Raw genomic sequence first — 60,948 nt, 5'->3', positions numbered from 1 at the left:
TAAAATTGAGGGTACGGAGAATGACTTTAAACTGTTCTGTTGCGCAGTGGTTTAATGGTCGCCAGCCTCGAGGCTCGGCAAATTATTCGACACGTCAAATATGTATATAATCCGTCAAGTCATGCAACGTCAAATAATTTCTGTAGCCTAGGACCATTTTGTCTATCGCTTGTAATCCTATGAATTTTCGCCTCCAAGTTGAGAAACATCTCGCTGATCATTTCGTGTGAGACTTATTGTTCATTCGGAAAGGAATCGTCGAGAGCACGATGAATCGCAGAGAATTTCTACGTCTCAACTTTATATACCTAATACCGTCATCGATCCGTTGGATAATTATTTTTCGACTGAACTGTCACGAGCAATGTTATTCGCGATACCTACGGAAAGGGGATGTTAAGGGTGGTCGGCCATCCGTAAACAAAAGAGCCAAACGAATTCTATTTTCAGCACGGAAATAGCCAACGTTGCTTCCAGAGCCTGACGTACGTGTCCAGATGAGATCGATACCGGCTGCTGCTGCTGCTGCTGCTGCTGGTTCATGAAGAAACGCAGTGCAGGAAATTGAAATTGAATCTCGATGTGGAAAAAAAATTATTTCAATACTGGCAACGCGTATTTTCGCAGCGCAATAATATGACGAGAATTGTACTTAGTATGTGTTTATCGAAAGTTGACTAACTTTTCGACAAATGGCACACGTTCTAAACTTTCGCGTATGTGTAGGTATAGTACGCTGTACGCTGCACCTTTTCGGACAAGGTATTCAAACGGCAACTGTACAATGCATTCAAGAACCGCGAGACTCTCGAATAGAGACAAGCGAATGAATTTTACTTAAATCTGAAAGTCAAATTGCCTTTCAAATCGTTGTTTCACCTTTTGCAACGTCGCGTCTGCGGTAGTAGGAAAGCTTCCTACACACCCGATCCATGCACATCTCCTCTAACAACACCTCCATTTGCGCAAATTTCATAAGCCTGGTGTATAATGGTGTTGTGAAAAATGATTATCGTTTATTCCCACCGTAAAAGAATTACGTTAACATTATTATTATTCCAATCGATGGTACGGTATTTGGTGACGATATACCTGTGCCGCAAAATGGCGTGTAATAGCCTAATAAAAACCAAAACGACTTACAATGGAGAACGCGTACGTAATGCAAAGCTCCGAATGATTATTATGCTGGAAAAGTTGAGCCTTCTCTTGTTCTGCGATTACTATATCCTAATAAAACTTCGTTTCAAGATGCCTGCTAAAAAGTCGCAATTAATATTGACTTCATTTACATTACACCTTTCTTTTTTCACTTTCGTACGAGAAAATATAGTTCCTTAAATCATACGCATAATTATATTTCCAAATACTGCCAAATTTCTTTTGATTCGCTGAAATAGAGTCATTAATAATTAGCGGGTGATCAAACGGATGTCAGTGATTGCTCAAATCTCTCAGGACACAAGTGATTCAAATAATTGTGATAAACTTGCATAAATATAAGATGTGGGAAATGAACGCGATCGGTGGATGGTGTATTATTAGATTATCAGCGATACTAAATCAGGAAGTTTAGTTTATTCGACAACATTCACGTTCTTAGTTTGGTTTTTTTTTTTTTTTGTGTTTTTTTTCATCTAATTTTATTAATTTTTTTATCTCTAGTAGTCTAGCTTCAACTGTGCGAAGAAAAAAAAACTCCGTTTTCAATCAGTGTCAAAGTCATACACACTGCACTTTTACACTATTTAGATTTCTCGTTTCAACATCAAGGCAAATGTAGACCGTCGAAGATGCTTTCATAGCGTTTCGACTTTCCCTTCGCGACTGGACAGTAAAACCTTTACTACGCCATACCTCATATCGACGAATGAAAAGTTTCTACACCAGAACTAAGCCCTCATGTCAAATCGATTAAGTCTGAAACTGATCCGCTAGAAACATAAATGTTTTCTCACCTATTATTTTTTATTTCTAATTTTTTTCTTCTGACTCTTCGTAAGCTACTAACGGATCGTTACATCAACCTGAATCAACTCAACCCAACGTCATCTAACCTCGTCACGTAATATTCGTAAAGTTCACCATTCACTGGAGCTTCACTGGCGATCAGTAGTTTCATATATACATGTGTGTGTATGTGTATACGAGTGTGTATATATATATATATATATATATATATATATATATATAACATAAATAAAGTTGAAATAGTGATCTGGAAGAGTAACATTATTATTCCGCAATGTGCTGTAATGATCGCCAAGTAATTTGTAATATTACGGTGTTAATGCCCGGCAAGTAATAGTCGCCTCTGGAATAAATGGTGGAAGAGAACTGAGGCGACCCGCAATAAGAAACCCGTCGCATCTATTTTCATCACGGCACCAGAACTCATTAATAATTACATTGATAATGGGTAAACGTCGAGATGCGCCTGCACGAGTACCTGCCAAGCCTCGAGAGGAAAACTCAATGTGAAACAAAAATTACGTAACTTTCAGTCCGAGAAGGGTTTTCTCCTAAATTGGCTTTGCACTGTTACGTTAGAAGCATAATGCAAGGTTCTATTTTTATTTTCAATCGGCACCTTTTTTGGGATTTTTCAGCAGCAGCAGCGGCGGCGGCGGCGGCGGGTCACTCACAATCAGCCGACTAGCCGCCATCGCTTTAAGATGAAGTCAATTTATTGATAGTGGAAGCTATAAGACTTAGTCCTGACGTCGACTTTATTTCATGTAACAATCTACTCGTGTCCCACGTCGTCTTATCACATAGGAAGTGGAATTAATGTTCCATTGTTTTCCTCTGATAATCTCGAGGGTTCAAAATAGCTGGGGAGCTACTTCTAGCATGTATAAAATAAATGTTCTAAAAGTTATTTTTTTATAGACTGAAGTGAATTACTCAAAATCGTCAGTCCATTATACACAATAATTAATTATATTACTGTGTACCTAAGCGCTCAACGAACAAGTCCCAAGATTCTGCCGAAGGCTGTATGTTTAGGAATTAGCCGAACGTCGTCTATAATCTTAAAAAATAGACCCATATCGCGATTGACAAGTTTTCACTTTTCTCCGATAGAAAGTGTGGTCAAGTGTGATAGAGAAAATAAGATTCCAGCAGCAATAGTTGACGGGACGTTCTTTCTCGTCAGCGGCATCGCAGGCAGGTGATAATAGCAAATATAGATTACGCCACGAAATTAATTTAGCGCGTCACGTGATCATCAAATCCGGTTCCTCATAGCCGTGAGGAGCTTCTGAGCTCGAATGAAAGTTCTCAGACCATGAAATTAACTACTGATTAATAATAATACATCTCATGTATTACAAAATATCAGCCGATATAATTTACAGAGACGGGAATTCCTCAACGGTGCAACTACAACGCGGCTTGAGCACAGTTATTATGCCTATAGAGTACGCCTCCAGCTTCCGTTATAACGCGTCTTTGTCATACCGGTCGACTGGAGATAAATTTACGAGTTGTGTGTCGGAGTGACTTTGAGTTTCAAGTCAGAGCTTTCTTTCGTTTCATTTACAGAGAAGAAGTTGCATGCAAGAAACAGGAAGTTTACAATCTAGTGCAGAAGGTGTATAAATGTGAGAAATGGGTAGATGCAGACTTGAAGAAAGCTCCGTTATACATCTTGTCTTTATGCCTTCTAACAGATTCATGACCTCTCGGATTTACATAATTCGAAGAGAAAAAGTAACGGTTAGAAAAAAGAAATGTCTCAGCAGGTCCACTAAAATTTTTTAACGTTTTACCGAGTGAAAGAAAATATACAAAGTACAAATTAAATTTTGATATGACAATTTAAATATTAAAATTACAATAATTCGTGTCATATTCACTGACAATAGTGTAACAAATAACTCAAACATAAAGTGGACCTGCTGGGACATTATGTTTAGATAAATTTATCAAACAGTGTACGACATGAAACTTTCAAGTTCCAGTTTCGTCTCAAAGTGTAAAACTTATACCTAGCTGTACTTCGTATGTCCACTGCAGTAATGTTTCTTTTTACGATTTTATAATAAAGGCAAAACGATTATGTCGGCAAGTGGAGCGTGTAAATTGGCATTCATGTAACCTACGTGATGTTGGTACACGCAATAGTACGAACTATGGAAATCAGCTACAGACTAAATGATAAAAATATGTTTGCAAATTGGCGTTTGTTCGCGTTACAAGGTCCGTGCAAAACGCACTCGTTCCAAATACAACTGCTCCATGCAACTACACTTTCGTACAAGTTCTTGCATGGTATTGTAATATGCATACAAGCGCCAACCCTATACATGCCTATTTGCTATCCCAAAATTCGCACTTTTTATAGTTCAACTTTGCATAAGCGGATATGCGTCATTCCAACCCTCAGGGTTATGGCGTCGCTCGTGTTCAAATGCGTGTCCGTTCCAATCGTTAGTCGGTGAACGAAGAGTGGCGGCAAATTACTAGCTGCATGCGATTTTTATTTATGAAGGTAGGAAGGGACGATACACGCGAAGGGTGATAATACAGTCTGCTCTTGTAATGAGGCCGCTTCCCCTCGTTATCGCCCGAATTTAACGCCACCCCCACTACAGGCTCATCTCGGATTCCATATTCGTCTCTTTCAACGAGGCCACATTCTGGCTCAATGAAGTATAGCGTATTCTCTGCTTTGAATTCAGTTTATCGTCAGTATTTTTATTTTCGTTTTTTTTCTAATCAAGTTACGTTATCACAAAATTCATAATACCGCATAGAAATAAGTATTTGCACAATAATTTTACATAAAATTTGAGAAAAAATCAAGGTGCTTCTGTTTTTCGTAGAATATTTCATACAAAGGCATGTCAATCAATTAAAAATGCATACTTAACGAATTTGAGTATACACGAGTATCACATGTTACCCGGCGGCCCTATTACAATTTCGGCGGAAAAATACTCCTTTACTCTCACATCACCGGATTTATTACAACAGCGGACTGTAGTATGAAAAGAGAGAGATAGCGAGAGACATATAGATAGATAATAGAGAACTAACAGTGTGGTGCAACTCTTACAGGCGATACAAAAGGTCAGTTAAAACGTCATCGCTGCTCGCTGACCCATCATTTTTCTGCCCATAATGAATGAAAAATTAACGATTATAGACTGAAATATTAGGCCGAAGTTTTCACGTGCTAAAAACCCATCAATTTTAAACAACCCACCGTAATCGCAAGTGATAAGTGCTTTGCACCCACGCAAGGGGCCGCGGACTGAAGAGAAAAAGACACGAGCATGACACGCTATACTAATTTGTCAGTGATGAATTTTCTGTGGATAATTCTTTCGCGTGTTGTCCATATCTTATATCCACGACTGACCGATATCGAACGAACGCACGTATCCCATAATGCAACGCGAAGGAAGTAGGGCTGAAGTCATCACGCATTGGTATGTCCTCTCTTTGTATAAGCAGTTACGCGCTAATCAGTAACCCTGTAATTACTTGCCGTCTAGTTTATCGTTAGTCGTGATTCATAATCGTTAACCTCGTCGTCGTCTCTCGTGTTTAAAAGGAAAAAATGGGGTGGGTCACACCCGTCTGGATCACGTGGTTGTATAGCTCCCTGGCTAATTATAATATAAAAAACTGTCGCGACCCCTTCAACATTTCTAATTTTATCTTGCCATGCATATTGTATCGGCTGAGCATGCCAAATGTGCGTGAGTCAATGACCACTGGCTCAGTATTACAGGGGTCAAGCATGAGGTGGTCCTTGGCAGACGTAGGGAAGTAAATCTTGCTTCATCACTTCCACCAATCAAGTGAACACGAAACTGATCTCGTATTTTAGGCGCTCTACACAATCGCTCTTTACAGTCAAGTGTCTGTCTTAATACTCGAGCACAAAGCTGACGCGAGGCTAATGAACTGCAATGACATAGTAAAGTATGAGTAAGGAACAACACAATTATTATATCACGTCTCTGCGTATAAGAAGAGTTGAACTTGACAAGGCACTTACGGATGGGTTTGTTAGATGCACATACATATATGAGAGTCGATTCCATCCCACGACCACTCAAGTCTACAGTCTTTACACTTTCGCTTGCTATTCTTGTACCGCACGTGACTTATCGACGCGATATTGCAAATGCCGTGCAATGTATTCGGTACAAGTAAATCTGTGTACGGGCAACTGTTTAGAAAATACAAATACGGCTCTTAAAACTTTATGCTCTGAGCTCGTAGATACAGCATCGCAGCCGGCTAATCGTGAAGGAATGACTTGACCTCGAATCACGTAAAAAATGCATTATATACATAGTTGATATATAACTGTGTTTTTAACTATACTATACGTAGTGTTCGTTAATAGGTTCTCAGGGACTCACTTTTTCTATGGAAATTCCATGTGTCTATGATCAACGTATCGTTTGTTTCTCCTGTCACTTGCGTCGCTGGTCATTGGCGCATAAAATTTACTTAGAAAAGTAAATCATCCGAGTTTCGATGCCAAAAAGTATTCAGCCACTGGGAACCCGTTAATGAACATTACTTTACATTACTGTAGATACGCGTTATGGGTGAAGTTGACTAAAGCGTAGGCGTCGACCACCACGAACTGACTAACCGAGTAAGGGACTAACCCAGTTCTTCATATCATTACGAACAGATTGCGCTGTACTAATCAGCTGGCTCGCGAGATGTCATTTAATTAAATCACAAACCCATCGGGAGGAGCAAATGCTAAGCGAATACCAAAGATAACGAAAATGGCGTGATGATACAGCAACTTGCTCCGTCTAACCGTACATGGAAAAACGTTTTCTTAAATAAACAATTTTATTAATTGCTTATTTTTTTTCATTCTCAATCAGTTCCAAAATGTCACCAATACACTGATTATGCGTAGATATGAAAGATGAATATACCAGGAGATTTTCAAAGCACTTTATACCGACACCTCGAACATTCTGTAAAGTAAACTAAAAACACGTTTGTAGAATTTTTCAAGTAATGCAATGTAAGCAATATAGCCCATCAGCATCGCTATTCGTCATTCCATGTTCTTCAGGTGTACGTATGATTGCATATAATGTCTCGGTTACGTCTTAACAACAGCGACATACAAGTTAGACACGTAATACCTGACATTAATTTTAGATACTTGTACGAGAAGTTTGAACCCCGCAGAGAAAAGTGCAGAGAACGTATAAATAATATGCGCGGATTAAAGCTTCATGCTTTATAAAAATTTAATCCAATTCTTTCTCCTCGACTTTTCCTCACATTAACGTAAAGGTATCGTTTATCATATTCCCTGCTGACGAACCGCCCCCTGAACATCTGTACAATTTACTCCATCGATTGACTACTGACAACGGAAATTATACGGTGAGAATCTCGTAGTTTCTTTTTTTCACTTCATTTTCAATTCAACGTTATCGCACTTATAGTTGGATATGATTATTCCGGTGGATGATATTGGCTTTTCAAATCGAGACTGTTCGCGCTATAATTTATACGTACGTATAAATAATTGACGGTATGCGTGTGGAATATACATTTGTCTGCACAAAAGCTCGTTCGTTAAAACCACTGAACTCTATTGTATATAGCGCAAATTAATTCATAGCCATTCTATGCTACATAAACTTCAAATTTAATCACCTTTTTTTAGCACTTGAAAGTTTTTCACACCCATCCTTACATTTAATACATACATAACTACGTGGCGTAGATTTTTGTTCGCAGTGAGCGGAGACAGCAGGGATTAGAGGGCCTCCTCTTGCCTTAGGGCAATTCCAGTGACTAATGGATACACCGTTAACGATTTTATGACATTAAGCATACCCGTCGACTAATATCAACTTTTGGCACGCCACGAGTGGCGCGGCGGCACCATTTTCGCAACTAATCGCATGTCGTGTACTTGTATGTACAACGTACACAGTGCCGTTAAAAGTTGAAAAATCTTTGTACGTTAAATTCGACTTGTAAATTCCGTTGGAACACGTGACAGAGAATTAATTTGACCTAGCGATTTACAGGTGATGAAAAATAATATCAAGATGATAATTCGGGCATGAATTATACCCGTCACGTGTGAACATAGGTAGACATACGCATGGTACACCTCATAAATATATATGGGGTATTCCATGCCAACTTGACCAGTGTTCAACCCCGACCTTCTCAAAATCATTTCATGTTTTTTCTAACGTTCTACTCGATAAAAAAAACGCGATCTGATTTTTTTTATCAAACCGTTTATTTTTTATAAATATTTGAACACGTAGAAAACTTGACTCGTCATTAAATGCGTGCATTTTAGCCCAGACAAGGTAAGAACGTGCACTTGGGAATGTCCTTTCACGTAGTACGATCTATTGATCAAACGTCAAGTATATTTTTCCACAGTTACGAGTTATGCCATCGACCTTTGGTTTATATTGTTTAAAAATATATTTTCTCGCTTCCCTCCTTGAATGTTGCGTATGTTGAATTACCTATTACTAGCGTCATTAAAAAGAGTCTATCCATTTAAGCGCATATTTGAATACGAACACGATTTTATGGTGAAAACTTTTAAGCGTACATGCAGCAAATACATGTCGCTTGGAAAAAGAAGTAACGTGTACCTTATCAAGTAGATCCACCTAGGGACAAGGTAACTTTTGGTCAAAAGCACTTGGATCTGTCTTGGTGAGTGTGTACCAATCGTCACGTTACGCTTATTAAAACTGCATTAGACCAAATTGCTTGTACCTACTGCAGGTATGTAAATGTGTATATTGAATGTTTCTCGTGCTTGGCGAAAGTGCCATTGCTCAAAGCCAACTGACCTCGATTAGGATTTTGGTATACCTAGGTGTCATGTATAATGATGTGCACACATACACGCGGCTCAGCGCTGTAAATCAAATTAGTCTCTTGGCAATAATTTGCCTTTTAGCACGGGCTCTCCTGCATGGGAAGCCGAGATGAACGGAGGCCACTGTTGTCAAATGTACATTCATACATACTTCGAAACCATCACCGCGACGAATGATAATCACCGCTTGGTGGTCCCCTACAGTCCCCTAGCCGTTACATCTGTAACGGCCTTGTGGATAATTGAAAGGATGTGCGACTTTCCAACGCTGCCGAATTTGCGCAACGTTTCGTTTTCGTTTTCAATTCTTATTAACAAATTTTTTTTTCTTCCTTTAAACACATTGTACGGTTCCAGTATCAACGGTGATTACAAATACATGATCCATGTGTACACTTCGGTTCTGACACGCATGGCGACACCGCAAGATTTGATTGATCACCGATTATCTCATCACGATAAGATAACACCGTGTCAATACATCTTCTGAGTATATTCTAGCATACACCTGTATACAATGTATAGGTATGCATGATTCTTTTGGCGCAAAGCAAACCACAAAGAAGAAAAAACGCCGATGATATACAGAGCTGCATTTTTTACAAGGCTAATCTGAATACAGAACAAGGGATGACGCCTACATCCGCTAATTAAAGTATCTACCTGATTCAAAGATCTATCTAACTCACTTTCAGATGACGACGAGTTTTTAAAACCATTCAAATAATTAATTAACGAATTACTCGCCGTGTGGATCATCACTTTTTTTAAATAGCAATCAATTTTTCACTAGCCCAGGGGGCGTGTCATCCGATAAAAATACCGATTTCTCAGTACTATACGAATTTATGAAGCCTGGGAACACAACAAAGGTTACATACTGAGACAACGAACATTCGAAGTGGATAACAATGAGTAAATGAAAAATGGATAAATAAAAATGAAAGTTGTTGATAAGATAATTCGAGTAGGAATGACGAAAAGAAGGATTTGAGAGGATTTTTATAACGAAAATCTGCTGTCCAATCATCGTATTTCTCGCGTCTACGCTCGTCGACCTTGAATCTTACCTAACTATACACTTGTACAAATACAGATTCATCTTATTTACGTCGCACTTTCACACACTTCATTTAACACGTTTGAGAAGATTATCACGTCCGTGTATGTAATCCGTGTTTATACATCGTTTTTTAAAATAGCCACGCTTCAACGAGTAGCTTCAAGGTGGAATGATTCTGCAAATTAAATAAGATAAGGCACCCACGAATGGGCATGGTGGCGATCTTTAAACACAGAGAATACGTCCATCGAGCAACGTAGGCAGGAAATTGTCTCCGCTGTCGGCAACGAATTCTTCCTATATTGCCACAGGACAGAAATTATTTTTAATCGTACGCCAGAATACGTACAATTCTCGAAGTCCCAGACCACCTGCGTCACTCGAGTTTTTTAATTTTTAATAAAAATGCAGCACCGAGCTATTTCATTATTTTCATTCACCAACAAGCCAAAAAAACATATCCTTCGTTGGATGTGCATTGCATTACAGTTTCGTTCTGATATTCCACTTATTTTTTTCACTTGCATCTGGCAAAACCAACTTCTAAGCTTCTGACGCTAAACTCATAATCTGATCAACTAGTAGATTATACGATCAACCCATCCATTATTATTAATCCTTGTAAAAAAATTTTACTGTCTAAAATATCAACGCGTCTGTTTTTCGCCATGGAATGGTTATTGCGATTTTATAAAGCCTCTGCACTCTACCTGTGTGAGGTTATTGAAAGTAGATAGCACTTATCAAGTGTAATAAAATCGTATCATAATCAGCGAGAAGCAAGAACGAAACTTGATTGCGATAACGAACAGAAAATAAGATCGTAAAAAATGCAGTTTAAAAACAAATCAATACCATTTCGAATTTTGAAAAAAAAATCACCGTTTTTCGCTATTGGCGAAGATTCGTTGACTCGCATCGTTTCATTAAGCCAACATTAATTATCGTCACGAATCATTTCCACGGAATATTACGAAATTATTGTGATGCGAAATTTATAAGATTCAGCTACGTTGTACGATTTATCGTATACGAAAATGCGAAGCACTAAATTAAAACTAATCTTGATCGTTTCGTTGCAAGAAAAAATTTCGTTGCAAAAAAAAATTTTTGTAAATATAAACTCGCCGGTACGTCACTGGCAAGAATTTATTCGGGAAAACGACGTCGCCGTAAATTATCCGGATGAAACTTTCTCAATATTTTCAGATGTTTTTGAAACGACTTTCACCGTCGAGCGTCTGTCAGGTTTTCACATAATCCATGGCGTTCTAATATAACGCGAGGTGTCATCACGGTATGCATTTATTCCAGTATATATCTCAGCGATTGATGCCGCAGACATGATAAGGCGGACCGTGAAAATTACGCAATCTTTGCTAATAATAGCAAAGATCAATTCTACAGCAAGCGGGTGCGTTATAGATAATACCCAGCATTCTATTTCTTGAACAGCATAAGTATAAAAAAAAAAATTCATAAACTATGTACGCTGCGTTCCTTTTTATTCTTTTACACGTATATGTTTATTTATTATCTTTTTTCGTTTGCCCCGCCATGTTCCTCTTTTAATTATTTTTGCTTTTGATTGCTTGACAAGCTGCAGTCCTACCTATACAATGTGACTCAAAAGAAAAAAAAAAGTGTATACGTGCCACGTGGTAGTTGTACGCGTGAAGATAGCTGATGAAATTCGTGTTAGGGAGAAGAACACTGGAGTCTTTACACTGCGCCTCGTAAAATCAAGCTAGATCGCGTGACTTCCAAATTATTGTTATAAATCCTGTGAGTCAATTACTTGATCTCCAAACGCCACCCATTGCAAGGTTTGGCAGTCTCTTGAATTACTTTTATTCGGTTGCACGTCACGCAACGTTGAATCTATACAAACTCGTGAAATTCTAAGGAATACGTTGCAAGGTTTTCAGGATCAAGGAAATATTCGTGCTATTTACTACGTGAAATCTATGTTTCACTAAATCTTGTCTGATCGGAGCATAATAAGTAGACCGAATTCACTCACGTTTCGTGAAATAAGCGAGAATTTGTATAAATAAAACAACATTTCTTGCCCACTCACCTTTACTATTCGAAAAACTTCGTATGGCTTGTAATCCCTCGTATTTCTGGAACATAGAAAGTAATTGCGGATTGTATAATACACATGTAAAGTTATACGACAATATGCGGAATTAAATTCGTGCAATAGAAAACTCTTTTCACCTTCGCAGCATCGACAAGGCTATAAAGGTAGCAGCCAGAATGATCAGCCAAACGTTCTAATGTTCATTCGAATAAGGGTGTGAAGTCCGAAAATGACAATTTTGTGAACTACCTTGAACCCTTAATACTTTTATAGAATTATGAAGATGAAACTGAACCGCATTTTTCTATTTCAAAATAGTTTAACACCTTTGGCTACCAACTCTGGTTTCTAGCTTCACCTTCATGCAGCATCAACCGTCGAACAATTTGGCATAAGTTGATTTCTCGCGAACGTTAACAAAGTGTGTAGTATAATATTATTAGACGATGAAAATTGAACATTTCATTTCACTCGTTCATTCATAGACAAAATCAATTAGATCGTTTATAAGATATTTTTCACATTCTGGTGAGAATCATTCGACAGTTTTTTTTAAATCTCGCATCTTGCTTTACGTTTGCAAATAATACGAGAAAAATCTTTTTTTTTAACTCACACAATCACAATATATATATATATATATATATAAATAACGTACATGTATACAATTAGGTCGTTGAATGAAAAATTACAGTAGCTCCGTCGGATGAATGCCGAAAAATAATTGGAACGTATTTTTTCTTTTTTCAATTCAATGTTTATCAACAAAGATATACCCAGTTAAATTTGCGTGACGTTATCATGTTCACATTGTATTTTAACTATATCTATGCACACTGTGACGTCACGCGTAAATTTCAAAAGAAATTAAGATTGTAGCACTAACGAGACTATTCTGAAGAGTATAGAATTAATAATGAAAGAATTAATTTGTCAAGATATTGACGTCTTATTTTTAATATGTTCAATGCAAATCAGAGATTTGCCAAAATCCGCGCTGATTTTATGCAGCGCCAATTGTGCGACGCCAGTAAGTGAACGTATATCTCGGAAACACCTATAGTGTCCTATTTTTCGTTCGTTGGTTGGTTATTTTGGCTTCTGGGCGCGAAATCAGGTTGTCGAGAAACGTATTATGTGCGAAATTATGTTAGTGTCTGCCTCGAGTTTTAAGGATTACTGTACAGCTGCAGTCGTCTTTAAAATGCAATGCAAAAATTAAGATTAGATAGATTGATTTTCGAAGATTAAAATTAATATTCCCGATCTGAATTTGAGACTGAAAAGAAGAGAAGAAACATTAGTGCACCAAAATTTCGAGAAATGATTACTCCTGTGAGATCGATCGTAACTATAATTATAAAAATGGGATATCATATTTTGTTTAACAGAGATTTCGGAGGTCATGGAATGTAGACCAGCTGAGGCAACGAAGGTATTAAAATGCTCCAAAATAGTAACGAGAAACTTTCTAAGGTGTGACGACATTAGGTCAAGTGAACGAAGTCCAGACTAAAAAATATCCTACACAGCATCAACGGGATTTTGCAGGTATCATAAGGTTTGGAGAAAAATTGAATAAAAAGCAATAAGTGAGAAAAAATTATGAGAAAAAAATTAAATTATAAGTGCGATAACACTGAGACGCGGGCAAGAAAACGCACTTCCTTTGCCGCAAACTTATCGCGCTGATTATACATTTTCAGCGGTGACGTAAATTCATTTCGAATAACACTGTTTTGTTATAATTCGTTACGAAATTAATTTCCAACACTGCTGCATTGCATTGTACATGACTTAAGAGTGCAATCAATGCTTTAAGCGTTGAAATGATGGTAAAGCACTATGCGATCCCTCTGAGTAATATGATTAATAAATAATATAGGTACCGTAATTGAGTTTTTTTTTTTTTTTTATCTGAGAATCTTAAATATTTGCAATTAAACTGAACTCAACTATCTTGACGGTGACTTAAGGATGCGTTGTTTATCTCCGTATAGTTTGTAGAAAAAATATTATTATAAGTGTTAAACAGGATTGAAAATAAACTAATAATCGCAAAGAGAGAGAAGAAAAATGAAGCGAAGGCTTACACGAACGGCAAGCGATAAACGACGTATCCTTGAAACTCAATCACCTATATATATATACATACATATTCCATCTGGAAATGTGAATTTTTTTTATTAACATTTGATATATATTTTTAAAGTAGTAGTAGATAAGTATAACACTGGTATTAGTATACGAAAATACTCTTGTACAATTCGTCGATTTTTGACGGTACCTTCGAGATTAAAGCCTGAAGTGCAAAGCCAACCGACGCTTATACACTCGCCATGCAGCAGCATTATACACAAGGAAACCAATTACAAATACTGTAACCTGAGTCACAACTTTGTCCTGCAGCAGCTTGTGCAATTAAAGGCGAGGCCGATATTAAAACGCATGTGGACGATTTGGTCCCACTGTGACGACAATTTATCCTGCAATGGTTGATACGTCATGCTTATACCATACATATATTCTATTGTGCAGGTTAGCGAGTGCAGTCCTGGACCTTTCCAATCCGTCAACGTGTCTCAGGAACCGCGAGGTTCTCCCCGGCAACCTGCAACCGGTTTCACGGTTCGCACGATCTCGTAGAAGACGGCAGACGCAATTTATGCAGTAGGTATACGTATAGCGTAGAATACGCGTGCTTAATAATGGATACGCACATAGGTATAGACTCAGGTGGCACGTATAAGAGACACGCTGCGCGGTTCAGGGACGCTCAAATCGCGAAACTGGAACACGATCGATTCTCTTATTAATTATCATATCCGTCCAGTTGCATGGTAAGAAAATTTAATGTCATTTGTCCGAGTATATTCAAATTTTCGCTCATTTCATCTTTTTATTTTCCGTTTTGAAACCAAAATTCTTTTTGGAAGATTAATTTTCTGATATTGGATCACTTCACAGCGTTACTGGACGTTATACATTTTTTTTTAAATCGAATATTACCACGAGCATTGTTTGGAAACAGCCTAAATATTTTTCAGAAGAACGAAGCTTTGCATTAAAATTATTTAACAACCTTGAAATTTTTTCGGCCATAAAAAGTTGTTAGACATACTTTCAACTTTCTAATATACATATGTACTTATGCTCGAATCGTAAAATAGACAAACAATTCCAATACCTTAAATTATATAAGAGTAATGAAATTCGTACGATTTTGCACTGATTGTGAGCTAATTATTCTAATGCTCCATTCTCGTCGAAGTTGTAATTCTGATTTTAATCAGTACGTCGTCTCTGTACAAGAGGCATTACGAGCGACATGGGATTAATTACGGTGCTTGTAATCTACCTCAAAACACAGAGGAGAATCGCGATTATGTTTATGAGATCATCGCGCGCCTTTTTTGCAACGAAATAGACAGAGGATGAGATATAATATGAAATTATAAGGATCAAGAAGGTGATTGCGTGACAGCCAATCGTCAGAGGCGATACCGCAGACACCAAACCCCCACCATTCTCATTGCACTCCTTTTATCATAGCTCAATTCATGGATTATTTATGAGTTTCCGAGCTATTTATCGTGCCACCGTCGCGATCACGTTATATTACGTATCGATTTAAGCAATTATAATGCTGGTATCTATAATAATTGTTTATTTTTTTTTTTAATGTAATGTGTGATAGAGTCGGTACTATAGCTGGAGATATGATTAATTTTACATACGCCGCTTTATTGACTCATTATCAAGGACAATTTTCATAAAGTAGACGCAGGACAGGCATAGACAATAGACGAGTTATTGCAAAAGATCGCATGCCCTGGTCGAGAATCAGGAGTTTTCTTGGTTTTGCGATTTTTCGTTAAACAGAGAAAAATATCTTTCATGCGATTGATTCTTCGAATTTTTTTCACGAACGTGTGATTATTTTTATTTCGAACAGTCTGAACCGACCATGAGGAATATGATGCAAAAATTCAGAAGCTGAATTCTGTTGGTTTAAACTTATTTAGTTGGTGAGGTCATGCAATTAATCTTTTCTTGCCGCCAGGCTGTATTCCATGAAGTCCTGATGACTAAGTAGCAGGTACTGGAAACGATATTACAGCCGAAATACGATGGCAAGTGAGACAAACGGCGGCCATGTTGATATTGCGGCAGGACTGTTCTCGATAAAATTCGAGTATATTAAATATTGTAAAAAAATAATCAATGGAGCTCTTGTTTCAACCGAGGTTTCAACAGCTGTCGAATGGCGTTTATCAGCGCATGTAGTATCAGCTGGAAGCAAACTTGATATATACCGATGCGTAAGTTGCGAGCGAGCGATGACGACACTGAGAGAGTTCTAACCACACAAAGATTACCATTTAGTTTTCGAAAAAACCTGGCATTTCAATATATTTACGTAATCCAAACACCAGATAAAAATTTTGTATCGATTAACGGGACTGTTTATAAAATATAAGCAAATACGTCTTCGCTCATTTTACAAAATCTAATACGAATGGAAAAAAAAAATATTTCAGACTCATTTACTACTTCTATACTGTTCGAAAAATCATTTAAAAAAGTTGTATCCAGCTGTGCAGACCACAATAAGTTGCGACGTGGCAACAGCGCACACCATGTATAAAACATGCAATCGCTGGATCAGAGTTACAATTTTTCGGTTATAAATTACAAAAAAAAAAATGGCTTCTATGCATGACAGATCTTGGAATCATATAGAGTGAATATACAGAGTTTTGCCAAAAAAAAACTAACACGACATTTCCAAACTCTGAAAAACCTAATACGCTAGTAAGACTCGCAAGGTAACCGAATTTCGATTAACTACGTAACGCCGTTAAAACTACATCACGCATTTCTTCCTCGCCTCAAGGTTAGATCGGCTTTACGCTTGGAGTGATTAACCTGGACCGATGGACAAGGCCGGGCAGCGTCGTCCGTGTGCTCCTTCCTCTATTCCACGGGAGAAGAAAGGATTGATTCTATTCGCCAACCGCGACGCGGCGATGCAGTCGGAAGCAAGCCAACAAAGACGAGAGTGGCAAGAACCAAGAACCACTCACAGTCAGCCCTACAGAACGCGCTAGGGCCGTGACTCGTGACTCTTGACCTTCGCTCAGTTACCGGAGCCTTGCGTCACGTCCCGAGGCTCCTTTTTCGCAAGGTTTCAAGTGCAGGCCTACGTCACGTGACGACCATTCCTTTTCATATAGCGGGACAAAAACACGACGGCAGATCATCAGTGTAAGAGGTGAACAACGACGATTATTTCGTCCCTAGGGCGAAGGCACGTTGTACCGAACGAGTCGTGTTCACGAATTTTTGTAGTGAAAGCTGCACTGTCCGTAGACTAGCTGCACTAGAATTTACTATGTAGATGCTCGTGGTGGTTCGTCGTCTCTGCGTGAACCCATTTCAGCGAATTTGAGCTCAATTCGATCGATACTCCATTGAGCAACTGTAAGAACGAATTGGATTCTAAATGAAAAATTATATGTTTCATGGGGATTTTGTAATACCTTTTCAGATTTTTTTTTGTACCCACACCGTGTCTATATTCCCTAGCTCACAATAAAACTGGCGAACCGAAGCGTCGAACTTCCGCTCCGTAAATATGCGAAGCGAGTTGCTTGGCATCAGTCATGTAAACTTAATTCATCATGTTGAGTTAGTAACGTTATCGTAACGATTATGATGAGGAAAATCGTTAATTCGCGATTTTCGAAATGTTTGAAATTCAGTAAAACGTTATAAAACGAGGCATACTCATATTCTGGAATCTTAGTCCCTTCGGTCATTTTAAAACTACGAAAATAGTGAATTTTTTCCGATGTTTCGTTACGATAACGTTGCAACCTTCAATCACGTGATACTTCCGCGTTCAAGCAGCAGCCGCAGTCCCATAATTCCACACGTGTAATTATGTTTGCATAGAGGTAGACAGACTACGGATATTGAAAACAATGTAAATATTCAACGTGTCACAAGAATACCGCGTGTCAGACCAGCTAAGTACACAAAATTATTCCGCACATAATTAATTAATGCTGTGCGAATTTCAAGCCAAGAATCGAACCGTTTGAACTTTCAGGGTTCTCGGTACAAACGTAATGCCTCTTCTCCGGCCTTTTGATATGACGATAACTAGATTCTTGATCTCAAATATTAAGGTGAAGAGTTTTCTTGGATAGGCGTAGGTCAAATCGAAACAAGTAATTTTCCAACTACTTTTCCAAGTTACTCGTTTGCTTTTGACATGACGCCGGATGTACCACGTCCAGCTGGAGGCTGACAACGAAAATTCATACTGATTGGCGTAGATTAGAGAGCACTGTAACTCCCGTTTCGTCGGGTTGTCGAGATGAATAGTTGTGCGTTATATATGCGTTGACTACTGATTACAACTGTCTGCTTCCGCTAATTTACGCTTTCCAAATATGTAATTTAAGCGATATATTCGAACAAGTAGTAATATTATTCAAACGTCGATGTATCACGAGCTTATAAAAGCATAAAAACTGGAAAACGGCCGTTTGCATGAAATTGTTTGCCCGTATAAAAGGTGATTACCATCTGGTTGAACGCTGACTGAAATTTTTTCAATAATATATAAATAAGTTTGACAAATTTTTCGAAAAACAGCACGGCTACTCCCTATAATAGCATCCGCATGATAATTCGTTTTTTGGAGAAACGTCGCAGCTGCAATAATCGCGTTCTAAAAATTATTAAGCACAATATCGTCCTTGCTTTTCCGAAGCCTGGACAAACATGAATACATATGTAATCTTATACAGTAAATAGAAATCTATAGTAGGAGGCACGTGCGCACTTCAATATTTTATTTAAATGCGTGTGTGTTCAGTGTTAATATTCCGCGGTTTAATCAGGTGATAAAATTTGGTGCTTCAATTTCCGTGTAGATTTAACAAACAACCAAATCCTTCCACGTTTTTTGACAAAAGCGACAATATCACCTGATCACGTTACAACAAATATATACCATCATATTCTTTCCGGCTTAGTGGATACCATTCGACATATCGTGTTTGTTTTTACTGAAATGAATACTGGAATATGTATAATTTATAGTAGGTTTTGGTAAACCGAGAGGCAGCGTTTTTGCATTCACAAGGCGTCGAGTTATGTTAAAGATAGAAAAATGAACTCGGAATATATCAAAATTTTTGTCATTTTAATTAATAGTCCGCACATATATGATTATACAATATAGTTAAGATCACGTTGTATGAGATGAAAAAAAATTTTCTAGTCATTTCCAACAATTCGGCGAACGGGAAAAACTACGCATTATCTGTAATTTTTTTCTTGTTTTTTTCGGGATCGAACCTTGACAGTGAAAAATTGAACATGCAGCCGGTATATCGGTTGAAAATTGACGAACTATTGCGAGAGCGGGATTTTTTATTTTTACGTGAACGCAACACGGAAACGCGGTAGTTCCATGCATCAGGGAAAATCAATAAGCTCTCATTTTGGATACGGGTTATCCCTTAGCAAAAATCGATCTCTCGGGGTGAAAATTCTGCTGATCGTGCTATTGAAAACTGCAGGTTTGGTTGAATTCTGACCACTTTGCCGTCTATAAAATCTTATCTTTCGTTTACTCATTAACCGCATCACGGTGTAACCCACAATTATGCGATAACGCTGCTCAAGTATTGTTACAAGGAAAATTTAGCACTCATTAGTACGAAACAAATACCAGAATTAAAAAAGTTAAACAGTTTCATTAAATCCAAACGTTCGTCTCCATTATTCGGATGTAAAATATTTGGTACTTGAATCTGGAAGAAATCTTTCGCCATGACACAGTTTTCGTTATCAAACTCCTAGTTCATACAAATTAAGTGGGCTGATACCCCATGATGTTCGAAATGATATCGATATATACGTTTTATATACATGTAACGTAGGAGATTGTTTAAATACCTTTTCTTCGATAGCGTCCGGATTCGCCTTAAAAACAGGTACCTACAGTTAATGCGTGTTATCGATCAACGCAAAAACTGGCCGTCATTCGATGATGTAGAGAGTTTAGGGGAAGGGGAGTTTTCGCGTTTGATTTTTTCGCACTGCAGAAGAGAGACGATGTCGCCGTACGAATGACGGTACCATGAATGAATTTTTTTGTCAGTAAACGCTTCGATTGGTCCGATAAAATCACAGGGTAAAAAATTGGAGAAACTTCATTATTACGCTCACATGCCACTCACTGATTGATAAGGATTAATTTCGCAGCACGATTCAAATATATGCATGTAGATGCGTGCATACATCGTACTGTAATTTGTGTACAGTATAATGCAAAAATTCTGAACTGAGTTACCAGTTTTGTGATTTTGGTCGCCTCGCGGAGCACAGCAAGGGTGCCAACTAGACAGCTGTTTCTGCCTTCTTTACTAATCCGAGATCCGGAGCTGACATTTCGGCTAATTTCAGAGTCAGATCACCGCGCATAACGATGCTGTACAAAAGACAGCGACTGACTGATCCTACTCTATGCATGTGTTCGTCTATATCGAATTCGGGGGGATTGAGCCAATCCGTGTTCCAGCTGCTACGGCATACTGCGCAGGTCGCTCTTGCGCAGCCTGGCCGTAGCTGAACCGAGTCTTCGTACGAAGAAACAAGTCTGTAATTGAAGAGGAGAATTAAAAATCACTGCAATGCTGCCATCGTATTTTCCTTGGATCTAAGCAAAAATGCTACTCGCAGCTTTTTTTAATTGCCCTCTTCAATCCAGCCCAGGCATTTGGATTCTTAAAATATAAACTCTGTGCACGCCGCGATCGACTTTTGAATTCAACAATGAGCATTACCAGCTGTCGGTATGAAAAACGGGCAGTGCATAAATTTATTAATTACGGGAAAGCTCTACTTCGAGCCTCGCCAAAAAGCCGTAATGGCCTGTGTGTTTTTGTGCTCTGGACAAAAATTTATTATAGTTCAACCGAGCCTTCTAGTTTGTTATTTTTTCATTATCGTTGGCAGGGAACAATCGCGGATTCGTCGATAGGTTGCCAGTTGATGATTTGACGTTTGTCGGATTAAATCTGTCATCGCCAAGTATTTCTCGGCAAAAATTCATCCCACTGGAATTATTTGTCATGTAAAACTTTACCTATTGTATTTTGTTTATGAAATTTTGATAAACGAAGTGTAGAGTGGAAAATTATTAGCTGGTTGTTTTACATGCATCCAAAAATCAGCGTATTGTAAAACTGCTATTAATTGATTTTGAATACCAGCAATTGTGGAAGTATTCAAATCACTGAATTTAAATCTTTATCCATTATTTTGTTCGCAAGTTCTGTTCCAACGCTGCTTCGTTTGTTCGGTATTTCAGTTTAATGAATTCCCGCTCACCGTAAGATATGTGCATAAATAAACGTCGTGCGCGAGTATACGATTCATTCGCGCTCTGTCGGCGACGTGAAAAATATTATGTGAACGCAATCGGTACAAACGATTCCTGCTGAACGATCAGGGACAGCTAAGCTGTTTAGAACGCTGGGTAAATCATATTACTAGACGAAATATATCGCAAACCAGCGCCCTCTGAGTAAATGTAGTGCTGTAACGCTGCATAGCCTAGCTGCAGTCAGCTGCAGTGAAAAAACCGGCAATCATTTGCTAATTGCTAATGAAAAAGCTTGAAATTGACATAGAATACCACATCGAAATGGTAAGGAAAATATGCAGCCACGTTCTTGAGAGGCTGAAACATTATTTCGCGAATTCATGATTCAGGATTTGATTACACATAATGCGATAGAGAGGTATCGTACCAGTCGGTATAACAGAGCATTCAATTCGGCTGTGTGAAAAACCTCAATTCGGGAGTTGCAAGGGAATATCATTTGGTATGCCACGTTCGTGCTAACTCTTCCAGAAGCAAGTACGTCGTGATGTTTTCGTTCGTATTCGGTAAATAGAGAAATTATAAAAAAAACGCAAAATAGTCTGTCTCTAAACTACGGTATTTACATTATACATTATATTCTAATCTTTTCGAATTTTCACGGGTCGAAAGTAGCTTTGATTGGTACTTTCATTTGTACGTTGACAAAAATTTTAATTAAAATGTATGCCTGTACTGAATGTAACTTCATCTTCCGCCTAATATTATCATTAAATTATATCCTTAATCCTACCGATCAATCCCAGTGATCAATCCCCTACGAAATCATTGTAACTCCGGAGTAACATGCGGGCCGGGTGGCACAGTTAACGCATATAGGGTATGGGACTGAAATACGGCAACGCTGTCATCAAACGTGACAACGCTTCTTTCAGTCTTCGTACGATCTCCTCTGGTTCCTTGTCCGGCCCAGAGGAATCTGTTTTTCATCCCTCTCGTGTAACACAGAAACGTTTCTCTTAGGTTTCATTTGGTTTCTCTCGCCACGCGTAGGACAGACAGAAAAAAAATGCGAGAAACGAATCGCATTGCTTGTATGTTCTCGGCCTTATAAATGCATTGCCGTTCGACGAATGATGCGAATAACGAGTGGAATTTAAAGTATGTGCACTCTTCTTCCACAGTAGCAAGTCCGGCTTGGTAATTCAATTGCCGAAATCACGGACATCCTCAAGCCCCCTGCGGCACTAGTCGGCACAGATTTAGGCCAACAATATGTTCCAAAATTAGCTGCAGTGTGCTGTCAGCGGTCTCGCTGGGTTGTTTACGACTTCTGTATACACCTGTACTCTATAGGCCACCGCTCGTACGCTGAATCTCCTGAGGATGAGGGGAATTGAAAGATATTGTTTATCAGCTTAGGTACTACCGTGTACACGCGGCATTGAAAGTATCATAACAACGACATCACTTAAGACGGTATTGACGCTACGGATCAGGCTAGACGCATTGAACATTTTCGTTCGGCGCGAACGTACTATAGGAAAAAATTGGGGCCAAAGCGATTTTCATGAATGGCGATGAGCAACCATCGTCGAGGTCAGCTGCTTTACGAGGGCGAGATACCTATTGTAGTAGTATCGAGTATGGGAAATACGCAATGCGTGTTGTCGAAGTTGGTATTCAGATTGGCTGGAAATGCTGGGTCGCCCGACAAACAGTGCAGCCCGAGCGGCAATCAATATGAGATAAACACGCTTGATATGCGGTAGATTGTTCTACACAAGATTGTCTGCACTTCGCATGCTCAAAATGCAGTTTGATTCTACCGCCGCATGGTTCAGACGAAACCCTGGGACTAGGAATTGCATTCGAAGAGATTCGGAGTTTCCCGAGCAGTCGCAGATAATCCGAATGCAGCTCTGCGCCCGGGAAGCCAGATAAAACAAAAAGAATCCGACACTGCGGCAAATGATTATGTGCAGCGGAAATTCAAAATGGACGGATTCTACCAAAAGCAGAATTCGGACAACTACGTAAACCAACACACAAGGTAATGTAAATCGATATTTCGGCCTGTATTTTACCTGTGTGGATAACAGACGTGTTTAAAAAAAAGTATAAATATTTCTAGTTTATCAGATAATTCTCAATTTTGTCTACATTACTGCATTATTTCGCGTAGATAACAAGAAATGTAAATATTGGGTTGGTTTTTATTTGTATATCACCTCGATATCATTTGTGGTTTTTTAAATTATAATTTTTTTTTTTTTAAATTTCATTTATTTTCATTTTTATTTTTTATTTTACACATTTATTTATTTCGTGACCAAATAACGCATTCGTTAAAAATAACAATTGAAAATACACGCAAGCAGTTTCCTGTTATCCCCAATTCCCGTTATCGTGTACAATAAAATAAGTCTATTGTGAAAAAGAAAAAGCGTCGCACGTATTTACCGGCTGCAGTTTAATAACCAGGGTAGTGCAGGATATAAGTATAGGAAAAAAAAATTCAACCAACGCGAGGTGACCTGAGATGTTCACAGGTTCGACTTGGAACACAAGGTACGCGATATCTCATATCCCCATAGGTACATACATACAGTACACGTAAATTACACCCGGGTAACATGTCTCCGGTACTGCTAACGCTGAGCCGCTGATCGAAATTGATTATTTATTGCCATTGGCGGGCGTTTCGTCTCACCGCGTTGCGGCGTTGCGCGGTTCAAGGCATTGCTGCAACGAGGCTGCCTGCCTTCTCGTGGCTTCCCGTTGTGCGCGCCAACGACAAGCGGCGGCTGGCTTGCTTGGCACGTCGAACCGACCCAACCGACCGACCGTACGTCCGTACGATAGGCACGGCGCAGAGAGGAAGCGGCATCGTGAGGGGAAGGGGATCGGCGGGGGAGGGGGGGGGGGGGGGGGGGGGGGGGGTCGGCGGCGGCGGCGGCAGCAGGAGGGGGGGAGACGCGGACGATTCCGTGGCGTGCAACGAGTCAACGAGTCCCCGGCTTGCCGCTCTACTCCGGTGTCGACATGGCGATAAGTTGTTAGGATTTCTGTTCGCTTCGTCAGCTCGTATCTTGCGTACCCGGAACGATCGTTGGCGGTTGTAATTTTGAATTGATTTTCCAAATTTCGTCGTAAGAGGGTGTGCGGCTGATAGGGGAGAAGATCGACCAGCTGAGTTTTGGTCGCCGAATTATTCGCAGTTCTGTGTCGGTTCTCGGTGAGAAAGGTTCGCTCGACGCTTCGCCCCTGGCTCTCCGCGATTCTTGGTGTTAACAGTTCAGTGCAACGGCTAGCCTTAATTACGATCGCCAGTGTTATATAATTCTGGTTGTTAATTACGCTAATGTAACGTGATAAAAAGCATTTGTACCTGCTTTTTAACACCCGGACTTTTCACCCAAGCGTCGTAAGGTATGTCACTTCTTTGTTCTGACAGATTTACTTGGTCGCTAAAATGACATCGCAATTTTGGTTGATATATATATACATACACACCTCTATGTAGTTGTATTAGCGGTAGTTCTACGTGTATATTTTATTTTTAATTTTGTTTCCGCGTTGCTCTAGGTCGGGTAAATTTTACTCACTTCGACGTTGTTGTTTAGTTGAATTTTTCTGATCGTTCTAGATTCCCTCGTTCAGTTATCATTATTTTCGTTTGTTTTCCCACACAGGTTCGGGCAACATGTTGTTAGATATTTATTTTATATTTGTTTTAACATTTAAAACTATTATGGCTATGCGAGGAACAGAGGTAGTAACACATTTGTTTATATTTTTTGTATTTGCTGATGGTATCGATTGGCGATATCAGTTGGACCTCGCAGCCATCAGTTGACGCTCAGCCTTCGCATCATCAACCGCTAACCTGTCAATCGGCATTGCAAAACCCTACTGAATATTCGACTGCAGCTGGGCGTGATTTTGCTCGCTATCGCAAAATGACCGACTTTGATCAGCCCAAGTCCGATGAACCCCGAACAAATCTCATTATCAATTATCTACCCCAAAGTATGACTGAAAAAGAACTCTACAGTATGTTCGTTACCATCGGACCAGTCGAGTCTTGTAGGGTCATGAAGGACTACAAGGTAATTCATCTCCATGTATATTACTCATCATTTTGTTTCATCCAACATTTCTAGATAAATATTTCAATTCTACAAATGGGCTGAAAACTACCAAATTTGCCTGTGTATTTTCATAATTAATTGATCGCATGTCTTATATCCACAAAGCTATAAAAGACAACTTATTTAAAGTATTTGATTGGTACGTTGCTATTAATTTATTCTGAATGATATTGAAGAGCTGTTTGTAAAAGAACTTGGTCCATAAAATTTCCGATCTATATGAACGAATGTCTTTTCATAAACCTTGTTTACATTTTGTCTTGACAAATATTTTCTACTTTTGTTGTTTCCAAAATAAGTAGTTTTTATGAGTATTTTTTTTTTAATCCTAGACGGGGTACAGTTATGGCTTTGGATTTGTCAACTATGCAAAGGCGGATGATGCTGCAACGGCAATCGCGACGCTCAACGGACTGCAAGTTCAAAATAAACGCCTCAAAGTTTCCTTGGCCCGACCCTCCGGCGAAGAGATCAAGGAGACCAATCTCTATGTGACCAATCTTCCCAGGTATTTATAATCAAATTCACATTGAAAATAATATTCTTCAAGTGCATGTATCATTTGATTTCATTAATTTATATGTAATTTTGTTTTACTACAATTCTTGAGATGAAACAATGTTATCTTTGTGATCTCAATATATCAATAATCGTTTTTTCTCTGTGTTTTTTTTACAGAAACATAACTGAGAGCCAGATTGACAACATATTTAGTAAATATGGGCAAATTGTTCAGAAAAATATCTTGAAAGACAAGCTGACAGGTTTACCACGTGGAGTTGCATTTGTCAGGTGAATACATCACTTAATTATTTTACACAATACTGGATACGAATTGATATGAACCAATGAAAAGTAAACTGTTTGCAAAAAACTTGATTATCGGTAACTGTGCGAGGTGCCTAGCAAAAGTTTACACATTGTGTTAGCATTTCGACAACAGTTTTCTATTTTTTATTTATTTCAAATGTGAGGCACTGATCTTGACTCAACTTCAACGAAAATGAGCACTGCACCTAAATTTAGTTCTTGGCTCTTGCAAGACTTGAGATGCAGTCATAGCCCTGTTATTGTAGAATATACTAATGGTCTTGGCAAATGTTGGTGGCAAAACTGACTAACAGAAGTAGATTTTATTCTCGGAAATACATGTTTTTTTCGTTAAGTTTTTTGAAAAAGTTGATGGTTGGTGGTAGCTAAAGGAAATTTTCTTTCTTGCAAGTGTATTACAAAGTTTGTGGAATTTACTTTCAGAGTTTTGAGCTCTTGGAGCAACAAAGCTATAAGAAAATAGATTTCTTCATATCTGGAAGTTCATTATATAATCCTTTGCAACAGAAAGCAGCTCATATTAAAAAAAAAAAAAAATGTTTATCTTCAACTTGTGCAATGCCATTGCTTGTTGAATCGATTTGAATGCTATGTTAACATAAAATTGAATTTTCTCAGGTTTGACAAACGTGAAGAGGCTCAGGAAGCAATCAATGGTCTACATGGGACGATACCTGAAGGAGGCTCCGAACCACTCTGTGTCAAAATTGCTGAAGAACACGGGAAACAAAAGGCCGCGTATTATGCTGGCTGGCAGGCAGGCTACAACCAGAGTCGGGGTAAGTGCAATATTTCAACAGCATTTGGTATTCATTTGTCTGATTTTCGTCACCCGAGAGCAAAGAAAAATTATGTACATTACGGGTAGTATTATATTTATATCTAAATGTGGAGCGAAGAATTAAAATTTTCCCTTCCGTTTTATTACATATATACGTACGCACGGTCAATGCAAATTAACAAGGACCACCAGAACTCCAAAATTTTCAATTTTAATTGGTCACAATAGCAGTAAACAATTAACTTTGCTATCAGGTACGGAATACAAACGTGTTACACCTATTGTCGTGATAAAAAATTTTTACAATTATTTTATCCTTGGTTCACTTTTATTTCATGTTGCATTCTGAAAAATTGAGCTTGTATTTAAATTTCTTAATTCTCAAATTTTGTTACGCATTCAATATCGTTAGCCAATAAACTTGTCGGGTATTTCATTTCGTTTAAATGATTGCGCTCAGTTTCTCTGTGAAGTTAATTTAAGAATTATTTGTGTTAGTTTAATTTTCAATAACTTTATGGTTCCCCTATATCTTAATCATATGTTATGACCTGCATAGTTATGGATTTGTAGAAGGTTGACTCACCACCTTGTTACAATGTGTGTGTGTTTTGAATGATCAGTTTTCTAACAATTAACTGTTTCACCAGATAACATGACCGCCTCAAGGTCCGACTCTAATGGCTTCTCGCACTCGCTTTTAGAATAAACCCCCTTCACTTATTTTTTGGGGTTGTTCATTTTCATGCAGCTGCTAGTCGTAGCTCTCCAGTGCTTGCCTTTGTTTTTTATTTTGAGTTTTATTTTGTTGTTTTTTTTTTACTTCTACCGAATTGTGGATACAGTTGATAAACAGAAGATATAAGACAGAAAGTTTAAAGAAGAAATAAGTCGAAAACATTAGCAACTACATTTCGTCAAAACATTATATACTATGCGTATTCCAAAAACTCTTGTTGATGATTAAGCACTAAATTTTGAAGAAGGAACTCCATATATTATTAGTAAAAGTGTTGTGTTGTGTGCATCATGAACCATGATAAACCCATAAAATTTTGTTCGACTAACATTCAGACGGTATGCCGAATTATTAATTTTTTTTTCGTGTTTGTATTTAGTATTTCTTTCTTATAATACAAGTATTGTAACAGCTTTCGTTTATTATTATTATGATGCAATCTCGATACATATATTATATTAGGTATTATATATTTGGTATTGTAATTACTTCCATATCTGAAATACACTTTACGTGATTACTACATAGGCTTCTACTTTCCACCTCTTCCTTCAGGATAAATAATGTTCTCTCGTACTCAATGGCAAAAGCAATCTGACAAGATTATTCAAATTAAAATATAGCTCTTCTCCATTCGGTTTACATACATATTTGTTGGATCATTATTTTGATCATCATTTAAGTTGTGCTTATCTTTTATGCGCATGGCTGCCTGCTGCACTGCAGTTCATTACTCGACTCGAAACTAAATTAGCATTTCTGTTTAATGCCTACCAAAGGAGAATGTTTGTATGCCGCCAAGAAAAAGGCATATCAGTATTGACTGTGGTAGCTTATGAATATGTCTAAAAATTAATTTTATCAAGATGGATTAACATTTTTATTTGTCGTGGATTACGGTATTTTGCATTACGTCTATTTACCAAATTATTGTTACACGCTTCGGTCAAGTGCAAACACTGGAGTTCTCTTTTTCTGCTTAACATAAGTTATACCATTCTGGGAATAATATTTATTATTAAATACGAGTTTTGAAATCATGTCAGTGTGACTGCTCTTGGGATTAATTCAAGTAGCTTGCGGATAAGCTAATTTGGATAGCCAGGACCTCTAAATTTTTATTTGGTTTTCAAACTATGTATAGTTATCAATCATGCAATGTAATTATTGCCTTCTGCACTAACCTAATGTGCGTTTCATAATACACACATGCACTGAACTGCACATGTTCCAGCAATTCACATGCTACAAAAATTTGAATTCAGTTTGAAAAAATTTCTGTTTCTTTCAAACTTCATTTTAAATGTACTTTTGGTTTTCGAAAACATCCTAATATTTTGATTGAGAATAGTAGTTTCCAAAGAGACAGGCAAGGGGAATGGTCACGACGTTAATAAACTGTATAATTAACGGTTCAAGTCCCAGTTGTTGATTAACGAGGCACATTTTTTGCTTCACCAATATCCAGTAAAGTATAAATCCATGATTACAAATATGTGTTGATGTAGCTTGTCATTTCTTTACTGCATTGAACTGTTAAATTATTTGTAATAAGTCGAAATTATTCTTGGATTAGATTATTGTTCAACTTAGAATATGTTGTGATTATTATTGATCAGTGAATTCGTTTTGATACACATCCAGCACTATTTAGACGTAAACAGTACTTAACATGCAGCAAACAATATTTTTAATTAGGAAATATGTCTCCTTGGAGTATACATTCATCCGATTGTTAATTCTTGAAATTTTATGAGACACGTTCGTGAACAATTGTTCGTATTGTTTATTGTCATGGTGTTCCCTTGCTTATTCCGTTTTGCATATACTGATAGAACTGCGGTGATTATATTTTATCCAATACTATTGGACAAAAAAATTGAAATCCACACAGTGCATCGAGTGCATCTCAATCGAAATTTTTAATTCATGTAAATACTTGACCATCGTGTGACGCGTTCATGGTTACAAATATGATTTATTTCAAGTCAAAACCTTTGGCTCTTGTCATCTTGCTCTCAGTCCCTTCCACTATCTAATTCTAAGGCTTTTTGCTAACCACATTTGAGTGAATAATTTTTTCACACACTTTCTTTTTTTGAAACCAAGAAGGAAATATAAATCTTGGATACAACGAGTGGATTTGCTATAATTTTCAATTGTTCTCTTTGCTTAGACTTCAATCTATTAGTTCTGTACGTGTAAAGTAATTTTTGTATTTCCTTCGCGAATTTGGAAAATTTTAATGTGTTACTCATTAATTGATAGTACTGCGCGAGCAGGGTGTGTCCAAAAATAAATAGAGTAGTTAAACCATGAGATACTCTATGGTATCGCCAGTATGAGAAGAGATGTTACACTGCAACAATTACAGATAACCGAATAAAGGCAAACGAAGTGCGGGTGTACCTAATTTGCTACCAGTATGGTACAAATTGTGGATTAAGATAGATATTTATGATATTTCAAAATATATATTATAACATAATTTTATCCTATTCACTCATGATTGTTTATTCTTTCTCTACTTACAAAAACTTGATAAGATGTTCCGAGTTAATATTAATTGAGCTCAAAGATAATCGGACTATTTATCAATAATGAGAGTAATTTGTCATTATATCTCATCGAATTTTAAATAGTTGATATAAAAATTTATCGACAACCTTTACAGCGCACAAGATGAGGCTATTGCCTTGCTTGCTTAGATCACTGGCAGTATTTTTGAATGTTATAATATTTTACTGTTTTATCTTAAATATTATCTTAACACTAAGATTCCTTAACATTCAAGGTGGATGAGTTTGTTACAGCGATGTTATTTAATTCGAACTCTGTCTAAAAGAATAAATTTTAACTTTTTCAACTCTGACATTGAGTCACTTACAAGCAACTTTGACGCGATCAATTTCAATCCGTGATGCATGGAAATAGAGCTCAAAAAATAACTACAATTATGGTGGGCCAGTTTATTCTTTAAATTAAATTAAAAAATTAGATCAATGGAGTCCACCTTGTCTACCTACAGTATTTTAGATTTGCAGAATTTACTTAAGACTATATAAAAATATCTAGGAATCTAATATTGCGAATGTTTACTGGTATTTTACCTATTTTTAAACATAATCAGTATAATAATAAAATTGGTGCTCAAAATTAAATACATCGCGATTAGGCTAGTTTGATCTAAGAATCTAGTGTTATTGGGGAAGAACTGATTTAATTAGTAAGTTTGTCAATCGTTTTGACTCGACATGCTTATCTCATAATCCGGTGGGAAGTTGTGTTTGGAATATTCTATGTGGTGGCAGTGTTGCTTTCAACGTGTATTAACTAACGAGGAGGCTTCTGTTATCCCGACGAGTTTAATTCTTTCTTCTAACAAAAAAATGCGCATCCAAAGTTTAAAACATTATTAACCATGAGAATCAACGATTAATGAGAATAGGATAAAACTTTCCCCCTGCGGGGTGTGCATTCTCTGTTTCTTTGTTAGTTAAAACACATTCTCCATAAGATTGCCAATGAAGGAGTTCTTGTAAATATGGTATCAAATGTGAAAATAAAATAACGTAAGTAGTGATGTAAGAATGAACTAATTGAGGTTTTGAAGACTGGATATGGTGAATGGAAGCAACGCTGAAGTCTGTAATGTTAACAATGGCTGTGATAAGGATAGTTGTTCATCTTTCCATTAGGGAGAAAAAAATATACTGGCTCGAAGGTTAAGTTTCACAGTTTGTTGCACAATCATTTGTTTGTCAGGTAATACCATTCACTGAACTTCATTGCTATTATCTAGACGTTTGGTTAGTACGATGTCCACAACTTGTGAAATATTCAAATTTAGAATCATTTGTAAATTTAGTCACAGATTTTCATTTCAACTCAAAAGTCGAGTTTTTCATTTTAAACAGTTGCATTCCTGTACTGTCACCATGTTAAGAACATAGACCCTGTGCGGTAAGACTCATTTTACTTATTTCAGTTATCCAATACTTTTGAATATCTGAATAGTCAAAAAATACTTCATAATGCAACCATTTAGGTCTAATGCAAATGAGGTGAAACACATATTATTGGGTTAGAGTGGATGCCCGTTTAATCATTGAATTAGGTCACTGTTGTGAGTTTTTTCTCTACGATAATAGTGTTTCAGTCGAGGATACTGATTGGTACTTATCAAGATTATTTCTAATTACAGCATTTTAGTCGTAGCTCAAAGTATCGATATCTATCAGATATTGTTGAAAAAATAACGGTGTGGATTGCTTATTTATCTAGACCCATTAATATTTTTCCTCAGGATATCAGCAGTTTAAATTCAGTATTATTTTTACTACTAAAAGTCACTTTGAAACTGTGAACCGTACTTTATACACCATATATACCTACATATACATGATTAACGAAATTCTTTTTACTACGAGTTCATCTTAAGTTTTACTCTCATGTCGAGAATGGTTTCTTTGAGTTCTTAGTCATTGAAAATATTGATATACCAAAGTTATGTATAATATTTCTGAGTTATGTTCTCGATACCTTTGATGTTCCAATCATGTTTGAGTCTATGATGTCGAGTGTTGATTAAATTGGAAAAAAAAGTTGTTTGAACTGAGAGAATCTTGTAATGCTGAGAAAAGTGGCGAAGGAAAAGTAACGAAAATCTAGAGAAATACCTGACATTCCCAATAATATACTCAAATTCTCTTTCTCTTTTATAAACTTAGACTCAACTGAACTAAAATATTAAAGTAAACAATAAATTCCTTATGAATACAGTAATATATCAGCAAAGTGTTAACTGGTTATTCATAACTAATTATGCAATTGTTTATATACTTACATGTTGTTGAGTGTTGAAAAAAATTTGTTAATTGTACTTATTTGTGCTGGCAATTTTCGATTGCTTCAGTTGTTAAAGCAGGTCTTAAAGATATCTGATGACATATTCAATTTTTGTCAATATTACTTGTTCATAATTAATTTTTGGAAAAATTGCCAGGACAGAAAATATTTGCCTAGATCAATAAGAAACACGTTTCTTAAATTTATAACGTTTCCCAATGTTAACAGAAGACGTGTATCGTGTTACTTATTTCTCTTTAATTAAACTATTACAAATAGAATATTGCTTTCTCTATAAACCTGATGTCCCGACGCTTTTGGATTGCAACGTTGTGTCATTTTTTTTAAGCATAAATTGATTATTTTTGTTCGTAATCATTCCGTTTACGCGACATCCTACAGCTTTGTGATTTTTTTTCTCTTAGAACTGTTTTGTTATAATATTTTTGATTCATTCAAAGCATAAGTATTGATTTATAAAGATTTCTGATTCAATGTCACGCTACGATCACTGATATAATACATTGTAAACACCACTGAAAAATCACTTGTAGTTGATTGAGTACGCGATACATGTGTTAAAATTGTATGCTAAAATTTAGCATCAAATACTAAATTTGACACAATGTTCACGTGTTTATTCACACGTTCACATTGCATCCAAATCTCGGAATTATTGTTTCAGTTTTTGAGTAATAAAGGCAAGAACAATTACCTATTGAAATTGATAAATCAAATATCAACGATTTTGAAACAGCAGCTTAATCACGAGCCTATCTAATTCATTGTAACATTTGAAAGGAAATAAAACTTGTTGTAAGTTTAACTAATGATGTGAAGCACGTAATTGTCACCAATATTAAATTGACTAATGAATTCATCGCCAATTTAAACAATAAGCACAATTTATTTCCTAAAAATTATTTGAAGTTGGGTAGCTCATAATAAAACATTGATCTATGTATTAGGATGCGTTACTTTAGAATCTCGAAGGATTAACATTGCGAAATTTTATAGAGCACTAATTTTTAAGGAACATTTATACTGTAAAAGCCATTGTCTTTACCAATGCTAGAAAATTTGTGCACAATATGTACATCATAATTTGAAATTCCACATCTGTTAGATACTCTGGTATTTGTGTGGACTTGACAAATATTGGGACCAATGTGTGGTTGCAATAGCGTACCTAACATAATCATCGAGCATCTCATATGATTAATTATCTTACCGAGGAATATTTTGAGGCATTTTAGATAAAATGCATAAAATGATAAACAACTGTATTATCTGATGGTCTGAAATAACTATCAAGTGATCAATGCACATGTTCAGCACTAATTTATACGTTTTTACAGAGAGGTTTCAAAATTACCTACAGCTTTTTTCCCCCATCTACAGCAATAGGCGTGAAAAAATATTCCAATCACTTTTTTCATTACATCAAATTGTTTTGAACAAGTTGAATCAATACGGGGCTTATCATGCGCTGATTTCTTTTTTCTGTCGTGCAAGAGTGAAGAACATTATTTGATGTAGTCTAAACTGTTTGGAATTAGTTTCAAGCCTATCTATTGAAGACTTGGATTCGTCTTGGTGAAAGATTGAAGTTATGGGTAACATAACAATTGGAATTTGATTTTTTTTTTTTTTTGTAAGAGTAGGGTGTGTTCCTTGGCTTTCAGGTGGAGGTCGAGGTGGACGAGGCGGTGGTAGCAGCGGGTCAGGTGCGACGATGACTGGATCTAATGGACCAGGAGTGCTGGGGAGAGGAGGGAGCTTTGCGCCGAGAGGTGGACACCATACGGGAGGATTCATTGGTGGGGGTCCTGGTGCAATGCGGATGGAAAAGATCCACCCGCATCGGTTCAATCCTATAGGAATGGGCGGCGGCTACGTGCAACCTCATTTCTGGTGATCTGCTATAACAGAATATTTACCGTAATCAGTTTAGGTTTGCTATGGCATTCTATTTACAACAATAATCAATTACCCTAAGATCATTGTCCTGGTTAAGATGATTCAACAGTTGTTTCAAGTTTTAGTGTTTACTGATTAAGAAGATGTTTGTTGTACATTTCATTTTAAATTTCACCGACTTTGAGCATTGGATTTTTATCGATTTAGTTTAAGATGGTGTTACCATGATAGGTAGGCCAAGGGTATATGCATAAATTGAATAGCCATGTGCAGTTTCCATAATTTACATAGTTAGATGTAAAGTTCGATTACCATGCGGCTTTCGCTGCTTCATAATCCATGGTTTAATATACCTAATAATATTTTTTTTTTTTTCAATTTCACACAGAAATCTAACAGCTCAGCGTAACGAGGAAGGAAAATAAACACAATAATCTTAGTTTACTTTTAATAGAAAATTTCACATGAATCTTAAAATTTTAGTTTTGTTTTCCTACATGTGATGTCCAATAAAAATGTGTCGAGCATTTGATCTAAGAATATGTGCATGTAAGTGCTATTTTTGAATCAATTGTTGCTATATTTTAATAAAAAAATTTTAATCCGAACTGCAAAAAGATGAAACTTACCCTCACAGCATCGTAACTACATATTTATTGCAATTCACACAACTTTTTGAGTGATCGTTTGATTGACCAACCAATAATCAGTTTACCTAACAGACACAAACATGAATAATATTCCGTTCTAGATGGCTTTTAAACTGCATAATGAACGAAAATTGGCGAGGATGAAATGGTTGTAGTTTTGTTATTATTTATTAATTAGCAAAGATTTTAAATGGGAATGGCAGACTGTTCTTCAGCTTTGCTAAATCTATGTTATCCTCAGATAGAAGATAGGAGTTGTACGACGCAATTAATTTGACATGATTTTTTCACATCACCTTATGTAATGTGTAAGGAAAATGAAACAATGTACCGTTTCTACACAGAGAGTTATGTATTTGTGCATTGACTCTTGGTCTGCTTTGTTTATTATAATTTACTTTGGCTGTAACAACGAAATGTACAAGTGAAAACTACGATACCGCGTACAAGTGTAAAACTATGGTACAGTGTAAAAGCCTGACTGTGTGTTTCAAAGAAAATTATTTGTTTGATTGACAATGAGAAGTTGAGAAAAAGTATGATTCCGCATGTGTTCAAATGTCTCTTGGCACATGTCGTAAATTTGCGAATAAATCGAAATTACAATTACTGGTGGATTCTTATCCCCTTATATTACTGTACGATGCGTAAATTTGCTATATAATAATTGTAAATAAAGGTTCCTCAAGTACAGTTGCAAAATAAGCGCAGTTCATCTAACGAAACACTTCAAGATGAAATTGGTACTTTGTCAACTAAGCTACGCCAATGCTGAGATGTGACATTGGCATAAAAAATAAAATGAAAGACGTCAAAATAACTATTGATAGATCGAATTGCAATTTTGTACTACTGACGAAGTGAACTCGTATTGAGAGAGTGTAAAATTCATCTTAAATTTGTTGTCCCATCGATAGTGCCAGAAATCAGGTTATCTACTTTAATAATTTCTTAAGAAATAAAATTATTAAACCTCTCTGAGATCTCTTTTTTTAATATTGATATCTATATATTACAGATTACTGTTCAAAGTCTATACCAGACTCCATTGACTTATATAGTCATTCTATTTATCAAAGACAGGCATTTACGCACGATTCAAATTATATTTCAGAAATCACCCAAAAGGTAGTTTCTAATAGAGAGAACAGAATAAAATAGAGGATAAAAATATCACTCGCTACTACTATTCTACTTTGTTCCCATCATTGTTCAGTACAATAGGACGTGTACCATTGTCATTAATACCTTCCATGAAATGTAATGAACCGTTAATTTTTTTTTGATAACAATGAATTCTTACTCGCCGGTTTAGGTATTGGCTGATTTCTTTTATTTCAGAGTATCATATTAATGAAAATTATTGTCACAAAATATATATTTAAATAATTAATTGGCAATATTCAAGTCAGAGGCTTAGAAAAACATTGCACTCGATTTGAATTGTTAGATGAACTTGAATTAGCTTTCACAAATTTAGTTGGAAATACAGTGGATTTCAATGAAGTGCTGATATAATTTCCTCGTTGCTTACTTCCTAACTGATCGTGTCTGTCAGTTGATGAGGTCATAGGAAAGCGCGAAGGTTAATATCTCAGTAGGGACATTTCTAATCAAATGTATTTGTGGTATATCTAAACAATCTATTTCTATTCACTTGGGTCTAGTTTACCTGGGAAATAATATTATGATTTATTGAAAGATAGTCAAGCGACTGCCGGCATACAAAATATACATATTATACCTGTATTTGTGTTCTCATGTATTTGTTTAGTAATTTTGTGGATTTATGTTCATCCATTGTTTGCCCAAAAACCTTTAGTATGTTGATCTGAAGTACCCATTTTGGTTTGCTTGCTTTGCTCATCATTTTTGCATCACCATTATATTACTTTTTCAGTACCCCTATATGGTTCAATTGACTTGAACCTGCTTCTTCTTAAAGTAAGAGTATTCTTGTAGTAAATTACAATAGGTAGGACGATCAAAAGAATTTGCAAAAAATTAATGAATAAAAGAAGTCCCACTTTAAGACCTTAGAAAAAGGAGACTGAATTTATTTGATAAAATGAAAAGTTGATGAATAAATTTTAAGTATAGTATAAGTTTTCCGTAGCTCTTACTTTTTACGTAGGAAATGAAAGTAATGTTTCTTTTTTATGAACTATTATATTATGTACAACTAGTTGTAATGTTATTTAAATCACTTGTGTGCAATTTGAAATGTTTGATATACAGGAAATCTTAATACATGAAAAAAAAGAGAAAAATACAGCCAATAATTGTATTGACTCTATGATACCAACTAGAATTTTGAAAAACGTGTATAATGTCAAACATGGTTGAATAAATCAATCTTCAAACTAATTAATTATATTCACAAATCATTCTCAAATTATATCTGTTAGCTGTAGTTCCTTTCTGAATGTTTTGCGTCTATAATGGTGGAAAGAGGAAAAAGGAAGTTGAATACAAATTAGAAATCAGGTTAATATTTTTCACATGCTTAAATGACTAAGGAGTTTTACTTTATTCGCAGTGAGGTAGCAGAGTGACAAACGATATCAAAGGACACGTCGAGTTGTTCGCGTATTTGATAATCATTTTGCAGTTATCATTCTCTTGAAATGAAATTATAAGTATGTAAATGCTGGATTATCTATCAACTTTTACATGCAAAGTAAATTAACGCGTGGGATTTTTCCAAGCGAAACGAAACGGGTTTCGATCGATGGTCAGCGAATTTGTCATCCAGCCAGAATGTCATTCCTTACTATTTTGCGTAGAGCCTTCAATAGTTTTGGGTGGCAAATAATTCTTGACTCTTCGCAAATCGCGACTGAAGAATTTTCCTCAGAATCTATTTGATTCACTTAAAAATTTGACGGAACACAGTTCAAGTTGAGAAAAAAGTGTGGTGTAATTTTCAGTTCGAGGTTTTTTTTTTTTGTTTGCTGGCAATAAATTATTGAAAAAAGTTGATTGAAATATTATCAGTTTTTTTTTCTATACTTTATTGGCGTTGAACGAGAAAAAACGTCCAGCTGAAAATTATACCACATTTTTTTCACACTTGAATTATGTTCAGTAAAATTATCAAGTGGATCGAGTAGACCCTAAGGAAAATTCTTCAAATTTGCGGCTCAAAACTATGGAATACTCTTCACAAAATAGTAAAGACTGAGATTCCGGCCAGACGTCAAATTCGCTGACCATTGGCTGAAGCCCGTCCAGTTTCATATAGAATACCCCTTAATTAGTTGAATGGGAACAATAATAAACAATATGACAAAACATACAGATTTTGTGACTATTTAGAATTGACACAACTGCCAAGCAACTACCGTCTTCATGGCTGCTGACTTTTTGTATTCAAGTTTTGTAACTTTACAGATAAACTGGAGTTTGAAGTTGTTTTATTCAGTTTTGGATATGAACATTGTTTCCAGTTATACGAAGGAATGTCAATAATTTCCAACTGAAATGCATCTTCACTCAAATGACTGACTTAAGGTTTTTTGAGAATGCAACAAATATTAGTCTGTCTTAGATTTATCAATCTCTTTGGCTTCCTGAGTCAAGTCGACCTTGTTGGTTTTATTTTCCTTGATTTTTGAGATAAAATACCTCCATATGTTTCTCAGAGATAGTAGTACGGGTATCATAACAGGTAGAAATAGTGGAATGTACACTGCATACCTGAAATGTCATAAACATATAAATCAATAAATTATGTGTATGCATATTATGACTTATTAACTTTCACGTGGTTTCAAACCAATTGAACTTATAATTGGAAACAAGAGAGAAGATTGATGAAAACGAACAACGTTTCATGTACTTACTTCTGATCGTCAGGAAAATATAGTAGAGCCAAGAGAGATGGGTCGGTAAATGCAGCTTCGGCGGTAACAAAAGCTTCTTTACTTGAAGCGTAACCTTCCAGCAGTTTACCGTGTCTCAGTTTGTCGGCGGAATCTTCAACCCACTTCAAAGCTCCATTTATTCTATCGCCAACTGTATCTGTGATGACAATGTTGCTAATTTCTTCCAACAGTTGAGCCAAAGATTGTAAAGTAAGTTTGGCTGAGGTCAGTTGCTCCACGGCTCGGATTCTAAGCAGAGCATCTAATTCCCAGTCACGTGGCTTTGAATTGTCCAGTCGGACCAATGCTGCTCCAGGAATAGGTTCCTTCCGGAAATTTTCACATGTTACCACCACGGTCTTACACACAAATCTTGCAACTCAGCCAGAATTTCAATAGAAGGCAGTGACTCCACTATTGAAGAAAAATCGAGGTGTCGCTGGGATCGAGGGAGGAAACCCATAGTTGCAAGACCTGTGTGTAAGACCGTGGTTACCACGAATAAATTCAATGGGGATGGTGACTGGAAACCGGAGCATAGAGAGCAGCATTGTAGCTTTGGTTACGATGGACTGAAAAGACAGGCTGCGTATTGATGAAACTAAGTGTAAGAAATAATTTTCTCTGAGATTTTTCCACGGAATGAGACATCCTGTATCGGCATTTTTTAATAAACTTCCCATGCTTTTACGTTACAGTTATCACCAGTCCGATAACCGAAAAAACAGGAGCGTCGAAACGTCGCTGTCGCCTTTCCCATTGTGTAATTTAAGGTCTGATTATAGTTTTACCTTATCTGGTATTCCTAGTAGTAGTCTAAGATGGGCAATAAAAACGCCCATAATACTGGATGCTTCTGGAGTGAATGTAATCATTTGATTATCTTCCACGTCAATACAAGACTCGGTTGGAGGATTAGCTATCACAACGCCACCCCACCTAAAAGTATGAATACGTTGCTCGAAATTTATAACAAGATCGTTGATTACCGGTTTGTCCAAAATTAAAAAAGTCAATCCTTGACCTCGGAGAGAGAAAAGCTTCAACGTTGCTTGCTGTTTTCGATCGGTGTCCACTACGTGTGTAAATATGAAGCGGTGCTTTGTCGCACGGAGGTGTATACATCACCAAATTGATACACGGATTCAGGCTGACTTGTGATGCTAGAATTGGAATGAGTAAATTAATAAAACAATACTTGACTAAAGTAATTAAGAAATTTGTAAAGTAATTTTCATCATCAGTGTATTCTTAAATAACAACGACTTGCCTAATTTTTTTTCCAGTGGTGTTATAATTTGTGGCAACACATCTTCTGGTAACGCATAGTGTCTGCCAAGCACACTACTGTCAGGTATCTGTTTCGGCGTTACATCCAATGGTACAAGGTACAGCCATTGCGATTTGACTGTGAAGTTGGCCACCATTGAAATGTCATCTAGGAATGGCTCGATGTATTCTGGACAGCATAATAAATGATTCTGTTTTATTACAGTTCCTGCGATGTATTTAATTAGGATATCAGAGTTCATAATCTTGAAGATAAACTTCAGGTTTCATAAATTCAAAATTGGAGTTTATTTCTCGGGTTTTGTGGTAATTGTTTACTTATTCTCTACAGGAAAGAGATGTTGACAAACATTTGATACCAATCGGTCGGACATTCCTATATCATTATCTATTCATTTACCTTTTATGACAGTGGGCAAATGCCAATCAACTGTCAGTTTGTCCGGATATGGATTGACGAGAGTAAGCAAAACATCATAGGCTGAACTAGCGGGGAAACGTCTTCTGTTTTGTTTATCCAAGCTAAATTGAGTAGGTTCAGCCAAAGCGTTCCTTGTCAAAGTTACTGATTTGTTCAGTAAGATCCAGTTAGATAGTACTTGGGATAGTTTCACACCACCTGTTAGTTATCAGAATATCTTCAATTATACTTGTATGACAGTATGTCACCTTAATTTTTTTATAACCCGATAATCATTCATCTAAACCACTGCCTCTGACTATGGTGACGTAATCAAATGATGTCGCAGCTTGTATCCTGATTGAAGTAAGAATGAGGAAACAACATAAATGTGGAGATGAAAGATGTACAATTTTTTTTATCATCATGAAAATAGCAATGTAACGTCTATAAGAGGATAATTGAAAGTATATTTTAAAGTTCAGAAGTACACGTACGATCAGCGATTATCGATATTTGAAATTTAAACTTTTCTTAAACATCATACTTACTCGCTTCAGGTGAGAAAAATATTGTTCTGTGAGAACCAGCGAGAACACCATCACTCAGATTCGGTACTTCGAGTAAAAGCAATTCGCCGACTTGAACGTCAAAATTATTTGCAATTTTTTCAAGATCGTGTATAGTAATTGCCGAGGATACTAAATTACTTGAAATTACCATATGTGAGATCTGAAGATTGTAGAGTTCTGAAAATATAAAACAATCATTGATATTAGGATGTTATGGTTTAAAATGAAATTAAAAACAAGAAATAGTGCAAGTTTTGATGTGTAAAAAATAATTTCGTTGTCAGTATCGATCTGTAAACTTTCGCACGATAGAATCTGATGACCAGATAACATAATGTTTTTCCAGATTTCAAACTTGTTATCAAATAATAATAATCCGCAATTGACTTATAGATTACTTTGATTGGCTCGCACATATTTATGAGAATACAAAACAAAAATACTTGGTTTTCGTAAGCAAGGAAAAATCGTATTTTACATACGTGATAGAATACCGTTCGCGTAAAGTCAACCGTGACAACAGTGGGTCCAGCAAAGAATGCAATTAAAACTATATCACGGTCGTAACATAAAAACGTGATTTACTCACGTTACTGCGTTCAAATTGAAGAGAAGGAACACTCTGAATATTAAACTCCAATATATTCTCATATCATACAGCTCTATGATTACTCATCACTATTGTCATTCGCGTGAGTATATACAGGGTGTCCCATTTTAAATAATACAGCTGAATATCTTGAGAAGCAATGGTCACAGAGATACATGTTTTGTATAAAAGTTGTTGAAACCTCAAAGGTGATGTGAACGTCAACTTCGGTTTTATCAATGGAACCATATGTTTTTTATTTCTTCATCCGATTGAGCGTTCAATTTTACGTTAAAAAAAAAAACATTGGAACAAGAATGTGCTAATATGAACGGTTCTGAAAATATTCTATTATTTTCAGAAATCTTTTGACCTTCATGTTTGAGCGCGTGTATGTGTTGATGCACAATCAACCATCATGAATTGATCAGATGCTCGAACACATTACCTTTCTGGTTGATACACAATTGCAGCCTATTTTTCAACTGACGTCTTCGGATTTCTTCCTTTGAGGATTCATCAAGAACAAAGTTTTTGCCAAGGCACCAACCACCTCAACAGACATAAACACCGTATACGAAATGCCTGTAGGAGTAAACCAAGAACTGTCCTCCAGACGATTGAAAGTTTAAAAAATAGTCTGCTATTTTGTATCAACGAGGAAGGTAATGTGTTCGAGCATCTGATCAATTCATGATGGTTGATTGTGCATCAACGACACACACGCGCTCAAACATGAACGTCAAAAGATTTCTGAAAATAATGGAATACCTTCGGAACCATTCATCTTAGCACATTCTTGTTCCAGTGTTTTTTACGCAAATTTGAACGCTTAATCGGATAACGAAATAAAAAACATATGATTCCATTGATAAAACGGAAGTTGACTTTCATATCACCTTTGCGCTTTCATTCAAAGGATAACCAATATTACCAGTATCTGTCCCCCTCGGTACCCAACAACTTTCATACGAAACAGTTTTCTCTATGACGATTGCTTCTCAAGATATTCAGCTGTATTATTTAAAATGGGACACCCTGTAAATGAACCGACTATGAAATAGTTTCTTCGTTTTGGACTCACTGCAGGCGTTCTCGAATTGAGTTATTGCCGCAAGTTTTTATTCATTCTCCTTGAATCATGAAAATTCTATACCCGATGTCCTTATGAGTATTAGTTATGTGTTTTGTCGATATAGTATTCGTCCAGTGGTGTAATCTCTAGGTATCATAATATGAGGTTTATTATTGATGTCGATATATTGACGGGTGATTAGCTCATTGAGAATCGTCAAGAATCATTGAGAATTGTTGATGAAGCCTCTTATCGCAAGATTTAAATCTTTACTATGTTATACTTGAGTAATCAGGTTTAGATATCTTCGACATTGCGTCAAGCCCACAGCAAGCATGCGTCGAGTTATGGTGTCTGGTTTATCAGTACACCTATGATATTTAAGATTGCTGATGAACTAGTGATACCTAATTGTTTTTTTTTTTACCGATTCAAATATGATAAAAGTTAAACACACGCTTTCACCACGGCTTGATCGTTTCATTTCCTTTATAACCATTCGCCGAGAGTATTGCTTGTACGATATATATTACATATCAACTACATTATTATCGCTCGTGCAGATCAGTTTTCCGGTAGTAAAATCATTCCAATTGTCGTTTTGATTCTGTTACACCATAAAGTTATACCTACCGTCTGACTTGAGCTCGCGGTTTATTTCTTCTTCTAATAATTTGGCACGATTTTCAGTCAAGGCAGCCACCAAAATTCTCGTGCTGATCTTGATGTCCAAGTTGCTCAAGCGTGCGATTCCATCGTACGGAAGGGTCACCCTTGGCACAGCCGTTGTGTGCCACCATAACGGTACGCCAACTCCAAGTAGAAGAATCGCGAATGAGATACTGGCGTAGATTCTGTACGATGCTACATGTAAAAATTAATAACGAAGAATAAGTAACAGCACAGATTTGTAATCCGCAACTTCTATTTATGTCTTTTACGTTTAAAGCATACACAATACGCATCATTCACTGTAAATGGGGAAGCACAAATCAAGGGGGTCAGTATTATGCCTTTGTGAGGTTTTCTCGCCATGGCAGCGAGTTTGAATTGCCATTATGATAAAAAATACCCAATACTAATGAGTAAGCATTGGTATATTCAAACACATTTTTCAAGCTGTACCTACCTATATCTACTCTAATTTAATACGAAATATTTTTAGTATTGTCATCACTGCAGTCGCTGATAACTGATAATATCAATGTAAAATTCGTGTTGAAGTAATCTAATCGTGATCATTTCGTATTCGTGAAAGCTCTCAAAATTCCCCATTTGATTTCGAATCCGCGATGTTCATCTAAATACGTGTGTATATGTGGTGGCGTCAGGCAAAAGAAAAAAAAAGACAAGACGAATCGTTTATGCTTCATTCTCAATCTCGTGCGTCGTAGAACTGCTATATTATGATAATTTATCTTTCCCGATTGGATAAGAGTTAATAAATATTGGGAGCTGTGGAAATAATCTTTCTCTCTTTTTAGGGTTCCGTACATCAAAAGGAAAGAACGGAACCCTTATAGAATCACTTCGTTGTCCGTCTGTCAACTCCCTTTTCCTCGGGAACGGGTAGAGGTGCCAAATTGAAATTAATGTCATATACTTAGGTATACGATCCCCTGGAGGTGTAAAAAATTCAAGCTCCTAAGTAATGCAATCAAAAGATACAGTCATTACGGCACAAGTAGAGGAAAAAGTTCGAAAATAGTTAATTTGTAGTTATATCAGATAAAAAAAATAATTAAGTTTGAACGGAACCCTCAGGACGCAAGTTCTATTTGCACTTGTCTATTTTTTTTTTTTTAGTAACCGTGAGGTTATAGGAAATCCAACCTGCGTATTTTGCAATTTTCTACAATCTTTGATTTTAAATATTATTTCGGAAAGTGTTGCCCAAACGAATGCCATTTCCTGCACCCTAAATATAAATGATGGTTCTTGTAAACAGTTCTTCGAGAGACTCTACGTTGAGCATACGTGTCACTGCAAGATTGAGTGTTCAAGAGAATGAGAGTTTAATTCCAATAATTATCCATTGAAACGTAAGTAAGTACCTTATTTGAAGGCGGGCATCGATATAGCCTCTACGGTCTTGGAGATGCTTTTTCATAACTTTTGGTTTGAAAAAGAATCATCATATGGTTATAAATTCAGCGCTTATCGTGGACACTATTTCTCACTCGTGCGTGCAATCAATTTTTTATTGCCGCTAATGTAAGACTTTAGACACCGTCAGTTAATTCCTTTCAATTGGTCTCTTAGACTTTGAACACCGGTAGTTAATCCCTTTCAATTGGTCTCTTAGATCAAGGAACCTACTCAACATATTCTTTTCTGATCCTTATCCTACCTTCGAGTATCTGCTCAAATTTCTGTTTGTCCGGTTAACATTTTCACATTTTCGCCATCGATGGCCATACAATAATACCCCGAAGTTACGCCATAGGTCGTTCCGACATTGACGACGTAGGTCGAAAAAAACGTAAGTCGGGGTGCACGTTTTATACAACTGTATAATGGACATATGAACCAAATACCCATCAGAGGTAATCATATACCCTACAGAAAACTTCTGAAGGAGAAGCTTTAATAAATACTGTTCATTTTTGTAATACTTAAAATATTTAAATAATACGTAAATTATGGACACAGTTGAAATGGCGGCAGGGGGGGGGGGGGGGGGGAGGAGGGCAGGCGCAACTGCGAGTCGGGAAATCGAGAACGCGTAAGTCTGGGTATCACTGTACTAGTACCTCTCTGAGAATCCAACGGATTCATGCCGTTGGATATCGATAATTAAGTAATTACACACGTGCCAAGGTACTTTTATTACATATTGTAACGCCAACATCAACATCATTTTTTTTTCGAGTATGTGAATTACTGATCAAGATCTCTCAGTAAAACGTGAAGTAGCGTTGGATAAGATTTGTCTTTAAATTCCGTTATGGTTATCACGTGGATTAATTGAGACTGGAAAGATAATCTCTGTGTTCATTTCGATCCATTGGAAACCCACCTTATGCATGACTTATGAGAGTTAGATCCTCACTTTAATAATTGTTTGTAGTATTTACTCTACTTGTCCATAAAATTATGAATCATCGTAACATTCGTGGCACCTGAAATACATCTTCACATAATTTGGCCTATCATTACCATAGATAAAGTTGAGTAATTGTTCAAGTTATTCGTAAATACAGACAAGCTACAAATAACAGCTACTCTATTGGGTCTCAGACCGGCACTGATCATGTTTGTAAAAGTTGTGATTACACCAAAACTGGAATAAATATTTAATTTCTCGCACCATGGGCAAAATCAGATCTATTCTTTCTGATTGTTTACTTAGTTGAAACGTACGTGTCATCTATTTGCAATATGTCACAGCATATATTTTGATTATTTCAGGATTTAACCCTGAACGGCGCTGGATTCACCGTTCCACATTTGGTGTCATATCAAGTGAGCGCCTTTCACACAGTGCACGTGCATGCTCCGTACAGTACGGAAAATAAGGGTGGGAGGCGTTATTGGGCAGAAGCTTAAACCCCAGTCACATACATGGAGATCGTTGAATATTGTTGCAACGTAGAGACCTGATCGGTAGTGTCGGCTGCTACTCCCGAAAGTATTGCAGAGTCTACCGTCGCCTGCTAATGGTCTTCAGCGCCGCTGCGATGAACCCGTTGCAAATTGTCTGAATTTTACAAAGTATTATTGCCAGTTGAGTACGAAATTGAGGAACGCGAGGGATTCACAGTGAATGGTCAACGATCTCAAAATTTCAATTTTCATTCTCACGGTAAGGTGGTCTGTTTTCTCTCAAAGAGTTCTTTTTTATGGTGCATGTGACGTGATAATATTCATAATATTGTAACACTTAAGTAAAGTTTTCCATGCGCGTCGGATGAGTAAAGGTGGCACCCCAAATTTTAAATTCACCAAAAATGATGAGTGTGCTGACTCTTCCCGAAAAAGTTATGGAGTTCTCAACTGTTTTCAAAAATAGTTCTGCCGAATGAATATTGAAAAATTCATTTCAACTTTTGGGGGGCCAACATCACGAAGTACGCCATTTTGAAAAAAATTGAATTTTTATTAAAGTTCTTGATAGTTCGATCGAAGCGTTGTTGTGTTTCGTAAGTTTCACCAATAGTTCTGACACTCAACATGAAACAAACTGCACGTCAACATTTGGACGAGCACTCCATTCTTCACGGAACGATAATTTTTTTTTTTTGTAACCATGTACCGAGAACCTAGGGTCCTAGAGATAGTTATTCAGGCCCCAAAATTTATAACACGTTGCATAAAAATGTCTTTTAAAAAATAAGCGTACTGTCTCCAGGACTCAGATAAGTGCTGTCGAGTGCTTAAAAAGTACTGGACAACGGTAGAAAAAGATCGACGCGATCGGTTCATTATTTCTGAAGATACGAATATTACACGAAAATCTAAAGTCGACTTTCCATTTTGTGTTACGTTAATGTTTTCATTTCACAAAAATTGAGATAAATTAACTGATGTAAGATTGCAATCTTCTGACTAGTAAATGACGTCTGTTTAAATTAAAAATATCATTTCTCACTGATTGTGCAATTTCTTGTAAAATCTGCTCTCCCGTCCAACATCTAGGTGTGTATTTGATGTAGTTTGTAAAGGCCATTTAAAAAAATATTCACGCTCCTTAAGCTAGAGCTAATTGAAAAATATTTGTTCCCGAGTATATTGAAAAATGGAAAAATACTGTTCATAAAACCAATGAATGGCCTAATCGGAAAATGGCTAAACACGTTATAACTATCGAAATGTACTCTTTTAAGAAAGCGAGCCGGATTTCAAGCAAGACAAGCAATATTTTAGATTGGCATTACTTTAAATCCATGTAACTTGGGGATAACATATGAAAAAGTTCGGTTGTATATCATGGTATTAACATGACACTAAGGATTGAGATAAATTGGTAGTCTATGATTACAAACTTGTTTATCAGTATATATTGATATTTTTTTTGTACTTCGCAACTCTCATTTTGTTAGACGTAGTTAGACTTTTTTTTTAAATCGGAGTGTTCGCATAAAATTTTCAGAACCTCTGTTATCCGATGATAATTGGTCGAACAGTTCTACAGTAACATTTGTGCGTTCCTTCGTAGATTTTCGATTTTTTCTAAAAAAATTTGTGTCTTGCGAAACATCTATGATACGGATATAACCTTATTCTCTTGTCACTTTTGCACATGATGGGATTATTATATATTTGTAAAAGTTCCACGAGAATCGATCACATCGCTTAAAAGTTTTGTTGTTTAGCACTATGTACGTTTGATTAATACGTCCTTAAGAATCGATATAAAGTGATATCGAAAGCCTTCGAGCCTCGATCATTATGTGAAAATGATGCGTTTTTCATGATATTCTGAAATAGTTCAGTTATGTCTAACGGAAGAGAGTAACCTTTTTACCGTTTCATATCATTCTTTGTTTAAAAAGAAATATAAACTAACTACCTTAATTTGTGCATCAGGACTAAATTGTGGGAATGTTGTGAATTCTGTTTTCAGTGTAAACTTCGTCACTCAAAGTTATGAGTGCCACAAAACTAAGTGGCGTCGAGGTGGTCCCCGACGCGAGAAATGATGCTGAATTTGTAGGGTTGGTTTACAGAATTTACCTAAATGAATACGCTTTGCAATTAAACCTGATATTATTCCTGTTTAATGGCGCAATTGTTTACAACGCGTTGTCGTTTCTTTCAGGAAAGACGTAAGTTTTGGACATCTTCTGCTCCGTTTTTTCGGTATCTACTGGAGATCATGGATTGTAATATTATGGCCAATAATTTTGTGTCCAATACTTATATATGATGAATCAACGGTAGGTTGCATTGAAGTACATTCCTGAAATTGATTTAATTTGAAGTTCTAAACTATAATGTCATTTTCCAAAGTTTTCAATTACATTAAAGCGACTAACAAATGGGACTTTCCTTGTCTAGACGTATAGATGCTTGTATGTTGTTGCAATCATGGCGTTGTACTGGGTAACCGAAGCTTTGCCTCTGCCAATAACTTCCTTCATACCCATTGTGCTTTTCCCGTTGCTGGGAATTTTGAGCACAAGCGACACAACCACATGTTATCTCAATGATACAACGATGATGTTCATAGCAAGTATCGCTATAGCTATTGCAATCGAACATTCCGGTCTTCACTTACGAGTCGCATTCACTATTATTCGGATTGTCGGTTGTAGCCATAGAAGGTAATTATCTTATCATAACTCGCACAAATGCACTGCGATTCAGTTACATTCATGTTTTATTTTCAGGCGGTAGTAGCTAAGTGTTGCCCGTATTTCATTCGACTCAATATTAATCGTAAGCCATGATATTGAACTTCTTTTAAAATTATATGCGAATATTTATGAAGAAGCGTTTTGAGTCATAATGAAAATAATTGAACTGTTGGAGTCGAGAAAAGTTTTTGCACTCTTTCGCATTCACCACTTTTCTTTTCCTCGTACAGTTAGAATAATTCTCAAGTGAATTATGACACTTAAGTGGATACATGATTTGTTATACGTAAAGAATGAATTGTAATAGGAAACGGTAGATTTTCTGGAATACCTACGAGAAAATTGTAATAATGTGAAAACTTTGTCTGTGTAATTAATAGCGTGAAAGTGATTGCTTGCGGTCTGAAGTCGCCAAAAAAATGAATATTTTATCCTCTATGACTATAATTTTGGATAAGAAACTTTACGTTCCGTGAATCACCGTAGAATGTATTTGTCAATTTTTGGGAACATTGACATAGATCCAATCCAACGAGATATTAAGGAAGTTGTGGGTGGGAAAACGATTGAGGCAAAGCCTGTGTCATTGGGGTTAGCGCTATAGATGATACGGCCGGAAAACCGAAAATTTCGTCATATATTCTTAGCTGTTGATTTTGCGATCTTTTTGCTGTCTCAATAAATGTGCTGAGTTTCCGTTTAGTCGTGAAAGGCTTGTAAGAATTAGTTTTGGGACACGGAGTTTGTTGTAGAGAAGAATCACGAAAATCCAAGGCTAACCACTTTGCATTTCTGTCGCCAAATTTTAAAAGATTTCAAAATACGCCACCAAAAGCCAAAAAAACAATTTAATCCATTGAATTTAACCGCATATACGAAGATGCTGATTCTACAAAGTTCTAGTTCTCTTTTTTGCATTCTTTGGGGTTGAATTAGTGAGAAAAGTAAGGCTAATCCGGCGTATTTTTGCAAGAGAAAGCGATTGCACGTAGTCAAGAGTCGCTAGGAGAAATGGAACAAGAATTACAGCCAAAAAAACGATAAAATTCTGATGAATTCATGATGACAACAGTGCGTCTAATACAGTGCACAGTATCTTTTATTATTTGATTCTCCAGATTTTTTATAGTCAAATCAATTTCACTTTTTCAAGATTAACTCTTGGTCTTTTCCTGGTCACTATGTTTATTTCGATGTGGATCACAAATACTGCAACTACGGCCATGATGGTTCCAATTGTTGAAACTGTACTCGTGGAATTAGAATCTGTAAGTACAGATTGATGTTGTTGTTATATCGATAAGCAACTGGTATACGTGTTAAATTTTAATTCAACTACTTTTACGTAATCTAGCAAGGTTTGGGGAAAATGTTTATTGAAGACGAAGATGATACGGAAAGCAGTGAAGACAGTGAACCGTAAGTAGTATTCAGTACTAGCCGCATCACGCTCAATCTACGTCAAACCGTACACTGAATTTTAATCAATGACTCCGATTTTTTTCCAATTTTACAGACGCATTCTACTAATGAAATAATGGAACACGTGTTCCCCAAAAAAAAATTGCGATTTTTCTTGAAGAAGATATGCATGGTTGAAAATTGCAGGAAATCACAAAAAACGTTGCGCATGTGAACATTCAAACTGCTGTATCTTCGAATCCATTAGTCGTACAAAAAAATACAAGAGATCTATTTTAAAGATTTTGAGTCATTCTATGCATTGATATATTTCAAATTTGCGTTTGACATTATTAAATAAATATTATTTTGTTTATAAATTTCATTCGCTATTTTCACCCTCGACTCATCAACTTAAAATTATGGAAAAAATATCATCGTGTTCCCACTTCAATTCTGGAGAAACAGTCAAAATTTGAAAACGGAGTTCGAACGGTGTCTATTTATTGCTCAAAAAGAGTCGGATTGGCACACATTTGCAATAGTCGACTTAAAAGCTAATGACGCAATTTTTACTTCAATTTTGTCGTTTTCTTTTGGAGTAAATGTATTTTTTTGTACGACCAATGGATTCGAAGATACAGCAGTTTGAACGTTCGCATGCGCGACGTTTTTTTGTGATTTCCTACAATTTTCAACCATGCATATCTTCTTCAAGAGAAATTGCAAATTTTTTTCGCGAAACACGTGTTCCATTATTTGATTAGTAGAATGCGTCTGTAAAATTGAAAAAAAATCGGAGTTATTGATTAAAATTTTTACCGAAAATCGTACGGTTTGACGTGGAACAAGCGATCAGTAAGATTTTTTCAAATACTATAGTAATATTAGTGAGTGATTAATGGGTTCAATTAAAATCATGTTTAGCACCAAAAGACCAACCAATGTTACGATGGCTTACTATTTGATCGCGGCTTATGGATCTAGCATCGGTGGTATCGGTACTATAGTGGCCACTGGTAGCAATTTAACGCTCAAAGGAATTTACGAGACGTAAGTGAAATTGAGTACATAACATTGACGTTGCTTTTCTTTCTGAAAAAATTATTGTGTTGATCTTATATTGCCGAATGCGAGTACTCAAGGTTTTATTGGAAATCTGTTTTGTTTTTAGCCGTTTTCCAGACAGTCCAGGTCTGAATTTTTCTGATTGGATATGTTATGCGGTCCCGCCTATGCTTGTTTCCGGATTATTAGTCTGGTTGTGGCTGCAAGTTATGTACATGGGAATGTTTAGACCAAACAGCAAAGACGCGCAGGCAATAAATATTGGTTCAGAGGGTGAAAAAATTGCGACAAGAATTATCGAACAAAAATACAGAGACCTAGGGCCGATCACGTGGCATGAATTATCTGTTGGTGTTCTATTTGTTTTCGTAATTCTCTTGTGGTTCTTCAGGAATCCCGGATTTGTTACAGGGTGGCCCGATTATATCACGGAGACGTAAGTGCTGAAGGCAATTCTAAAAAATCGTCAACTTGTATTTCCTTGCAGTTTGATATCGCAATGTTTATGTGATTTTCTATTATTATAAGTATTATGTGAGTAATGTTTCTTTTAATTTCATACTATAGGTCTGTTAAAGACTCTACTGCAGCAATGTTCGTCATAATCATCATGTTTTTACTACCATCGAAATTGGAATTTCTGAATGCATTCAGTAAGGATCCAAGCAAACATCCGACAAAGTCAAGTCCAGGTTTAATAACTTGGAAATTAATTCAAACAAAAATGCATTGGGGTTTGCTGTTCGTTCTTGGCGGTGGTTTCGCAATATCCCAGGGAAGTACCTCCTCGGGACTTTCGGATTTGCTAGGAAACGCATTATCTGGTCTGCAGTCTTTACCCCCAATGGCTACTTTATTTGTGATTTGTCTCATGATTGAGATGATTACAGAATTGACCGCCAACGTTGCTGTTGCGAACATTGTGTTACCTGTAGTTGCCGAATTGGTAAGTGAAGAAACATAATCAAATCACGCATTCATCGGACTGATAGCCATCAGCTGTCTCAATGTGTGAAAGATTACCTCCTTATCTTCCAATCTTGAATTCCAATCTTAAAACTCTACTGATTTATTAGGACTCTGCAAAATTATTGCTGATGAATGAGATTACTAAATAACTCGTTGACATTGATTTCTATCTGAGGTTAAACGTTGAGATTGATAACATATTGTTTCTTTTTTTTTGCTGTTGTTCACAGTGTGTAGCGATCAAGTTACATCCGTTATATCTGATGCTACCAGCTGCCTTTTGTTGCTCGTTTTCGTTCCACTTGCCAGTTGGAACACCACCAAATGCTATTGTAAGTGCTGCTGGGCATATAAAAACCAAAGATTTTATAGTAGCTGGTATTGGACCAACTCTAATTACACTGGTTGTGATAACTGTCTCATTTCCTACCTGGGGGAATGTAATTTTCGGCGTCAGCGAATTCCCATCTTGGGCAGAATCGTAACTGCCGTCGAGAATGAACGAAGTGAACAATACTTTTTTAAATGCAGAAAAGCTTGAGAAGACTCAAAAGTATTGTGAGTATTCAAGTTTTCTGACAAGGGTTAATACCCGATTATTCTGTCCTACACACTTAGTAAACCAAGTTGGAATATTTTGCATTGCGATTTCATAAAAATTTTGTATTAGCAAGGTGTACGGCTCAGAGATTTAGTTGGATAGTCACGTAATTTGTTTACCTTCTTTATATATCCAAATCGGAATTTTGAAACACCTCGTAAGTAAAACCATAGCTCCAATTTTAATATCTAGTATCCAACTACAGTAACGAATGACACATATAATTCCGGTAGTAAGAAGGTTCGCAGTGCATGTTTACAATAGATTATTTTTATTTTACTCTATGAAGCGTCGAACCCCATGATAATACGGTATACAATACCTGATTGGACAATAATTTGTCCTGACAGGTCTCTGGATTAGATTTGAAATACATCTGTTCCAAAAGGGAGCAGTAAGTTGGAACATCAAAGCACCCAAAAAGCTTAAAGCAAACATAGAATTTACTGTTGCGAAAGTTTTTTTGGTAGACGCAATGTACCTAATTAGCAATAAGAATTTCTATACTTCCAAATAAGACATACTACCGGGTTGAAAAACATGTAGCGTTTATCACCTTTTATACGTATTAAACTCTGGATTAGTATTAGTATATTATTATATACCTATACGCAAGATTTTTGTCTGCACTAGAAAGACTAAATGCTACGTTCCATGAAACTGCGAACTGTTTCCAGTATAAAAGCCGTGCAATGTAATTATTAACGTTGATGTAACTGAATGTTGAAAAAAATTTAAGATGAACGTTCGACTACGTGTGTAATGGCATCATTTTGAAACTCGTCTGACTAAAAGATAACGGTTTTAGTATTCGTCGCAACAGGTATAAAATAAATTTAAGAAGCTCGTATGAACATAATAAGTATTGAATTTTACCAGACCGTGATTTAAAAAGATTGTAAGAACTGAATGATTACAATAAATTGTAAATACCAAGGAGCAATGACCAATCATCATTTATTGCGTATAAACTGAACAGAAAGGGATTGATATTAAGGAGAGAATGTAATTGGTTATTATTTTAAAGACCAACGACGTTTGTTGGTACTTAATATTGTTTTTGATATCCTACTAATAATTTCTTGACTCAGTTAAATACGTTGAGAAAAGTTGTAGAATAGGATTTCCACTATTCCAATTGAAGACAGATACAGACTGGAAAAATGAAGTGAAATCCAAGTGAATGATCTGCGATACAATCTAGTATACAGACTAATTTGCAGGTATTACTCAAGTTGATCGATTTTTTAAGTATGTTTGATAATAACATAATAAAAAAAAAGCGTACGAAACAGTTCAAATAACCTCCATTAGCAAGAATCATTACAAAGTAGTGTCTCTGATGTGGCCAAATAAATATTTCTTTGACAGTTAATTTGATAAAGGTTCAAGAAATCATGAAATTGAAGAAATGTCAACCATCTGGAAAAAACTACTTCTGTCTAAGGAAATAGTCAAGAGCACTAGTGTACTCGATACTAATATAAGTGGTTTGCTAAGAAATGCAAGTATTTGAATTCACAGTTGACAGGAAAAGTGGGTGAGGTCAGTTTGGCTTGCGCCTGACCAGCTATTAATATTATCAGATTAAGGCTACGAGTAATGTTACATTAATCTCATTAAATGTTGCAGTAATAATATACAATTCGGTACGCAGACTAAAAAGAAGAATATCTTGCACTAGATTTTTTCACTTGTTACACTTTTCTTCTTAGTGCAAGATAACCTTCTCAACTGTGAATAAAAAAAATTGAACACTGTATTATGAAAAGTATGGCTATCGATGTGAACATGTGACCGGTGTGAAGTGGCCTCCGAGTCATAAAGTATTGGTAAGAATTACTTGGACCTCCGTAAACTGTTGCCTGAGTTTGAAATAATACTTCTATTCCATAGTTTTTGTAGTAGTTTGTTTAATTTGATCCGATCAAATTTGCATGCTCTAAATACAACTACAACGGTGCTAATATGTTGGAGTGACCTGGAGAATCATTGCAATTTTATTCAAGTGGCACCATCTGAGCAGTGATTTAGTAATTAGAAATACAGGCATTGCAGTTATATAGTGTCAGTGCTCAGAGCATATAGATATGGAGGAAGCCTGGTATACCCTTTCATCTAAGTGGTAAACGGCGTAGAGAGGGAAGTAGAAATACTAGATCCTTTCTTCATCTAATGCACCTGTAGAAAGATAATACAAAGAGAGATAATCTAGTCCTACTACGCCCTTGTTTCTCTCTAACTCAAATACTTTTTCGGCATCGATGCTTCCTGCACGTTTATATGCTCTAAATATCACTGGTAGAGCAATAGAATAAGCCTATCGAGCCATTAAGTCGACTTCGAATGATGCTGAGGGTACGTTTCATGCTTGTGTAATTAATTAAAGAGCAAGTAATTTTCACAAGCAGAGTAAAAATGAGACGCATGATCTTACCATCTGAAGGCGTATCGTATCCTACGGACCCCGAACTATCGCTCATTGTCATCAAAACTTGAATCAATAGATGTCGACTTGGAGCGGTGTACAGATAACCTATAAATGTATATTATCAAATTTTGACTGATTGGTGATAGAGCTGGGCGATTTTTTACTTATTAATTACCGTTATAATATTAATGCAGATATTGAAGAGCGTCAATTTGTGCTCAGAAATATTTAAATGAGTATTTTTCCTACATTCACGTACAATTAACTAGTCCATAATGCGGATACACAACCCAACCTAACCTCAACAACACCGTAAGCCTGGTTACCCTAATGATAAAGCAGAAATGAGCAGACTGTACTTGGTGATTTTTGTATATGCTCTAAGTTTGGGACACATTCATGTTGCAAACCAGTGCAAAACACTGGTCTAGCTGTAATACAAATCAGTGTTGCAAAACACCTGAAGATGTTGCTAATTGCTGTTCAAGATGTCTCATTACGAAGTTTTATATTTTATATAATATAAAGTTTATAATAATTTCAGATCATCAAGTGTTAAGGGAGTACCACCACGTCTGCTCTGTCGGTAAGTTATCACCCGTGAAACTTTTTAGCTGCACTGCAATAAACTTACCGACTGAGTGATATAATCGAAACGCGGCAGGGCGTCGGTTGAGTTGTTTAATGATAAGCCTTGGTGTAATAAGGTTTGGTCGTCGCATCTCAATTGCAATTTCACGTTAATCATGTACATAATAATAACATAATGCATCGTGTGCTGTACTTTACTCGCTATTTAATTCCCTCGGTATAATTGAATTCGTATCGCGCAAAAACAAACGCAACCGTACCACAGAACGCGTGATGAACTAAATTATCAATATCTGCTATATATCTTCGGTGAACGTATTATTTGCGAAGAATGTCAGACCGAAATTATTGATTTTTTTTCTAATAGTATGGAATAATATAAATCATTTCGGAATTATCATTCAGGGAATTGAACAGATGCCCTTTAGCTTAGTGTAGAAATAATTGAGGTGTTCATATGCACACTAGACTGTACCAGAAAAAGTTGACTATTTTTTTTTCAAAAGTCAAGTCGAATAAAAGATGCTGTCGAAGTTTCAGCTCTTAATATCAATATTTAGAGGTGCCTCATCGCGATTTTCTATTCTCATTTAAAAAACATAGAAAAAATTTGATTTAAACTTAGGAATTTTATAATTTATCAACCCGTTAGTGTACTGAGAAGACCGGAACATATTTTTCTAGAGAATTGAACACTCTGCAAAATAGGGATAGCGACGTTTTTTCATCATTTCGAACAATATTTTTGTCTTGAATTTTGAATTAAAAATAGTAAATTGTTTTGATACAGTCTAATGTTTGCAATTCCCGATAAGATATACTTTAGATCTAGACGGTGTATCTAAATTCGCTGTATAGTTTTCATACGATTTATTTAATTATGCGATAGAGTCGAGAAGTCAATATTCTACTGTTTAACGACTACGGTACAGATTTTACCACCAATAATGAGGTAATCAATGATCGTTAAGTAGCAATAAAACATGAAAATCAGAAATTAACACGCATTGCTGTTTGATATATACGCATTAGATGCAATATCTTATTCAAAACATATCCACCATTGCCGATCGCAGATCATTGATAGTTCAATTGACGAATCTATATTATGATAAATAGTTCACAAGCTGCATTGGCAAAGTAGTTGCATTGATCTGCGTTGTATAAAAGTACGCTGCTTTGATACGTGAATGAAATTTTTATTCGAGTTAGTAAGTTCAATAACAGAAATTGAACGTGGTTAAGTGCAGTTAGATCTGGGCAGGTTTGTTGTGCATCGATATCGCGATCAAATTCCGAATGTGGTAAAAATATTGCGTTTTATGTAAACAATGTAAACGAAGTCATAACGTGCTGCACGTTGCGTACTAAGTAAGTGGATAATACATGGGTATATCTCATTTGTGCGACGATTTGTCCTTGAGAACAAATAGTCGGCCTTGTAACGATTTCCGAGATATGGAAAGTATCGTTTTACAAATCTTAAGATTAATATGGTATCAGCATGAAATGAATTGGCAATCCACTTCTGCAGTACACCTTAGATACATACAAGCTAAATGAAATTGGAATTTTCATTTCGTCCGAGATAATCACTCGCAGTGTTAAGTGCACGAATCAGAATAGGTGCTCTGTTGACCATTATGTGACACATGAGTTAATGATTTCCAAACAGCGGTAATGATACTGCGGTTGAAGCGAAGTGATGCGACTTGCTCACGTATACCATTAACATAGTTCGAAGGATATATGCAAGAATATATGCAAAGATTGATACTGCGAAGAAAGAATTGTACATGAATCGCTTGCATGTCAGATGAACCGTTTATCAAGAAAACAGACGTCGAATATATCATCTTCACTACTCGACTAATTGCAATTTGTACGAAGAATCGCTTCGATTAAATACAATATACTAATAGGCTATTGGCGATGTCTCACGTACGTAAATATTATACGGACGCATCTTTGCAGATTGGCACAGAAAGCTTTGCATCTTCGGTTAGACTGTGCAGGGAATTAAATTTTGCAGCAACACATTTGATTATAGGTGATTGGTTATGGTGTTAAAATATTTCACTCACCTTAGGGTCGGGATAAAATGTTCCCCCATTCTCTGAATAACAACATGTTCTGATATGTAAAACAGCACATTTAGCTTGTAAGAAAAATATAAATGACTAACGATCATTGATTCGGTAATAAGAGATCGTGGAAAAAACTGCAGTCAATGGCAAACCAACCGGTTTTAAGATGAAACTTAGTACGCATAGCCATCACCAAAAGAGTGGAATCATTGGTTACAATCCTTGCTGTTCTTGAACTTTATACTCGCAAAACTCGATGTCTATTGATCAGTTTCATGCGAATAAAGATCAAGTCCATCTTATACAACATATTACCGGATCTCATACGATACTAGCAGCCCGTTGCGGCTCCACCCGCTAATATTTTCAAATGCTTGTTGTGCCAAAACTATTAGGAATAGTTTAGTTTAGCTTAGACAGCGTTCGCATTAAGTGTGCTATTCTGTCCTGACTTGATTTACAAATATCCTTATATCTTCAAAACTATTGATCTGATTGTAATGAAATATAGCCTAAAACGTGACCAGACGTAGTAGCTATCCGAAAAGAACATCCGAACAGACAGACGGAAATACGTTAAGTGTTATACTTATGTATATGTGCCTTTGCAGAGAAGAGAAGAAGAAGAGAAGAGATCAACTTTCACTTGTTTGCAAACCGGTATTTCGACATACATTTCCAACAAATTTAATTAGCGACAAATAATCTGAATCGGAAATTATTGTTTATGAGAACCATTCAGAGAGATATTATGTCAAGAAATTCCAATAAAAACCATAACACATCCTGTTATTCCAACCAGTAGTTGTAAGTTATAATAATTAGCCACTGCAGCGTTCGAGGAGGGACTAATCAGATATTTTATCTCGCACTTTATCACAAATCAGAATTTTCGCAATCAGAATATTAACTTATATAGATTACACAATATCTTGCACTGCGGTAAAATGAAAAAATATCTCGTCCTCCAATCGTACAGTCATAACGAACTTGTTTGATCCATCTCCATTTAACGGCAAGAACGTAGTTTTTGCAATGGCGACGTGGAATGAAGACATGAAAAATTGAATCAACCGCAGTTCATATATACAGTGACTACATTTTCGTTTCGTAGCCTGTGATCGCCGATTGAGTTTGCTAAACTTTTTACGGTACAGTTCACCTACTTGTAATTATTTCGGAAGTATTTGACTCTGAGGTGTTTATTTTGAAAATAAAGGTGGTCATTCAAGTGGTGATAATTGTTTTGGAGTAGATAATGGTAATTTTGAATAAGTAGGGGATCAGTGGTCTCGTAGTGACACTTCTGATAGTACGTGGGGTGATCACCGAACGAGAGTTCTCCGAATCACTGATGACGCGGTATTATTGTGTTACATAAAGCAGAGGTTTCACGATAAGGAGGCTCTGGACACGTAAGATCAAGTTACAAAATAAGTAACCAACGAAATGAGAATTTATAGAAAGTGCAAACGTATACGTATACTGCATGAAACATTGATAACAATCCCATCATACAACATCTCTAGAATGAAACAAAGTTCTTGAAACAGCGGTTTGTAAAGTCATTCCACTTGCTGCTTAGGTATATTTCGGGAAAGATTTCGGGAAAATGACTTGAGTTTATTTGTAGGAACAATATATCATATAAATTTCGTGAGTATTCCTTGCTGCAAATAACTGTGAATTTATAAGTCGTGAATATGATACATACAAGATATCCTGCACCAAACTCCTTTATACTAATTTGAACCTTGTGAATATAGTACTTTGCATGCCGACGCGGTCAAAGTCAGTTGGGAGGTGTATCAAGGTTGAATTCCGTAAGCGAAAATGAATGGTCGGAAGTTAAAAATCGAAGAAATCGCCAAAGCTGAGACATGAGTCCTTTCTCGTATCACCCTATCTTCTGCCGTTGCTGCAATATCAGATTATAAATAAACGAGTCAACTGAATTTCTTCGTCCGGTGCTTACGTATTTAAACGAAACACAATCATAACGAACACGAGGCCAAGATGAAGCGCGTCAACGTATAGCACGTCGATTTATCTTTAAACCACTGAATTAAAAGGTCAAATCTTATTACATTCGCAAGAACTTGTTTGCGACTGCAGTATGATCGTATGATATTAGTCTTGTCCTTCTTCGGTTTTCATTAGGAATTCTCTTTTTGCTGTAAGAAGGAAGTGGGTATACAGCTTGTCGTTTGACCCTTTTTTTGTCCATTAACAATAAGGGATCAGAATTTACAAACCAGTAGTCACCTTACGTATCGAGGAACCCATCGACATCCGCCGTGAATGGCGGGGTCGATCGGTCAATTCTCCAACTCGAAGTAGAGCATGAACAAACTGGACA

The 60,948-nt window shown here is 36.5% G+C and overlaps 3 protein-coding genes across 8 annotated transcripts; 2 read left to right on the top strand and 1 right to left on the bottom strand.

The window, feature by feature from the left end:
* Positions 1-23,347: 23,347 nt before the first annotated feature.
* On the top strand, positions 23,348-36,157 carry LOC124407753 (sex-lethal homolog). 5 transcript variants are annotated; one of them, XM_046884232.1, is made up of 7 exons: positions 23,360-23,480; positions 25,263-25,539; positions 25,914-26,089; positions 26,260-26,373; positions 27,031-27,191; positions 34,466-34,694; positions 35,089-36,157. In XM_046884232.1, coding segments are annotated over exons 1-7 (1,014 nt in total). In that variant the 5' UTR covers positions 23,360-23,424; the 3' UTR covers positions 35,090-36,157. The 5 variants fall into 5 exon arrangements, with proteins under 5 accessions (XP_046740190.1, XP_046740187.1, XP_046740188.1 ...); XM_046884234.1 differs by lacking the exons at positions 34,466-34,694; positions 35,089-36,157 and adding an exon at positions 27,844-28,012 and having other exon boundaries at positions 23,348-23,480; XM_046884231.1 differs by having other exon boundaries at positions 23,357-23,480; positions 34,466-36,157.
* A 2,390-nt stretch (positions 36,158-38,547) lies between these two features.
* Positions 38,548-56,276, bottom strand: LOC124407752 (GPI transamidase component PIG-S). Of its 2 annotated transcripts, none has more exons than XM_046884229.1 (10): positions 56,171-56,276; positions 55,918-56,016; positions 43,776-44,006; positions 41,458-41,655; positions 40,907-41,125; positions 40,487-40,675; positions 40,241-40,379; positions 40,008-40,155; positions 39,196-39,542; positions 38,548-39,049 (listed from the first exon to the last, which is right to left on the bottom strand). In XM_046884229.1, the coding sequence occupies exons 2-10, from the start codon at positions 55,967-55,969 to the stop codon at positions 38,887-38,889; spliced, it is 1,686 nt and encodes a 561-aa protein (XP_046740185.1). In that variant the 5' UTR covers positions 55,970-56,016; positions 56,171-56,276; the 3' UTR covers positions 38,548-38,886. The 2 variants fall into 2 exon arrangements, with proteins under 2 accessions (XP_046740185.1, XP_046740186.1); XM_046884230.1 differs by lacking the exon at positions 56,171-56,276 and adding an exon at positions 56,087-56,127.
* On the top strand, positions 46,653-54,064 carry LOC124407755 (protein I'm not dead yet-like). Its single transcript, XM_046884236.1, has 10 exons — positions 46,653-46,947; positions 48,709-48,799; positions 48,904-49,021; positions 49,143-49,408; positions 50,595-50,709; positions 50,796-50,860; positions 51,770-51,895; positions 52,017-52,346; positions 52,478-52,856; positions 53,110-54,064. The coding sequence occupies exons 2-10, from the start codon at positions 48,732-48,734 to the stop codon at positions 53,362-53,364; spliced, it is 1,722 nt and encodes a 573-aa protein (XP_046740192.1). The 5' UTR covers positions 46,653-46,947; positions 48,709-48,731; the 3' UTR covers positions 53,365-54,064.
* Positions 56,277-60,948: the final 4,672 nt, after the last annotated feature.

Source organism: Diprion similis, chromosome 6 (genome assembly GCF_021155765.1).
Source record: "Diprion similis isolate iyDipSimi1 chromosome 6, iyDipSimi1.1, whole genome shotgun sequence".
NCBI classification, from domain to species: domain Eukaryota; kingdom Metazoa; phylum Arthropoda; class Insecta; order Hymenoptera; family Diprionidae; genus Diprion; species Diprion similis.
Note: the sequence above shows the minus strand (reverse complement) of the source record. Positions and strands in the feature narration are given on the sequence as shown.

Excerpts from the sequence above, each read along its gene's own strand:
- LOC124407753 (XM_046884231.1), top strand. The coding sequence starts at position 23,425 with ATGGACGGATTCTACCAAAAGCAGAATTCGGACAACTACGTAAACCAA. Across the intron at positions 25,540-25,913 it reads GGGTCATGAAGGACTACAAG|ACGGGGTACAGTTATGGCTT; the intron begins GTAATTCATCTC and ends TTTTAATCCTAG. Across the intron at positions 26,374-27,030 it reads CGTGGAGTTGCATTTGTCAG|GTTTGACAAACGTGAAGAGG; the intron begins GTGAATACATCA and ends GAATTTTCTCAG.
- LOC124407752 (XM_046884229.1), bottom strand. The coding sequence starts at position 55,969 with ATGACAATGAGCGATAGTTCGGGGTCCGTAGGATACGATACGCCTTCA. Across the intron at positions 41,126-41,457 it reads ATTTTTCTCACCTGAAGCGA|GTGGTGTGAAACTATCCCAA; the intron begins GTAAGTATGATG and ends GATAACTAACAG. Across the intron at positions 40,676-40,906 it reads TTTGCCCACTGTCATAAAAG|AATACATCGAGCCATTCCTA; the intron begins GTAAATGAATAG and ends TATGCTGTCCAG.
- LOC124407755 (XM_046884236.1), top strand. The coding sequence starts at position 48,732 with ATGAGTGCCACAAAACTAAGTGGCGTCGAGGTGGTCCCCGACGCGAGA. Across the intron at positions 50,861-51,769 it reads AGCAGTGAAGACAGTGAACC|CACCAAAAGACCAACCAATG; the intron begins GTAAGTAGTATT and ends AATCATGTTTAG. Across the intron at positions 52,347-52,477 it reads CCCGATTATATCACGGAGAC|GTCTGTTAAAGACTCTACTG; the intron begins GTAAGTGCTGAA and ends TTCATACTATAG.